This window comes from Octopus bimaculoides, chromosome 3 (genome assembly GCF_046866305.1).
Source record: "Octopus bimaculoides isolate indiv1 chromosome 3, ASM4686630v1, whole genome shotgun sequence".
Taxonomy (NCBI): domain Eukaryota; kingdom Metazoa; phylum Mollusca; class Cephalopoda; order Octopoda; family Octopodidae; genus Octopus; species Octopus bimaculoides.
This window is the reverse complement of record NC_142930.1, coordinates 131502726-131574814: the sequence shown is the minus strand read 5'-3', so window position 1 is coordinate 131574814 and position 72089 is coordinate 131502726. Positions and strand designations below refer to the sequence as shown.

The 72089-nt window shown below is 38.9% G+C and overlaps 2 protein-coding genes and 1 pseudogene across 14 annotated transcripts in view; 1 reads left to right on the top strand and 2 right to left on the bottom strand.

Annotated features, from left to right (window-relative positions):
• LOC106878845 (guanine nucleotide-binding protein subunit beta) overlaps positions 1 to 146 on the top strand; it is a 168439-nt gene extending 168293 nt beyond the window's left edge. For all 6 annotated transcript variants that reach the window (XM_052966149.2, XM_089349644.1, XM_089349645.1 and 3 more), the window contains one exon: positions 1 to 146. This exon is cut by the window's left edge and continues 2305 nt beyond it. The gene's annotated coding sequence lies outside the window, so the exon portion shown is untranslated.
• A 29703-nt stretch (positions 147 to 29849) lies between these two features.
• On the bottom strand, positions 29850 to 31420 carry LOC149136730 (small subunit ribosomal RNA; annotated as a pseudogene).
• A 752-nt stretch (positions 31421 to 32172) lies between these two features.
• LOC106878642 (caspase-2) lies at positions 32173 to 63625 on the bottom strand. 8 transcript variants are annotated; one of them, XM_089349639.1, is made up of 11 exons: positions 62111 to 63625; positions 57768 to 57839; positions 54211 to 54339; positions 52166 to 52583; positions 48498 to 48530; positions 47520 to 47614; positions 44680 to 44853; positions 44119 to 44338; positions 43506 to 43631; positions 40188 to 40297; positions 32173 to 37013 (listed from the first exon to the last, which is right to left on the bottom strand). In XM_089349639.1, the coding sequence occupies exons 2-11, from the start codon at positions 57810 to 57812 to the stop codon at positions 36873 to 36875; spliced, it is 1491 nt and encodes a 496-aa protein (XP_089205765.1). In that variant the 5' UTR covers positions 57813 to 57839; positions 62111 to 63625; the 3' UTR covers positions 32173 to 36872. The 8 variants fall into 8 exon arrangements, with proteins under 8 accessions (XP_089205765.1, XP_089205766.1, XP_014783442.1 ...); XM_089349640.1 differs by having other exon boundaries at positions 57798 to 57839; positions 62111 to 62248; XM_014927956.3 differs by lacking the exon at positions 62111 to 63625 and adding an exon at positions 57980 to 59544.
• Positions 63626 to 72089: the final 8464 nt, after the last annotated feature.

The following is a 72089-nucleotide window of genomic DNA, read 5'->3' as shown; positions in this document are numbered from 1 at the left end:
CGCAGTTGTCGTCGGTTCGGTTGTGTATTTAGCCTTCAAGCTTTCAAACAGCAAAATATGTCAGGAAACACTAGTCAGTCTAAACTTTTTGTGCAACTCAACAAATGTTGTATAATTGTTTTGTCCAATAAAGTTGTATATGTCTATGGATTTGTGCTGGTTTTTCTTCAGTTACCATTTCAATTTTTATCCTATTTTTCCTAAATTTCACAAGTGTATTTCAGTGAAAAGTTTCTGTTGCTTGTACTTATTGGGCCCTCCAAATAGAGGCTATGACACGAATCCTTCTTAATTAGATTGTATCATGCTTTGTTCTGGCAGAAATATACTGGGAATTTTTCTTTTTTTACTCTACATACTCTACAGCCGTCAAGTGACATCTCAGTCATGTTTTCCTTCTGTTGGTCAATACAATAATTGTCCAATATATAAACTCTTAAATTATTTTTTCTTTTACCTCCGCCATCATGGATTCCATCTGCTTCTAATTTGCTCTTCTAAAAATATCTTTAATTAAAATCAGTTATCTTCAGCAATAACTTATTTATATTGCAGTTTAGGTGGCCTTATTGTTTTAGGTTATCTAAAATGCTCTTTAGTTATTCTCTGCACTTGGCATTTTTTTTTTTTCTTTTTGCTTGCAAATTGACAAAAGTGATATTTAGATAATAATGAATTTCTAATATGATAGCTATGACTTTATTTTTAAATTTTTAAATAATAAACTAATTGCAGTATAGTGTTCAACTCTGTTAACTTTCTATTGAGAATCTTTTTGGAAGAAACCTTCAATGAAGAACTTGGAAGATTGTAAAATAAAAAGAAATCTTCAGCACATCCCGAGTTCTTATTCCCCAAATCAAAATTGGAGCCAAAAGGTTTGGTGAAGTATATTTTAGTGTGATATTTCTCTCCTTCACTTCTCACTTCGTCCACTTCATGTGCAGACAAATTGGGTGTTATTTGCCAGCAACTCGAAACAGCAGTGCTGAGCAAAACCTACTTTTCAGACTTCATTGTATATCCAAGTTTTGGGCTGACATCAATTTTTTTCCCCCTTTACCTGTTGTATAAATATTGTATTCCCCTAACTATTGACAAACTTTTGTAGCTTATATAGTTAGAATTTAGAACCTGTTCATTTTGACTCTTGTATTTTGTGTTCAGTATTCTAATTTTGTTTATGTACATTATATACATTCTATATTTTCCCCCCATATATATATGTATATATATATTTATATATATATGTATATATATATAATCATTTTTTGTGAAATTCCAAATGCTGTGTTAAGTTCAAAACTTTGTTTTTTTCCAATTTTAGTAATTTAAGTTTTTTAAATTCTAGTTATCAATACGGGTCATTTTGACTCAATAAAGACTGAAAGATGAAACACTCAAGTTGTCTGTTTTTATATTTTCACTATGGCAACTGCTTTTATTACTTGTGTTTACTTGTAGTTTTTATTTTCAAATTGAATTGCAGATTAATTTTATTACTTCTTACATACTTTTAGCTTTTAAAAACTGAACCTTTTGTAAAAATATTAATACTGATTTTATAAGCATGCAAGCAAGAGCAGTGAATTTGGAGGATTTTTCTCCTTTGTTTATTGTATAAAACTTGTGATTTTTTTCATATTTTAGTGTAACTTATCAAGCTGAGATTTTGTAGCATTTAGGCTTTAAATGCAGAAACTGGAAAAAAAAAAGTTTCTCATTCAATTTCATAATTGCTATAAACTATTTTATTAATTTGAGTTTAAAAATCCATCTTGTTGGTTGCAATACTAAAATTTCATTTATGATCACAACTGTTTGAAACCAGTCAATTTAAATATATTACTGTTGTGAGATATCTTCACATCAGTATTGTTTTACTTGGGCAATCAATATGCAATGTTTCCATCGTTTGATGTTTACTTCATCTTAGTATAGAATCAATAATATACATTCAAGACGGGAAGGTCTCTATTATACACCTCCTACAAAACATTGCAAACAAGTCTATCTGTCGCCTTTCAATCATATGTAGAGATGTGCTACATAAAATCACCCACTACATTCTGTAAAGTGGTTGGTGTTAGGAAGGACATCCAGCCATAGAAACCAAGCCAAATCACAACTGGAGCCTGAATAGCTACTTCCAAAATGTCCAACCCATACCAGCATGAGAAACGGGCGTTAAATGATGTTGGTGTTCATTAAATTCAGATGTACTGGATTATGTTTCAATTGTGTGTCTACTGAAATGTAATTTTTGTGTGTCTGTCTTGTTGCTGCACCTGAAGATTCTAATGATAGCCATTGCAGTGTTAAGATCTAATCAGAATGTAACAGTTGTTGTTACTTCACACTTGGAGGTGTTGCTTGATTTATCGTAATTTGCACTCAAATCTTTTGCAAATTTTATCCTACTGTGTTTTTTTTTTTTTTTTTTTTTTTTTTTTTTTTTTATGTTGATGTATCAGCTATGAAAAATACACCAGTAAAGTGGTTGGTTTAATACTATTCCTAATACCAAAGAATCCAACCAAGAAAAATTTGAAATAGTCTTTTAACCCATTTAAGAGTGCAACAACAAGCCTGCAAGTGTGAAAAGTAGATGTAAAATTTAATTTAACAAAAACCGAGTCAGTTAAAATATATCAAACAAATCTTGAAAAAAAAATGCTCCATAATTGATTTACAACTGTTTTCAGAAGACTAAAAAATTCATATTTATTCTTCTACACTGTTAACTAAAAGCAATACAAACTTTCAACTTTAATTATGAAGTCTGTCTCCCTAAAGTGCTCTTTTCCCCACACCCAAGTCCCCACCATAGTTTATCTAAGCTGCAATATTTTTCATTATCACTTTTCCTCTCTGGATAACCAGTGGGGACAAGCATAGCCACATGGTTGAGAAGTTTGCTTTGCTGTCATATAGTTTCTTGTTCATTCTCTCTGGACAGTTATCTTAGGCAAGCATTTTCTACCAGCATCCCTTCTCAAACCTTTTACATGAAGTTGAGTAGATGGAAATTGAAAGCCCATCAAATTGTTGTTTTATATGGAATTTTCTCTCTCACCCACATTTTCAGAGACCCTGACAAAAGTTTGGGTGTTGCCTCTCTGATTCTTGATTGAGCCCTAAAGATTTTAATGTACTTTTAAATAGTATCATGAAAGGATTGTGAAATGTAGTTTTAGACCTGCAGAATAAGGGTAATTTGTTCACAATGTATGATCTAGAACAAGGTGCCCACACTCCTTGATATGCAAAGTTTGATGGATATGAGACGACTTGTAATAAATGACAATCTATATTTTCCTCCCTGTCCTATTCCTGGTTATCCATGTATAAAAGAAACCCAAGCTATCAACATTTTAAGGTAACACTGGCACCTAATAACTTGACGATTTAGACAGCCCCTTGCTTTCCTGTATTAGTGATAAAGTTTAACCCTTTTGATACCAACCAGCCTGAGACCACTGTTGGTTCTATGACCGTGATTTCTAGTTTTAAAGTGACCTAAAATACAACCTTCCATCAAAATTCCATGTTAATTTATATTCCAAATACCATCTTGAGAAGGACAGTTATTTTGATAAATTCGTCGCTAGTTTAAAAATTAACTGAAGCAAAGGTTGTGTATTTGAACAAAAAGATTAAGAATCCTTGATGTAGAACTACACATACAAGTATTGCACTACTCCATTTCATCACTTTCCTTGCTCAAGTCAGTCAGTGATATATGGAAGAGAACATTGTGTTTAACTTTATTGTTGCTCAAAACATTTAAATTGCTCTCCTCTTCTTTTGACTTAATAAACAAGTACAGGTATTATTTGAAACCCCCCATTCCTGTCACTATTTTAGGATTAGGGAAGGCATATTATTTATGTTAGTATTACACCTGCATCATGAATAGACAGCTTCATATGACTCTAAACTTGATCTTTTCAGCTCTTGGAGAAATTCCGAGGAATAATTTCATCAAAGAATATATGATCTTTTTTTTTAATTGGCACAAGGCCACACGTTTGCTAGGTTCTGAGGGTGGATTTGTTTGAATTGACACAAGTATAAATGATTCTGTGTGGACAAAAGGTGAAACTAACTTGGCAGGGTTTGAATTTGGGCCAAGACTAAGTACTGTAAAGCATTTAGTCTGGTGCTCTGCCACTTCTGTAAACTTGCCACCCACTTCTTCAGGTTAATATTATGAGATAAGCTACCTGACATTTGTTTTATTCATACATTAGTTATACAAGTCATTTTCTGACGTAAATAACTGTTACAGTATCATATGAAGTAAACTAGGTTCTCCTCATTTTTGTTGTTTCTAAATTTACTTGAAAAATATTGAGTATTCCATCTGCAGTTTCAGCTATCAATTTAGCAGTAAACACTAATAATAGACCATTTAATAACAGTTCTTGTTGAGTTACATTATCAGCAAATCTGACATAATGCAATCAATCTGCATTTTTAGCTGAGGTTATCCTAAGATTTACTACTTAAAACATATGCTTCTCATTTTAAATTTGCTGCATTCAATAGACACAGGAATTATACATTTGATCTTCTAGCTCCACCATTTCAGTAAAACATAAGTTCCTATTTTGATAGTGACTTTTATCTATTAATTTAAATTTAAGTGAAGACTCGAATACATGTATCTGATTTAAAACAGATTGGTGAAGATGTTGGACACTTCACTGTGTGCAAAACATAGAATTATTATCTGTACTCTAAGATAATGCACAATGTTGGTTTCATTTAAATTTACTAGCGGAAAAACCTGCCCACTGTGTGGTTTTCTGCTAATTGCTACATAATATTTGTACATTTGATTTCCAATTTGTGCAATTTTCCTGATATTACATCTGATTTACCCTTATATCCTTCTAATAGCACTCAATAAATAAGCAAGATGGTGTTGGAATTTATGAAGAAATTGAGTATTATGTTAGCCATGTAAAAGTCCTGTTTATCATATATATATATACAGGGTAGATTTCATAAATTTGCATGATGGCAATCTGGAATGTGCACCTAGTATATACTGTAAAAGATCATATTGAAAAATTTAGGGTAGGTTCGAAAACATTATTATATAACTTATTTCTTCAGCATTATTTTTCCATCTATATATATATATATATGATGACTTCCGACCGAGACCTTTGGAAATATGCTGTGCGTGAGAAGACCCGGCAAGCCAAGTGAGACCTAAATCCAAGGCCTCTGCCAGGACTGTAGCCAGCCCATTTATGCGTGCCTTTCCTTCATTGGACACTAAACTCCACTTGCGAAGACCTGTTGAGGCAAGTGAAATGGAAATCGAACTAAACTCGACGACTGGCACTCATGCCAATGTCGTCTCCTTCATTGGACACGAAATTTGGCTTGCGAAGACCTGTTGGGGGCAAGTGAAATCGTGATGGCACGTGTAAAGACATTCGAGCGAGATCGTTGCCAGTACCGCCTGACTGGCCTTCATGCCGATAGCACATAAAAGCACCCACTACACTTTTGGAGTGGTTGGCGTTAGGAAGGGCATCCAGCTGTAGAAACTCTGCCAAATCAGATTAGAGTCTGGTGTAGCCATCTGGTTCACTAGTCCTCAGTCAAATCGTCCAACCCATGCTAGCATGGAAAGTGGACGTTAAACGATGATGATGATATTTATTCATTTTAGTGTTAATAACCTATTTAAACCCATCATATAACTACAATAACATAAACAGTAAAGGAATTAACTATTGGGAATATATGATGGATTTCAAGTTACATTCTTAGGTATAGGAGAAAGAGAGAAAAGTGAAGTGCTCAGGCGATTCTGTTGATTGGATCAATTGAAACCCTCATCGTAACCGACGGAGTGTCAGTACCAGACATGACACTACTGTAGTGCTAGTGCTGTGAAATATTGCACACAATATACACACACACACATATATATATATATATACATATGTATATAAATAAGTAACAAAGATAATACAGGTGTCAAGACATGGAGTCTTGATATTCAATATTCAAATAACATTGTTGGGGTGTGCAGATTATACTGAATTAGCAAGGTACCTCAATTTAAGTACCCAATTCAACTGAATCTTATATAGTTGGCACTCTGTCGCTTACGACGTCGAGGGTTCCAGTTGATCCAATCAACGGAACAGCCTCCTTGTGAAATGAACGTGTAAGTGGCTGAGCACTCCACAGACACGTGTACCCTTAACATAGTTCTCGGGGATATTCAGCGTGACACAGTGTGACAAGGCTGACCCTTTGAATTACAGGCACAACAGAAACAGGAAGTAAGAGTGAGAGAAAGTTGTGGTGAACGAGTACAGCAGGGTTCGCCTCCTCATGCAGCTTTAGGTGTTTTCGCTCAATAAACACTCACAACGCCCGGTCTGGGAATCGAAGCCGCAAGTCTGCTGCACTAACTACTGGGCCATTGCACCTCCACTGAATCTTATATAATATATATGTGTGTGTGTGTGTGTAGATATATTTACATGTTGAAATTAAATATATAGGCACATGCATGGCTGTGTGGTAAGAAGGTTGCTTCCCAACCACATGGTTCCAGATTCAGTCCTGCTACATGGCACCTTGGGCAAGTGTCTTCTACTATGGCCTCTGGCCAACCAAAACGTTGTGAGAGGGAATTGGTAGACGGAAACTGAAAGTAGCCCATTGTATATATTTATGTTTGTAACTGTCCCCCACTCCCATTGCTTGACAACTGAATCTCGTGTGTTTATGTCCCCGAAACTTGGAGGTTTGGCAGAAATAACTGATAGAATAAACAGCAGGCTTACAAAGAATAAGTCCAAGGGTCAATATCTTCAGCTAAAAGGCAGTACTCCAGCATGGCCACAGTCAAATAACTGAAAGAAGTAAAAGAGTATGTGTATGTACATGCTAGATGCTGTTCATCAAGACAAAACAGGACCACATCTTACATGAGTGTCATTTTGGGTTTGTTTCTTGGCATGTTTAATTTCTCTTTTCTTTGATTTAATTTCTCATCTGCTATGAACATTCTGAATGTATTATTATTACTACTACTTTCGTTCCTCGTACCATCTCCCCAAATTAAACTTGCATCTAGTTGCAGCTCATCTATTTAAAAATTCTTGTCCCATGTGCTCCCTTCCATTCCATTCTTTCATGTATTCTTGACCAGTCACCAAATGATGATGCATTGCTAAGTTAAGGTTCTCTCATTTTTTTCGATCTTTCATACATTCATTCGCCATTAACACTTTAAATGTATTGTTTACTAACAGCTAGTTTTCAGAAGCTAACTAATTAAATTAAGACACTTACTCGTTTCTTGGCTTGTTTAATTTCTCGTTTCTATGGTTTAATTTCTCATCCGCCATGAACACTCTGAATGGATATTACTACTACTACCATTCCTCATGCCATCTCCCAAATTAAACTCTGCGGTGCGCCTGCCTTGTCCCGCTCCCACCACCAATATCGGATATCTCAATCTTTATCTCTATTTCCTCACCATCAACACTGGATATCTCTCTCTCTCCTCCCACCACCATTACCTGATGTCTCTTCTCTCAAACCCTCCTCCTCCTCACTGGGCTTTTCTCTATATATTACCTGCACTCTCTCTCTCTCTCCTGGGACAAATGCAACTAGCTCAGTTGCCCACCTACTTACCAGCTATCTTTCATTTCATTTCGTTCTGTCTAGAAATTTGTCACCGCCATTACCAGATGTCTCTTCTCTCAATCCCCCCTCCTCACTGGTGCCATTCTCTATATTACCCACACCCCTTCTCTCTCTTCTTGGAAAAATGCAACAAGGTTAGCTGCCCACCTACTTAACCGACTATCATTTCGTTTTGTTCCATCTAGAAATATGCCACCAATTACCCAGTAATTTTCCATGCACATCCAGGGAAGGAGACAGCTAATCGGCTGTACATGTGTGTATGTATGGATGAGCTTGCTTCCTCTCTGTTTGAAACACACCTCCTCGCTAGTGGTACTCTCCATCATACCTGCAATCCCCTCTCCCTGGACAAATGCAACCAGTTTAGCTGACTCCCTACTTAACCTAACATTGGAATATCCATATTTGCAACATCGCTAAAATTTGCATTTTTTTTTTCTTATGATGACCATAATGCCCCACTAGCACCTACTTCTACCTCCAGTAGGGGCAACAATCTTAATCTTAACACTCTTGAATGTTTGAATGATGTCGAGTCAGAAGCATGGTGAAGCATGCCTTAAAAACAAACACGGCAAACTCCCTCTTCTTTTCAGGTGCTGAATAACATCTCTCCTCTCCAAGCCCCACCCCACATTCCTTTCCCAATGTAGGTCTTGTGAGATTGTAGAGATGCTTGAAAGAAGATGTCAATGTATGCTGCATACAAAAGGTAAGATGGAGAGGTGCTTCAGCTAGGGTCCTCACAGGCAAGGCACATAGGTATAAAATCTTCTGGCAAGGTAACATGGATGGAGTAGGGGGTGTAGGCATACTCCTTGTGGAGAAATGGGTAAAGTCATAGAGGTTGTCAGGGTATGCGATAGAGTGCTTAAGCTCAGGTTAGTCCTGCAGAACAGCACAGCTACAATTATCTCTGCCTACGCCCCGTGACAATGACCTCATCTTTGCAACTGGAGATTTTAATGGGCATGTTGGGCGGCAATCTGATATCTTCACTGGTGTACACGGGGGCCATGGTATTGGTTCCTGAAACAATGAGGGAACTAGGCTACTGGAGTTCTGTGATGCATGTAACCTTTTAATCTGCAACACTAATTTCAGGAAGCCAGACAGCCACCTGATAACCTGCTAGCTAGATTGATTTCATCCTCACCAGACAGCAAAATGCGGGGTTGCTCTTAAATACAAAGACCCTCCTGGGTAAAGAATGTACCCCTCCAGCTTAGTCATTAGTGACTTTAGGCTCGAGACCAGAAGGATACCAAGAAGCAGACCAATCCAGAAAAGGATTTGGAAGCTAAAGAACCCTTCACATGGTCAGAGATTTAGGGACATCCTCATCGAGAAATTTGATGAGAGGGAGGAGGCGCTACAGACCTCGGACATAGAAGGTAGCTGGAAATTCCTATAGAACAGCTTACTGAGTGCCACAGACCAAGTCTGTGGATGGTGCACAGTCCCTTCCAGACCTAGAGTAACGTGGTGGTGGAATAGTATGGTAGACAAAGCCATTAGAGCGAAGAAACAGGCCTGGAAGGGTGGGGGTAGCCGGGAACTGTACCAGATAGCTAGAAGGGCGGCTGGGTGACAGGTATACATAGCCAAGGGCAAAGCATAAAAGAAGTTTGCCAATATCCAGCAATGTGAGGATGAAAGAACTGAAGTATTTCAGATTGCAAGATGGTGTGTGAGAGAAAATTGTGATGTTACAGGAGAGAAATATGTCCACATGGATGATGGTGCACTTTCTTTTAGTGATTCGGAAAACAAAGAGGCTTGGAGAAACCATTATGAAAGACTGCTGAACATGGAGAATGAATAGGAGGAGGAGAGCCTGCCAAATGTTGACCCGGTAGCATGTAAAAAGCACCAACTGATCGTGGTTGTTGCCAGCCTTCTCTGGCCCCTGTACCGGTGGCATGTAAAAAGCACCCACTACATTCTTGGAGTGGTTGGCATTATGAAGGGCATCCAGCTGTAGAAATACTGCCAGATCGGACTGGAGCCTGGGGAAGCCTCTTGGCTTCCCAGACCCTAGTCAAACTGTCCAACCCATGCCAGTATGGAAAACGGATGTTAAATGATGATGATTTTCTATAACTGGATGCCTTTCTAACACCAGCCACTTTATAAGCTGTACTAGGTACATTTTATGTGACACCATTACTAGGGAAGTGCCAAATTCTCAAAAAGGCTAAAGGGTCCTTTCAACCATACACATTAAAAATGTGCTACATACACTTTTTCATGGCACCAGTACTACTGAAGAATCCTTGTCCATGACTCAACTGGAGAGACCTCTTGACTGTTCATTCACCAACCTCTTTACAGCATAAGAAACAAAGGATAAGACAGGGGCATGAATGATTGTTATATGAAGGATGAGGATACTCAACATTCTGAGACAAGAATGTACAGTCAAGGTAATGTGATATTTAGAATAGGACAATATATACACACACAAACCATCATCCTGTAATATAAATATTACCAACAAGCTCTTTGACATCTGATGAGTAAGAAGGAACATTTGAATTAGTGCTTCGCTCTATCATCATCGTTTGATATCCATTTTTCCATGCTTGCAATAGGTCAGACAGAATTTGTTGAGGCAGACTTTCTACAATTAGATACCCTTCCACCCTTACTTTTTCCAGGTGAGGTAAAAATTTCCACATAGCTAGGCTTGCTTTTCATGAAAGACTGTAAACAAACAACCTTCCTTTTATAACAATGACACTCAGTTACAACCATCATGTGATGTCTAGACAAGTGTATACACACACACACCCATGAATGTAAGCATATATATATATATATATTTAACATCCACCTTCCATGCTGGCATGGGTGGGACGGTTTTGTTGGCCAGTCAGAAGCCTGCACCAGACTTCTGTGACTGTTTTGCAAGATTTTTAGCTGGATGCCCTTTCTAACACCAACCACTCAACAGAGTAGACTTAATGCTTTTTACGTGGCACAAGCATAGGCAAGGTCAGTTTTGGCAAGGTTTTTACAGTTAGATGCCCTTCCAAACACCAACCACTTTACAGTGTGGACTGGGTACTTTTAAGTGGCACCCATACTGACAGGGTCACCAAGTATTTGCAAGACAAAAGAAAAAACCTTCCAAGAGAAGAGGAGGCATTGCTGGAGGTGATCTTGTGTTGGATGATGAAAGGTTATAGTGAGACATATATAAAGGCTTTTTTCAGTTTCTGTCTACCAAATTCACAAGGCTTTGGTTGATGTAAGGCTGTAAGAGAAGACACTTGATCAAGGTGCTGCCAAGTAGGACTGAACACAAGACCACTGTTTGGGAAGCAAGCTTCTTAACGTCACAACCATATCTGAACCTAATTCTAAGTGTATATTAAGACATGTTTATGTGTGTATATAGAATCTTGTGATCAGTGTGGCATCATGGATGAGGACAGAAAGATTTTGCAAAGTGGTTTTAAAATCAATAATGTATACCTGATACTGATAAAATAGAGATGCAAGTATGTACGTCTGGATTAACAAAAGTTTTGGTTACAAAATCAGGCTCTCTTTGATGAGTACCGAATAAAGGCTGTAGTCACTGAAATAACGAGTGACTACAACTGAAATGTTGAAGTACATAAAATATTACAAGTTAGTTCTGAATAGGTCACTTTGTTCTACATTGCCTTAGTTGTTGGGATAGGAGCATCTACTTAACCTCATGAAACTAGACCATATAACCTACTTAAAAGGTAGTTTTTTTTGCCAAGTACAAACATATTGTTTTCAAATTTCCCAATAGCAATGCATCTTTGTGTGTGTATGTATATATATATATATATAATATAACATGAGGATATCAGGCTTTAATAGTAAATCACAACATTCGTTTCTCTGCTGCACACCAGCTTTTAGTTGTTGAGTTCATATTCATATAACATTATACAAAATTATTTTTTATAGTTACTCTATAGTTTAATATTTTTCTGCAACTGCCATGTGTGGGCACTTTATCAGATAAAATACAATTAATTCCTGCTGGAATACTCAAGGCATAAACAAATAATGACATAAGAGGTCTCTCTGCATGTTATGTGGTTTCTTTATCTGAATTATACTAAATGTGTGTGTGTATATATATATGTATGTGTATATATATGTATGTGTATACATATATATATGTATGTATATATATATATATATATATATATATATATGTATATATATGTATATATATATATATATATATGTATGCATATATATATATATATATATATATATATAGATACCGTCAGAGTGTAAGTATCTTGAGAGAAAAGCTGAACATAAGAAACATCAGTTGTGGTGTGCAAGAGAGACGATTGCGCTGGTATGGACATGTGGTGAGAATGAATGAGGATAGCTGCGTGAAAAAGTGCCACACCCTAACAGTTGAGGGAACCCATGGAAGAGGTAGGCCCAGGAAGACCTGGGCTGAGGTGGTGAGGCAAGACCTTCAAACATTGGGCCTCACCGAGGCGATGACTACTGACCGAGACCTTTGGAAATGTGCTGTGCGTGAGAAGACCCGGCAAGCCAAGTGAGATTGTTGCCAGTGCCCCTGGACTGGCTCTTGTGCGGGTGGCACATAAGATGCACCATTTTGAGCGTGACCGTTGCCAGTACCGCCTGACTGGCCTTCGTAGGGTTTTCGAGCGAGATCGTTGCCAGTGCCCCTGGACTGGCTCTTGTGCGGGTGGCACATAAAAGACACCATTTCGAGCGTGGCCGTTGCCAGTACCGCCTGACTGGCCTTCGTGCGGGTGACACGTAAAAGCACCCACTACACTCTCTGAGTGGTTGGCGTTAGGAAGGGCATCCAGCTGTAGAAACTCTGCCAAATTAGATTGGAGCCTGGTGTTGCCATCCGGTTTCACCAGTCCTCAGTCAAATCGTCCAACCCATGCTAGCATGGAAAGCGGATGTTAAACGATGATGATGATGATGATATATATATATATATACATACGCCCAGAACCATGTTAATAGCTTAGGAGTGAAATTTATTAGGATTTCTCGGTTTTCTGTGAATCAATTTTGATAAGACTTTTCCCAGCTGGCTTACGCATAATGGCAACACCATTGTTATGTTTTTGTTATTTTGTGTAACGTCCTTTCTTTTTATTTCGAATTCTTCAGTTTTGGGGTGAACCACGCTAATAGCTTTTGAATGAAAATAGCCCATCTAGACATTTTTTTTTCCAGAAAATGAAGTGTAATATATATTAAGCATGCATTGAGTATATATTTAACAGAAAACCATAATAATATTATAACATTTATTGACATAATGAATTATTTAGCCACATGAGTGCCAAGGAAGAAAAGATCCAATTGTTGGACCTCCAAGACTGTGACAGCTACTGATTTAAGGAATATTGGATGCAAGTTATGTGGGAAACCTGGACAAACAAACAAAACCATTTTCACTGCTTCCAGACTTCCTCATGTACCAAAAACCACCAGAAATCTTGTCTTCGGGACCATGGCTTCTGTGAGAACCCCTGAAACTGCCTCTTCGCAGAAATTTGAGGCTTCAATGGGCCCAAAAGTACATGATGTTAGACATGAGTTTTGTTCTGTTCACTGATGAAACCAGGGCAACCCTTGATGAACTTGACAGCTGGGCAAATGGTTGGGTCTGTTTTGGAGATGAGCATCACCAACGTTTACGACGTCAACAATAGGGTGGAGGAATCATGTTGTGGGCTGGTATCATTAGGGACAGGCTTGTTGGCCCAGTCAGGGTGCCTGAAGAGGTTAAAGTAACCACAGCCATCTACTGCAATCTCATGAAGAAGGTCTTGGATCCCTGGCTAGATGACATACTGCTGTCACTTTTAAGGAATCTCGTATTCATGCATGACAAATGCTCCCTTCCATTCTACCAGGACCACCCAAACATTCCTAGGGTCTTACAGCACACAAGGTGAAAGGTTGATGGTGTGGCTGCCAGCATCTCTGGATCTCAACCCTATCAAAAAATCTTTGATGCATCATTAAACAAGATGTTTATGCCGATGGACACCAATTTACGTTGAAAGATGTCTTATAGTTGACCATCAAAGCTGCGGCAGAGGCAGTCCAAACTGCTACTATTAAGGAATTGATAGATTCCTTGACTAATATGGTTTTTGAAGTTATCCGTCAAAACAGCACTCATGTAGCTAAATAATTCATTATGTCAATAAACGTTATAATATTATTATGATTTTCTGCTAAATACAGGGTGTCCCAAAAGTCACTGATGGGTTTCAATTTTTAATAACTTCCGTAACTTTACAAATAAATGCATGAAATTTTGATACAATATAAAGGACATAATGGAAATTAATATGCACAAGTCAAATTTTGCAACACCACTACATCACATATGAAAAACGACATTGCTTAAATGGCAGCCATTTTCGACTTCATACATTTGTGCTCTTTCCAAAACTTTCACTATAACACCCTCAAGAGTTTCAGACCCCACTTCTCTGATTTCTCTATTGATGTTCTCCTTCAGTTGCACCAGGGTTTCTGGTTTGTTGACGTAAAACCCCTCTTTCGGGTATCTCCACAAGAAAACTCCAGGCTAGTCAAGTCTGGGGAAAGTGAAGGCCAGTTGATATTGCCATAGCAGGAGATTATTCTCTCTCCAAAGCACTGCCGTAGCAACTGCATTGTTTCTCTTGTGGGATGAGCAGTCGCTCCATCTTGCTGGAACCATGTGTGAGGTCTACTTTGAATGGCCTTCATGTTAAGCCATTTGATTTCAACTGGACTATTTATTATTGCTGCCGGGAACTGGCACACCAATCATCGTAAAGTCAATCAGTTGTAAGTCGGATAGGTCGTAAGTTGATGACCTGTATCAGAATTGACAGTTTGGTCTTTTGCTCTCCTATTGTACAAAGTGATTAACCATCACAAGCCATTTTGTGTTCTTTCATATGTGTTAAGAGACTCCTATGTCCTTCTAGTCAACCCACAAGATGAGATCTTCATGTTATTATTTGTTTCGACACCAATGAAGACATATAGCTTAGTGGTTAGAGTACTTAGAGTACTTGACTCATGATCCTAAAGTCCTGACTTTGATTCCCGGCAGTGCATTGTGTCCTTGAGTAAAACACTTTACTTCACGTTGCTCCAGTCCACTCACCTGGCAAAAATGAGTTGTACCTATAATTCAAAGGGCCAGGGGCTAGCCTTATCACATTCTGTATCATTCTGAATCTCCCTGAGAACTTTGTTCAGGGTACTCGTGTCCATGGAGTGCTTAGCCCTTTGTACATTAATTTCAAGAGCAGGTTGTTTCATTGATTGAGTTAACTGGAAGACTTGTCATAATTGACGGAGTTCCAGGAAGATGCCAATGGATCTGAAATGGTCACATTTTATTGTTAATCTGGACCCTAAGTGACCACTCTATTTCCATTTTGATCTGTTGTACCTCTTTTTCTGCTTATATTCATAAACATTATCTAGACTATAATTTAATCCAGCAACTCCACATCAATTGATCAGACCTGAGTAAACAAATTGATTAAAACCTATTTGTATTTGTTACAAACATTGTCATAAAAAGTCCTTTTGATATTTAATCTTCAATGTGAAAGGCTAATAAGTACATAACATTATGTGCTATCTGCATTAGAAAATGAACTCTTAAATTCAACCAATGAAATTGTAGACATTATATGCCATGGGTATATAGATGTGTGAGGGTAGTGTGCATGAATAATGGAGCATAAATGAGCTGAGAGAAAAGCTGTGTTTCTATTCAATTCACTTGGAAGCAAACACATGGTTGTCATCACTCCTACTCTCTCTCTCTCCTGTTACTCCTTTTATCAAACTCCTACTCTCCTATTACGCTATCTTTTCTATAATCTCTCTCTAGTGTTCCTGTCATCTTTCTCTTCATTTTCTCAGGCACATTGTTTTGAATAAATGGGGACAACATAGAATGGTGAGGGGTACTTTTTTGTCATGCAGGTTACAAAGCAACTTCCCTGGTACTAATGCTTTGTAGTGGTGCAAAATTATAGCCGCCATTGAGGAAGTACTATTCTGCGCATGCGCAAAGGACTTCACCACCGGAAGCCCCTCGAGTACGCATGCATAGTAAAACTAGTACTTAAAGAGTTGTTTCACTTTCTAAGCCAGTTGAGCGAGAGACCTTCGATGTGGCAACTCCTCGCTCCTCAACGAAGCACTCTTCACCACGATGCCATCGATATGATAGCCATTTGCTCCTCTGGCAGGCATCAAGCAAGCCCTTAACCTTCCAATACCAAATTAGAACTTAATCAGCAGCTGCTAAGCTGAATGACAGGGATTGTAGAACCAAGCATCATCAAAAAATAAACTTATTTTTATTACGTTGTTAAATTGTTCTACTGTTCCTTAATATATAATGCTGTTGAAAGGTGATAGAGAGAGACTAATGTCTCTATTACAACTATCAAACATTTACAGCTTCATCAAGATACACCCAGTACACTCTGTAAAGTGGTTGACACCCACAAGAGCATCCATCCGTAGAAAGCACACCAAATTAGTAATATACAAATGAGATGTGATCCTCGAACTGTCCCAAAAAGCAGAAACTCTGAATCATATCATGACAATAAATGAATATTAAAAGAACTAATGTTCATATAAATATCATCATCATCGCCATTTTGACATCTTTTCCTTGCTTGCATGGATTAGAGTATATTGAAACGGTAGGACACTTTCCCTGTCACTAACCCTAACTCTTACCTGTTTCCAAGCAAGCTAATAATTTCCTATGGCCACACATGTTCTCACAGAATATTGGAAATAAATGTCACTGCTTCTATGACATTGACAACCATTTTGTAACTATCACACAATGTCGAGTTTACACAATTGCCCCCCCCCCCCTACACACACCCATATGACAGGCTCCTTTCAGTTTTTGTTTACCAAATGCACTTGAGGTTTTGGTCAGCTCAGGAATATAGTAAAAGACACATGTGCAAGATGCTATACAATGGGACTGAACCCAGAATCATGCTAACAGGAAGCATATGTCTTTATCCACAGCCACAGCCACCTCATTCTTCATCCTTTCTTTATTCTGGAACAGGTGGACAGGTCAGTATGGTCTGAGTTATGTCTCATTGCATTGGAGGCCACTGTTCTCATAGATTGGTATTCATTCATGTCATTTGGCTTGATTTCTATGGCTGGATGCTCTTCCTGTCACCAACCACTTTACAGATTGTACTGGGTGTATTGACATCAACACTTAAAGGGTTGTATTGTCTTCAGCAAGACAGGACTAGGTACATAGTTAGTGTTGCATTCATGATTGCAAGATTGTGGTTTCAAATCCTGAACTGAATGGTGCATTATTTTCTCAAGCAAAACATGTCATTTTGCATTGCTCTGTGACCATTTTGACATCTGATATGTGGCACACTGTGCCCCTTTACAGGCAATGTTGATTTCATAGATGGAATGAGCTAATGTATAGTACAAACATTTGATCACTAGAAACAAATCATCTGTGCAGGTTGTTCAACAAAAAAACTTACGGAACCTTCATCTGTCATTTACAGCATGATAGTCTGATTTTATATATATATATATATATATATATATATATATATATATATATATATATATATCATCATCATCATCGTTTAAACGTCCACTTCCCATGCTAGCATGGGTTGGACGATTTAACCAAGGACTGGCAAACCAGATGGCTGCACCAGGCTCCAATCTGATCTGGTAGAGTTTCTACAGCTGGATGCCCTTCTTAATATCAACCACTCTAAGAGTGTAGTGGGTGCTTTTACGTGCCACCGGCACGAGGGCCAGTCAGGCAGTACTGGCAACGGCCACACTCAAAATGGTGTTTTTTATGGGCCACCTGCACAGGAGCCAGTCCAGCAGCATTGGCAACAACCTCGCTTGAATGTTTTTTCATGTGCCACTGGCTGGTAACAATCACGTTCAAACGGTGCTATTTATGTGCCATTGGCACGGAAGCCAGACAGCTACTCTGGCAATGAGCATGCTCAGATGGTGCTGTTAGTGCTCCACTGGCACAGGAGTCAGTTACCAAATTTGGTTCAATTACGATTTCACTTGCCCCAACAGGTCTTTGCAAGCAGAGTTTAGTGTCCAATGACAGAGAGGTTGGCATGGGTTCCAATCGTCGAATTTGGTTTGATTTCGATTTCACTTGCCTCAACAGGTCTTTGCAAGCAGAGTTTAGTGTCCAATGAAGGAAAGGTACACATAAGTGGGCTGGCTACAACCTGGCAGAGGCCATGGATTATGATCTCACTTGGCTAACCGGGTCCTCTCATGCACTGCATATTTCCAAAGGTCTCAGTCACTAGTATATATATATATATAGAATCTAGGGCTCCTGTTGGACAAAGTTGACCATGCATCTGCATATGTGAGTGCAAGACATTACACATCCAGCCTCTGCTGCATCTGCTTAAAAAAGGCAGTGGAATGTATCTGCATTCCTTCTTTGAGCTTATCAGAGTAACTGAAGCCACTACTACAAGCTAATAAAACCTAGTCCAGTGAACACTGGTGGTCTGAGAAAGTAACTAGGTATGAGAGGCACTTGTATTGGCATGGTTACATTATATATACACAGATGACACCTGTTTCATGAAAGTGAGCTATGAGCTGATAGTGGGAGGTAGGGATGATGTTGTTTAGCTTTAGGTCAATACTAAATGAGTAGACTTAGGCTCAAAAGTATTCCAGCCATACCCACCCCATTATGTCCTCTGTGATATACTTTGATCTTTAAAAATGTACTACTACAGTGCATCTCATTCAACTGTCCTCTTGCACCCTCTTCCAATATCTCTAAGTAAAGGAGACAACCATTAATGACATTCTTTAACACCATGAGTATCTTTCTCCTTATTAACCACCAGCATGGCTTTCATAGTACCAGATCCATTGGAAACTTATTCTTCTAATGCCTCTTAAAATTTGGTGAAAGCAGTGTTGTTACCCTAAACATCAGAAATTCTTTCAAACATGTCTGGCTTGCAAATCTTTTACCAAAACTGTCTATGGGTTCCATCTATCTCCCATCTGGTAGCCTCCTATCAGATTTCACTACTACCGTGTGTGTCGATGAGGCTTTTTCTGTCCTCCACTTAATTAAGTCTGGTGTGATTCAGGGTTTGGTTTTTCCCTTCAGTATTCTTCCTTCTATACAACAACTTTGCTTTCACATTCAACAATAAGCACTCTTATGCAGATGATGCTACCCTTCTTTTTCCATAATCATTCCTAGCTGTACAGCATCTATATGCAACATATAGCAAACCAGCCTTCGTTCTTTGAACAAAGATGTTGAAAGCAGCACATGCTAAACCTGTTCTGATTCCATAAACACAGACTTCAAAAGCATCCTTTAATGGATCCATGTTAATCTTGTCTTTTTCATCGTCAGAAAAGCAGATGCATCACTCATATAAAAAAAAGACATCCTTGTACCTTAATCCTCTTAAATATGAGCTGTATGCAACTGAAGCACTTACAGATGTTAGGCCTCACTATCACTGAGAGATTCCCCTGGCAAAAAAATGACATTAACATACATAGGAAAACACCCCAAAGGCTGTTCTTTTTTGTAGGACCAGAAAATACTTTAGTCCCCAACAATTACTAATACTCTATGAAATTCAAGACCTGCAATGGAGTCTTGCTTTCCCCAACATCTGAAACAGTGGTGCTGCTGAGCACAGAGATCTTAGACCAAATCCAGAGGAAGGCGTAAAATCACTTGCACACACAAACACATTTCAGTCTCTTGGCCCACATGTGTGCTGTCTCCTCTTTCTCTCTGCCTTCTCGACTGCTATGACCCTTGCTTCTCAGAGCTGACTGCTTTCTTGCTGCATTCACTAAAGCACGTCCAACTGACTTGTCTTTCTTCCAATCATCACCCATATTGTGGCCAACTCCACAAGCCATGCACTAACAAATTCTTTCTCTCCAGAATGCTGGCCCTCTAGAGCTGTGATCCTCAACCTTTTTAATATCCAAACCAAATCAAAAATCTGAATTTTTTTAGGGGACTACACCACAAAAAGTAAAACAGGTCAATTAAAGAAAAATTTATTATATTTATAGAGGGAAAACCATTGGGAGTTGCTGGAAGGATGCTTGAGGGTTACATGTGGCTGTAGGAATCACAGTTGAGAAACTATCACTCTAAGAATCTCCTCCTTGCTTATGACTTTTCTGCAGATGTTGGCTTTCAACAGTTCCAGCAAGACATTAACAGTATCATCTCACCAGTGTCAACAGATAAAAAAAAAGGAATAGTGTATTGGCATTGTCCAGTTTCCAAGCCAATAAGATTTGACTGTTATTTCTGACAGGTTGAGTGACTTCCTTGTTGGTTCATGGCTGGATGTTATAGGAAGAGGCAGTGATGTCAGATTAGAAGATGTAGGAATTCACATAACTGGTGGCACATGATCCTCAGGAGCAATGGTGGTAAGGAGCTCTCAAGAGAGTTGAACAGCAGAAGGTCTTCAGAGAAGAAACCCTCCTCAGGCAAGTGTTTTGGTCCTTAACTTCTTACAGTCGAAGGAGGCTAGGCCACATCCAAGTTATGACTCCTGAGTGCCTTTCTGCTGACACTTTTTAGCCATTTAGATATCAGAGACTTTTGCATTTAAACTACCTAGAGATTTCCTCCTGTTGTAACTCCTCTCCATTGACTCAGCTTTCAAACTTATAGAACATTAGTTGTCATGGTAACAGTGAAACGTCAATGCTATCACAATGAATCCTCAAGTGCAATGTTTTACTTCACTGCTGATCCATCAAACATAAACAGCATAAAAAACAGACTTTAATCCTTTACACTTGAGACTGCCCTTGGTCCTGAGAAACAAACTTATTGTTTAAAAGTGATCTAAATTAAAATCTTCCATCAAAATGTCATGTTATGTTCCAAACACCAGCTTACGAATGACAAAGTTATTTTACTAAATTCTTCTTTCTTTTCAAAATTATTTGAAACAATGGCAGTGCATTTCAATAGAAACTTGGAAACAAAAAGATTACAGTGATGATACTCTGAGGATAATAAATCAACAGAATTATTTTTCTGGGTGCATATCCAAATTGGATCAACTGTACCCAGAGCTCATCATAACAGTAATATGCTGTGTTATTCTTCGCAACAAAAATTCATTATCATCATCATCATCATTATGATCGTCGTTTAATGCAGTGGTTCCCAAACTTTTGCAGGCTGCCACCCCCTTGACACCTAGGCCACATTCCTAGCACCACCACCTCAACTAACCACCACAAATATAGACCTCTTTCTGAAGCAAATCCAAAACAACTGTATTTCACAAATAAAACTTAACCTAATGAACCCATTATTTTGTTTCTTTTACATGAATTGCCACTCTGTTATCACTCCAATTTTTACATGAATCACTACCCAATTATCGTCCTACTTTTCTTAAATGCCCCCTTGGAACTTTCCACTGCCCCCAAGGGGGCAATATCACCCACTTTGGGAACCACTGATTTAACGTCTGTCTTCTATGCTGGTATGGGTTGGACGGTTTGACGGGAACTGCGCAGCTGCACTAGGTTCCAGTGTGTTTTGGCACTCAGAGTGTACTGAGTGCTTTTTACATGGAACCTGCACAGATGCAGATACCTAACTTCTGTTCTCTCTTTTACTTTCTACCAATGAGTTGTAGTGCACCTGAGTACTGTATACCATAAACTCATAAAATAAATGACTTATGCAGTATTGCAGTTTATTACAGTAGAAAGCAACTGCATCTATATTGTGGAACCTATTTACAGCCAAGTGGACTGAAGAAACAAACGTGTCATTACTATAGATCACAACACTTTAGAAAGCAGGATATAACGATGACTCTACTTGTTCACCACAAAAAATTTTTTTAATCAACCATTTTTTTTTACTTCATAAATTTATGCATAACCAATTATAAAAATTTCCTTTAGCATATCTGAAGAAACCAGATGCATTTCCTCGTTATTTTATAAATGTATCATCATTGCAATGCAACTATTTCTTAGTAGTATGCATGCATAATGAAATGTGTGTGTGAGTGCAATATGAATCTTTTTGGTATCTAAAAAGATGCAATTACAAACCAGTTCTCATGACTCCAGGGGAAAAGCTAAAATTGCTTTGAAATGGACTTTCCTTCCCCCTAACTACACGTTATTACCATCACTAACATCGTTTTCATCTTTATGCATTAAAGATATTTGTTTTCCATTGACGTCACACACGTCGAATTAACTGAAGGCCATACTAGGAACCTTCCACTTCACCCATCCTTCTAACATACTCAAACTCAATCTGTCTGTTTGTCTCCCTCCCTCTCCTTCTCTCCTTCACACACACACATGTATACACACAAACATACATACATAAACACATACATAGGTGTGTGGTGTATGACTTGACCAGCAGGAAGGGGAATTAACTGTTTCACGAATAAATGTGTGTGTTAGTGTGTAACGAGAGTGCGATAAATGTATCACCCCTGCTATCTAGATGTATTAGTATTTATCTATCCTTTTCACACAAATACACACACACACACAACATACACATCTGCAAACACTGACATTACCTTCCCCTAGTGATACCTTCAACGTCTTTCTCTTTCCTTTTTATGCTCTCCTACTCATGTCTATAAATTCACGTCATTGCTTGCTTTGCCAAATTATTCTATCATATATGCCTATATTTTACTTCCTGTTTCGTATTTCAGCCTGACCGCTTCCTTTTGTTTATTCAGCCTATTAACTATTTCAGATTCGAGTAAAAATATATATATATTTCTGCAGCCTTTAGTTTTGCTTTGCATTTGTTAAAGTAATCAACTTCTGAGTGCAATACCAATTGATGAATTCCTGATGGATTGGGAGAAAAAAATCACACATAACACACACACACTTACTGGGAGGAGTGTTGTTTGTGGAAGTAAACAGTATCATCAGTAGAAATAGTAGTAACTGTTATTACTATTCTGTCTCTCGTTACTACTAAAACTGAATGACAGTCGCTGTGCTGAGGATCTCTGCTACGAAATGACGGCTACTTTGCAAACTGCTGGCTGTTCCTCTTCTTCGTGCACATGCTATCGAACTCAATAATCGTTGTTGTGGTTGTTAGCTCCAAGCCAGACCTAATCAAGTAGATCTTTGATCAAACGTGTTCCAGCCATGACCACTTCGCATTGTTTTCAGGAACTGCGTGTCTTGGACTACATTATTCAACGAGTCTGCTCCCCTTTTTAAGACGATATTATGTGATATGAAGATTCGGTTGCTATTTGAAGCTTGTCGAAATCACATATACAGTTATTATTCACTTCAGGCCATCTGATTGAGCAGATCTATGATCAAAACATTTCAGTCATGACCATCCAGTGTTATGAGGGCTGCATTATGTAAAGTGTCCTTCCGTTGTTAAGATGGCAGGATTTCATTTGAGAAAGATTTGGAAGCTGTTTTGTATCGGGTTCAGCGCCCTCGATTATTATTTTAAGTGGTGGTAGAAACGGTAGAGACTTGAAATGCTTTGCGATATTTAGTTCCGTCTTTTATCCATGTGCTGAGTTCAAGTTCTTTTGATAAATTTTGCCTTTAATCTCCCTGGAGGTCAATAAAATTAATAAGTGCCAATTGCTCATACCTCTATCCCCTGTGCATCCGCCACCCACTTCTCCAAAAAATTCCTGGTATTCGCTTATGCGTTAATTTGTTTAAACCGTCCATACTACTTACAAACCATTTTCAGATTTTTAAGATTTAAAAAAACTTTCTTAAACACTATTAAAACTTTGGTTAATGTTTACTTTAACACCCGGCCATCAAAACAAACAAACAAAAAAAGTGTAATAGGTGTATTAAAGGAATATGAAAACAAAAATTTGCGCTAAGGAACGTGTGGGGGGGGGGGGGGGTAGATGACTTTCGGAAAATTCCCAAGATCCAATTTTTTCCTTCATAACCTTTAGGAAAATGGATATCTTTTGATGAAATTTTATTTCAATGCCTTTCAAACGCCATAGATTACGATTGTAGAGAAATTTGTGGGGAAAATTTTCTTCCGAGGGGATGGGAAGAAGACTTTCGGAAAATTCCCACAATCCGATTTTTTACCTCGTAACTTTTAGGAAAATGTATATTTTTTAATAAAATTTTATATAAATAATAATTATAATGCTCAACTGCTTAAGGTCAAATAACTGACAAGCAAATGTGGTATTGAGCAGAATATCTACTGTAGCCCATCTGTTATACCAAGACAAAACAATGTAAAAGGTAAGACTACCAATCAGTTAAGATCAGAAGCCATGAGAGCCACTGCCTGGTACTGCATCCGGGCATTTATTATTATTATTATTATTATTATTATCATTATTATTATTATTGAGTGTGAGAGCAGTGCATGCCATCAAAGTGACACTGGGATAAAATATACGAAGCCCAAAATACTCATCATCACTACCTGTCTGATAAGGGTACACCAGGCACATGCATCACAACCATATGTGCGTGACATGGAGATCTCATAGCAAGATAAACAGCGCATGACCTTGCAGGCGGGACCCAGTTAGAATTTTGTTCAGGTCGAGTAGCCCATCCCGCTCAAAAGGTCCCTCAATAAGGGTTATTTAAGGATGATGAACAGAACACCCATGTTTCCGGAGGTGAATTATTCAAACACGAAAGAATTCCTCTCGACACATGGTTATGATGCTCCCCCACTACTTCTGCTCGTGATCAGAGATGCACATATTGTCAGCCACCATGGGATATGCTCAACTGGTTAAGGTCAAACAACTGACAAGCAGATCTGTGGTATTGACCAAGACAAAACAAATGTACATGATAACACTTCCAATCAGTTAAGATCAAAAGCCATGAGAGCCACTGCCTGGTACTGCATCAGGGCATTTATAATTATTATCATTATTAGCATGCTATCCAAAATATTTAGCAGCATTTCTTCAATCTGCATGTTCTGAGTTCAAATTCTGCCGAGATCAACTTTCCTTTCATACTTTCAGGGCTGATAAATTAAGTACCAGGGTCGATGTAATCAACGAGTCCTCTCCCTGCAAATTTCAGGCCTTGTGTCTTTAGTAGAAAGGATTTGGTGATATACTGTGCTTGAAAAGACCTGTCAAGCCAAGTGAGATTGTAATTGTGGCTGGTGTTGTGTAACTCATAAAAAGCACCCACTACACTCTTAGAGTGGTTGATGTTAGGAAGAAACCATGTCATATCAGATTGGAACCTTGTGCAGCTTCCCAGTTTTCAGTCAAACCATCCAACCCATGCCAGCATGGAAAGCGGACGTTAAATGATGATGAGGATGATAATAATGAATGTGGTGAGCTGGCAGAATTGTTACCATGTTGGGCAAAATGCTTAGTGGTATCTCTCCTGTCTCTATGCTCTGAGTTCAAATCTTACTAAAGCCAATTTTGCCTTTCAAGATTGATGCTGATCTTGGGTGAAAATAAGGAAGAGTTCAACTTTGTCATTCATTATTTTGTGCTTGATAAAATAAGTACTAATTGACCACTAGGTCAATGACACTGACTAGCCACTTCTTCAATAATTTCAGAGGAATGAGCTTTTCTTCTTCCTTCAAATTTTGTATCCATTTCTTACCAAGTGTCTTCTTGAAGCCTAGGGCAAAGAAACTCACTGTATACATTGATTAGTCATTAGATTATACACACTAAATTGTTTATTTACAAAATAAAGTTATGTAGAAAAAAAAAAAATTTACATGGATGCTAATTTTTTTTCACAGTGACAATGCTCTTCTCAAAATGTGTGACATCAAGGTGGCAAGCTGGTAGATTCGTTAGCCAAAATGCTTAGTGGTATTCATCTCTCTTTACATTCTGAGTTCAAATTCCGCTGAGGTCAACTTTGCCTTTCATCCATTTGGGGTCAATAAATTAAGTACCTGTTGCATACTGGGGTTGATCTAATTAACTGCCACCCCCTCCCCCAAAAATTTTGGGCCTTGTGCCTAGAGTAGAAAAGAATATGTTTGACATATCAGTTAAAGCAATTTTTTGCACTTCTTGCAGGGATAAGTAAGCCAGGGATCATTCTCAAATAATTTTCAGTTCCTTTTTTTTTTTTTTTTTTTTTTAAATCATTCCTAGTGCTCCTACAATCACTGGTATTGTAACCACCTTGAGATGCCACATTTTTCTGATTTCAATGAACAAGTCTTTCTATTTTACAAGTTTGTTAAATTCTTTTGTTGAAATATTACCAGCACAAGAGATACTCTTGTGATTTATTCGCTTTGATGGTTCTGTGTGTCTGTACTGGAAAATCCCAAAGAATTGTTACATTTCCTCCCTTGATTACAGTCTCAGTTTTATTTAATAATACTGACATATTAACCAATGTAGATATTGGCCAATACAGCTGTGTCTTGATTTCCACCCTTCTGGTGCTAAAACTTTTCATCCAGAGATTAACTTCCTCTTCTTCTTCTTCTTCTTCTTCTGTTGTTGTTGTTGTTGCGAGCTGGCAGAATTGTTAGCACACCAGAAGAAATGCTTAGCGGTATTTCGTCTACTGTAACGTTCTGAGTTCGAATTCTGCCAAGGTTGGCTTTGCCTTTCGTCCTTTCAGGTTGATAAATTAAGTACCAATGAAACACTGGAGTTGATGCAATTGACTAGCCCCCTCCCCACCAAAATTTCAGGCTTTCTATTATTATTATTATCATAAATTAAGAAGGTAGCGAGCTAGCAGAATCATTAGCATTCCAGGGCGAAATGCTTAGCAGTATTTCGTCTGCCACTGCATTCTGAGATCAAATTCCACTGAGGTCGACTTTGCCTTTCATCCTTTCAGGGTCAACAAGTTAAGTACCAGTCAAGTATTGGGGTCAATGTGATCGACTTTCCCCATCCCCCAAAATTTCCGGTCATGTACCTATAGTAGAAAGGATTATTATTATTAAGGCATCAGAATTGTTAGTATACTGGACAAAATGCTTGGTGGTATTTCATCCATTTTCACATTCTATTCCACTAGTGTAGCTAGTGGGGTGCAGTAGGAGTGGTTCACCCCGGGTGGCAATTTTAAAGGGGCAGCAATTTTCATCCCATTGTAGGCTGTTGCTGTAGGCAATATGTGTTTTTCGTGGGGTCTGGGGGCAGCAAACGGAAGGGCCACCCTAGGCGGCACACACTCTACCTACACTAGTACATTATTCCCTTGTTTGTATTTTTAAATTGTACACATTTGGGAAAAGCATTTGTGTGTGTGTGTGTATGTGACTATAAAAGACATATAGCCAGATAAGTTTGGGCATGAGATGTAGGGTGAGGGAGGAAGAAGTACAGCAGTTATTAATGTACGTAACTTAATGCACAGAAAGCGCACAATTAATACAGAGAAAACTGAGAATTAAGGTGTCAATAAGTGTACTAAATATAAAATACAAGTAGATAGTCATGAAATATCTTTTATTCTTGTCATTTCCCATCATCCCCAAAACAAAAGACAGTTTTGTCCATTTTGCTTGGGCCATTAGTAGGCAATCCTATTGTTTACTTAATTTTCAATTTATGTTTGCAGACATAACAACTACTGTGAGGCTTGTATATTAATGTATGTGTGTGTGTGTGTGTGTGATGTAGAGACACTTTTGACTCCCCACATTCTCTATTTGTCTGTGTGTGTGTGTCTCTCTCTCTCTCTCTCTATCTCTCTCTCTCTATCTCTCTCTCTCTCTCTCTCTCTCTCTCTCTCTCGTTCTCTCTCTCTCATATATATATATATATATATATATCTTTTTTTACTTTTATATATATATATATATATATATATATATATATATATATATATATATACATACATACATACATATATATATATATATATATATATATATATATATATATATATATATATATATATATATATTAAAATATAGATATGCAGGGCAGGGAATCGTCAATTAGTAATAAAATTAATAATTAACAATTTTGCCAGGTAGCTCAGTATGAAAAAACCTTTTCGGTAAAATCATTTATAATCATAAATATATAGGGATTGACAGTAACCTGCTTCTCCAACATACTGAGAATTCAGAAATAGCAGCCAAAGAACTACTGATTCCAAAACTACAAATTATTACTCTAAATTGATAGCGATATTTTTGATACACACAGAACAAAAAACAGTAGAGAAGAGTAAAAAACCACTTGCCTTTAGTTAATTTAGTACGATCGTTTCACAGTTAAGAGCAAAGTATACTCCATTCTGATCTTCAGCTAAAGATCAGAATGGAGTATTCTTTGCTCTTAACTGTGAAACGATTGTACTAAATTAACTAAAGGCAAGTGGTTTTTTACTCTTCTCTACTGTTTTTTGTTCTGTGTGTATCAAAAATATCGCTATCAATTTAGAGTAATAATTTGTATTTTTGGAATCAGTAGTTCTTTGGCTGCTATTTCTGAATTCTCAGTATGTTGGAGAAGCAGGTTACTGTCAATCCCTATATATTTATGATATATATATATATATATATATATATATATATATATATATATATATATATATATTATTATAAAATATGGTAATTAATCATATATTAATTAATATCGATTAATTACCAGGAGGCTAGCACGTTTAAAGAATCAAAGAGATTCAGAAATAGTATCTGCAATCTCAGGGGATTAAGGTACATTTTTATATATAACGTTGACCACTAACGTGGACAATTAATGTGCTAGAAATAGATCACATCTTGTGTCTATTAAGACCTAAATTGTTCTCAACATGAAATATAGCAGAATACCAAAACATAAGCGGGCAAGATATTTAAAATCACCTTAAAAAACACATTATTAAACAGGGACCGGTTTCGGATTTAACGAATCTTACCGATTGTCTATTCCTCTTCAGCCTGATTTGTAATGTAACCGCAATCATTAGAATCGTATACAAAGTTGCCCACCGCCATGGGTGCACGTGTATATGGTTCTGCTAATTACAGCTTAATGGTAAAATTCAAAAGTAATTTCCAACTTTCCCTCGCGGTACTTGTCGGCTATCGGACTCGTCCCTGTATTTAGCCTTGGATGGAGCTTACCACCCGCTTTGGGCTGCGTTCCCAAGCAACCCGACTCTCGGGCCGAAAAGAACACCGCCGATCGCCGCCGGCTCCGAATGGGCCTGGCACCCGCTCTGGGCAGCCCCGATCAATGGGACTCTGAACCTAGCCGAACGGTGGCGTCGGGCGCGGACAGACCGGGTGTGTGTCCGTTCCGTTCGTTCGTCATCGTCCGTGCCGTTCGTTCGTTTCCTGCTGCTGCTGCCGCCGCTGTCAGGCTCCGTTACGTGTCAGCCGCGCGATTCGGGGCAGGCGGCGCAGCCGTCGCAGGGCTTCGCAACGATGACGGTCTGGCATTGCGAGAGACGGAGGATTGAGTGGCTTGCGTGCTCTAGTCGGGCCGGAAGAAGCAGAAGGAGCGAGAACGAAAGACGAGCTGTTCCTGTTACTTCCGCTGCTTCCCCGGCGCGCGCCCTTTCTTGCGACTCCCGACTTCCCGCTTCTACAGCCAACGGCAGCAGCAGTGGACGGCGTTATCATGTCGTGACCGCCTCTCGACCGGACGGGGCCCCGGGACGATGGGATCCCGGGGCTGCAACGTGCGTTCGAGGTGTCGATGTTCACTGAGTCCTGCAATTCGCATCAGTTCACGCAGATAGCCACGCTCTTCATCGACGGACGAGCCGAGTGATCTCTTGTCCAGGGTTTCGGTATTTGCTACTGTTATCGCTACTAACACTACTACTGACGACCGCGTACCGCGTTCCTTATCGGAATCAACCAGACGGATCACTCCACCAACTAAGAACGGCCATGCACCACCAACTACCGAATCGAGAAAGAGCTATCGATCTGTCAATCCTACCGGTGTCTGGACCTGGTGAGTTTTCCCGTGTTGAGTCAAATTAAGCCGCAGGATCCACTCCTGGTGGTGCCGTTCCGTCAATTCCTTTAAGTTTCTGTTTTGTAACCATACTCCCCCCGGAACCGAGTATAGCTTCCCGCGCAGGCTCCCCGCCGGGTCATCGAAGCGAATGCCGGCGGAGAGCCAGTCGGTATCGTTTACGGTCGAAACTACGACGGTATCTGATCGTCTTCGAACCTCCGACTTTCGCTCTTGATCGAGGAAAACGTACTTGCCACACGCCGTCGCTGCAGTGCGTCTTGCGACGATCCAAGAATTTCACCTCTAACGTCGCAATACGAGTGGCCCCGATCGCTCGCTTCGATCATCGCCTCGTCGTGAACGGAGACCGACGGATGACGCGCGGACGAGGCCATTTTCCATCATTCTATGCTTTTCGTATGCAAGCCGGCGGGGCTCGCTCTGAGCACTCTAATTTTTTCACAGTGAACGTACCTCAGAAACTCGGCGAAGAGCACCCTCGGAGGAACCGTGCGGGTCGAAACGACTGGGAGGTGGACGCGTGCGGCGACGCCCGACGACGCCTGCCTCGTGGCTCCCGCACCGACCCGCGCGACGGTGACGACCGCTGGAGCGGGACGCCGTGCGTGGGCGTGAAACCGGACGGGCGAAGACAGGGCAGGGCGGCCGACGCAGTGGCGGCGATGCGCGCACGCACCGGCGAATAGGGCCGGGAGTGCGAACAGACAACCGAAGCGGACGCGCCTATGATGGCGCCGTCGCCCCGAACGTGATGGGGCACGTTTTCGAGACCCGAATTCCGACAACGAGCTTTTCAAACGCAACAATTTGAATATACGCTACCGGAGCTGGAATTACCGCGGCTGCTGGCACCAGACTTGCCCTCCGGTCGATTCTCGTTAACGGATTTGAAGTGTTCTCATTCCAATCGCGGGGCCTCGACAGAGTCCCGTGTCGTTATTTTTCGTCACTACCTCTCCGTGCCGGGAGTGGGTAATTTGCGCGCCTGCTGCCTTCCTTGGATGTGGTAGCCGTTTCGCATGCTCCCTCTCCGGAATCGAACCCCGATTCCCCGTTACCCGTTGCCACAATGGTCAGCACTTACCGGGCCGTCGACAGTTGATAGGGCGGACTCGCGGGGAACCCGTCGCGCGAAGGCTAGTCGATACTAGCCCGTGCGATCGTACTAACAGTTATCCAGAATCACCAAAATCGAAGAGCATGAAGCCGCCGCACATCTCGACCCACGCACGGAGCGCGGCGGCTGCTGCGACGGCCCGTACGCGTCGGTCTCAGTCTAATATTTGCGCCGCGACCAATGCGAAAGGCCGACCGTATCGTCGCGACTGGGGGGCTGGCATGGGTGCACAGCCCTGGACCAGCCGATCGGGCGCCGGCGACGCCGTGCGCGCGAAGACGCAGCGGCGGCTGCCGAACGCCGTTTTTCGGCCCGGCGCCCGGGTGCGACCTGCGGTTGCAGCTTCGGTTGCATGTATTAGCTCAAGAATTGCCACAGTTATCCACCCTTCTCGCGGTGAGGAATATGGTCCCGAGGATTAGGTCCGGTTCCTGAGCCATTCGCGGTTTCACCATTCGTTTACGGTATGAACTTGCACTTGCATGGCTTAAGCTTTGAGACAAGCATGACTACTGGCAGGATCAACCAGGTATCGTCGCCCGTTAGATCGTCGGGCAGCGAGCGGGGGGATGCGGTCGCGAGCGCGGAACGCCGCGACGACGCCCGCCGCCGCGCAAGAGAGCGGGAAGAAGCTGAATCGGCCGCCGAGTCGACTGGACGAGCGCTCGGAGGCAGACGTTCGTATGTACGCGCCCTCCACCGCAGTGGAAACGCGTAAAAAGAGTTTGCCGAGCAAAAACGGTTTGCAATCCGACTACCACACACAGAGCCGCTTCGGAAGGACGGGCGCCAGTGCGGGTCGAAGCGAGAGGGGCCGGTTTCTAGCTGCTGTGGTTAGAAGCAAACTTCTAACCACACTGCTATGCTTGCCCCTGCTTTTGGGATGTTTTTTTCTTTTTTTTACTCTGTTGCAGTATACAAGGAATCTTCACTGATGCTGGTGGCATGAAAAAGTACCCAGTGCACTCTGTAAAGTGACTGATGAATGAAACAAAGTCAACACAAAATTTGAGAGGACTCTTTAGTTTTGCTAACAGCCAGACATTCTCCCAAATGCTGGTGCCTTGATAAAATGCTCCCAGTACACTCTGTAAAGTAGTTGGCATTAGAAAGGTATCCATCCAGGCACAGGCATAGCTGTGTAGTAAGAAGTTTGATTCCCAAAACACGTGGTTTTGGGTTATTTTAATAACTTTTTCATAGTTTTCAAATAAATTAGAAAAGAAAAGGTGCATTATACAAACCACAAAAACAAGTAGAAATGAAACAATTGAGAAAATATGAAAGAGACAAGTTTTATTACAAAAAGCTAATAATTCATGAAGAGCATACTGAACAGTGAGAATTCAAACAATAAAATATTTTCAATACGTTCAGGTAGATTTGATCTTGAATATCTGGTTGCTGTTGTTTTTCGTCATCAGAGGATGTCTCCCTTCTTTAGTCATAACACCCATGATCCAGTGTAAGAGATGGTGTGGGGTGGGGGGATCATGTATGTTATGAGCTCACATAGTTTAAAGTGGGGGGATGTTCTCTGATGATAAAAAACAACAGGAAGTAGCATATTGATGTTTGAAACTACCATAATGTATTGACAATGGATGTTTTCATTACAAAAATACATAGAAATGACTAATCTTTCTGGAGACAACTTCAACTGATGTTTTCTTCATTAAAATCAATAGGACAATTAAAATTTTTTTTTAAAACTTGTTTCAGTCATTAGAGTACAGCCATGCTGGGAGCATCACCTAGAAGAATTTTAGTCCAATGAATTGACCCCAGGACTTATCTATTAAGCCTAGTACTTATTCTACCGCTTTCTTTTGCTGAACTGCTAATGTTGTGGGGGCATAAACATGCACACATATGACAGGCTTCTTTCAGTTTCCGTCCACCAAATGCACTCAGTATTGAGAATTGCCCAAGGTGCCATGCACCATGAACCCAGAACAATGAGGCTGGAAAGCAGACTTCTCACCACACAGCCACTTCTGAGCTTATGTGATTAAAAGAAAATATCTGAATCTTAATGAATATTGAAAAGTATACAAAATACTTCTTGAGGAAATTGGTTCCTTCCTCATTCTACTAAAAAAAAATTGTGAACCAACAGATTATCTGTGTCATTTTAAATAAATAGTGATATTTCTGATCAAAATCAGTTTAAATAGGAAATGCATGAGATTAATTGGACAACAAAGAAGTAGAATGAGATTGATATAGATGAGAATTACCAATGATTGGTGCAAATAAATACTACAGGCATAACTGTGTGGATAAGAAACTTACTTTGCAACAAAATAGTTGGAAAATTTGGAGATTTTGCTTTTGTCTACAGTTTATCTAAATGTTCAGCTGGTAAAATAGGAATAGATTTAGTTGTCATTACAAGAACTGAAGTAATCAAAGATTTGATTTTTGTCAAAAACAAAAAATAATATTCGTAATAAAGTTTCAATTCACTAAGTTTTGTATATATATATATATATGGGAGAATTTACGAAAAAAATAACAGACGAAGACAAGTGGTGTAAACAACATATATATATATATCGGTGTGCAAGCAGTTCACCAAGGCTCAGTTCTCAGCCTCTTCATGTTTATCTTAGTCCTCCAGGTCTTAACAGAGGAATTCAAGATCAGTTGTCCTTAGGAACTCCTCTACATTGATGACCTTGTTCTTATAGCTGAATCACTACTTGATCTAGAGAAGAATTTTCAGGTGTGGAAACAAGACCTGAAATCTAAGGGCTTTAGAGTTAATTCAGCAAAGACCAAAGTCCTAGTAAGTAGGAAAACAGACAAATCACAAGTCCCTTCTAGGAGATGACACTGCTCAATATGTAAGAAGGGTGTTGGTAGAAACTCCATAAGTGCAAGATTTGGACACAAAAGAGATGTAGCAGTATCACAGGAAAGTTAACAGAGAATACAGTTTTTGTGTATAATAAACACTAAAAATGCACAGACAATAAGCTCCCTCAAATGCTCAGGGGGATCATTAGAAATAATAGCTTATGTTATCTAGGAGAGGGGTTTTCAAACTGTGGTCCGCAAGGACAAGACAGGGGGTCTGTGGACAGCAAATACTTTTTATGGGCAATTTGATTTTATATATGTTTTTTAATCAAAATCTTTTAATTGACAATAAACTTATTTGTTAAATAAATAAATGTAAAAATATATGTTATTTTAAGCAAATATTTATGTATAAATTTCATAAGTGTTTATAAGGGGGTCCTAAAGTAAAGCCTGAAATATAAAGGGGTCCGCAAGTCAAAAAGTTTGAAAACCCCTGATCTAGGAGACCAAGTTAGCAGTGGTGGTGGAAGTTCTGAAAGTGTGGTTTGCTAGGATAAGAATGGACAAAGTTCAGAGAGCTTCTACCTTTGTGGGTAACTAAGGGCCTCTTCAGAGTGAAAGACAGATTGAATGATTGTCCTATCAGGTGCCAGTGCCACTTAAAAAGCACCCATGCTGGTGGCACATAAATAACACCAAGCAGACTCTGTTAAGTGGTTGGCGTTAGGAAGGGCACCCAACCATAGAAGCCATACCACAACAGAGAGTTGCCCTGTCAAGCATGGAAAGCGGACGTTAAACGATGATGGTGAAATAACATAGTTACATCATTCCAAAAACAATGTGCTTTACAATCAGTTACTTAAGTAAGGGACATAACTAATACATTTTTAATTGAAATTATTGTCCTTGCAAATGCTAAAAAACCAGTACGGCACTCGAATGTTAAAACAATTGAAGCGTTGAACTGTATAGCCGTAACAAAATTACTTGGGTGACATAAGTAAAGATATAATAAAGAATTTTGGAGGAAGAAATGAATTTTCATCCTGGAAAAAAATCAATGTATTTCTTTTTCTTTCTCCAAGATGGAGAAAGTAAGTGCAATAATAAAGAAATTGATGCACTGATTTTGTTAACCATTATTGAGCTCACTTGTCTACTCTTGATAGCATAGATTTTATTAAAAAGCAGCAGCAACAACAACAACAACCATGCCTTTATATAACAGTAGGATATTCTTTAAAATAATTTATAACAAGTAGAAAAAATATATAAATAAAAATATATCGAAGACAAAATTCTTAGATTCAACATTTTAAGACTGGACATAATGAGGATAAAGACAGAATAGAGATCAGAGCAGAATGGAAATATAGGTAAAATCGAGATAACAAATGGTCTGAGAGGATTATCGAAATAAGATGGTAAAAAAAAAAAGACACTCTTTTCTCTATAACTGAACAACGATTTAAGATGACAAAAGAAAAAAAAGTCTTTTAAGCGATTTCCCCTTGATATGTTGAATTTAGCTTTGTTTATTTCTCTCAATGTCTGCTGTGGTGACGATTCCAAAGAAGGATGAAAAAGTGCTACACATGGCTACTAATGATTAGAACTTTCAGCAACTTTATAATGTGTCGGAGGAAAACAATAAATTAAATGTCTCCGTTCTGTACGACTTCCTTACTTTTTCATGTAAATTCCACAACTCAGCTTAATCGACAAGTAATTGTCTCCCCTTACGATAAGTTAATCGCCAAGATCACACCACATTGTCAATATATATATTTGCCTTAGAGAAACTAATGAAAATATTTTCCTGATTTGATGTATTCAGTTAAAAAAAAAAAAAAAAAACTATAAATGATAATGGTTTGAGCTGATATAAAAAATAAAATAAAACCAGAATTTCAGCAAAGATGCAAAAAAATGTGATTGAGTGCAAATAAACAGTACAAGAAAACTGAACATTAAAAGCTTTCCGTGATGTCTGGATTGGTTTTGTTTCAGGTATTATCAAATGAATTTGGCCTCATAGAGACGATGATGTAGGATAGGGAGATGCAACAAAGCGTTGTGTATTACGTATAATATAGGGAATGTAAAAAATCATTGATGATCACCATGATAAGGGTGATTATGATAAACAACAAGCTTATGCCTTTCTATAACAGAAAGGATATTCTTAAAACTAATTTATAACAAGTAGAAATAAATAAATAAATAAAATAAATAAGTAAAAATATATCAAAGACGAAATTCTTAGATTCAACATTTTACAAATGGACATAATGAGGATAAAGACAGAATGGAAATATAGGTAAACTCGAGGTGACAAATGAGGTCTCCTGAACCATTTCAGCAATGAGAGGATTGTTAAAATAAGATTAATGAATTTCATTTGTTTATCATCACTGATTCTTCCAAGACAACACAGTATGTTCAATTGTGAACTGTATATTATGCTTATCACAAACTGATATGTGATAAACATATGTCAGTGATCAGTCAAAAATTCTGCTTTGGCCACCCCCATGTACACTCACAATGATTAGCTACCCAAAATGCACTGATGTGTTTATATGATCATGCAACATAGCTGCATACTTTATTTTATATGGACTTATGCACTCATACCTATCAATATGGGACCAGTGAACAGAAAGAAAGACAAAGAAACCTGATCCTAATGAGTGATGCAGATAAGTACTGTATTTTAATGTGTATAATTGACCCTTTTTTGTCAAAAATTAAGTTAAAAAAAAAATGAGAGTTTCTTATCCATGGATAGTATAATAATCCCTTACAAAACTTTTTTTTCCAAATTCAAAGCCCCCAAAATTAGGCGGTTCCTTATACACATTAAAATATGGTATATTCTCTACATGAAAAGGCAGAGATGATCAGATAAATACATAAAGTGGAAGCTTCATTGTCGTGGGCCACAAGTGGTGTCAATGAACCCATCATTCATTCCATTTAAAAAGTGTGTGGAGTTGATTTATTTATCACTACTTTTTAGCAGAAAACTGATATTTAGTGTATCTATCCCCATGATAAATGAGGATAAATGCACTAAATATCAATTTATCAAACCAAAATGATAAATGAATGAGTCAAAATTTAAAAAGCCTTGAGATAAGTTTTCCTTTTGCCTTGTTTGTAGATTCCTAATTTTGTTTGCGACCAATACCAGGATAAAAATATAAATGTGGTTTTCTAAGAGTGCTTTTGAATTCAGACATTTGCTTGGCACCATTTAAGCCAGTTGAAGGATTCAAGGATGTTCTTTGGGAAACCATACTGTTCACCTGAAAATGAAACCAAAATAAATTCATATAATCAACAGAATTATGAAGTGAACATTAAATATTTCAATACAAACCTATGAATAAAACCAATAAGAATATTAACAGATTTCTCTTGACAAAATAACTTACAAAGTCAATTGAATTGATCCAGAATGTTACTGGTACCTGCTGACCATAGAAGGATGACTGCTTAAGTCATATCTCAGAATTTCAAACCAAAATATCAGGCTGAAAATCACCACCAATGCCAACATCATATCAACATCAACTTTTTCATGCCGTCATGGGTCAGATGGAATTTTTTGGGGTAGATTTTCTATGGCTTGATACCCTTCCTTTTACCAACATCACCTGTTTCCAAACAAGGTGAGATTCCTCCATATATATATATATTTTTTTTTTCTCCGTGTTTTTCTCCTTGTCTCCGTATTCTTTCTGTTGAAGAGCGTAGCTCGAAACGTCAAAGACTTTCCGTATTCCCGAGCGTCATACTAATATATACTTTTGTTATTTACACCACCTGTCCTCGTCTGTTGTTATTATTTGTATATTCTCCCATATATATATATATATATATATATATGATTTCAAGGAGATATTCTGGTGGTCACTGTGATTCCCCTTAAATTGGTCTTATATGCTGGCTAACCTTGTTAGACTCTGGTAATTATTCCCACTTGGTAAACTCGAGTGTCCTATTCGGGACTGCATAGAGTCTGTAGAGTAAGTAATAGTATTAATAATGATCAGGAGAATGGAAATTTTTCCACATCTACAATTTTATTAAACAATTATTTACAGCATTCTTCCGTGGACTACAGCTTCTCTTCAAATGGCAGTAAATAATGGACTCTGATGAAACTACTGAAAATGGTATTAGGAGGATGCACATTTAACAGTGTGCAATCAATGCAATTGAAATGCATATAGGGCCATAAAAGAATACTGTAAATAACTGTTTAATAAAATTATAGATGTGGAAAGAATTTCTGTTCTCCTAATCATCTACTATAATAATACTCTTGTGTATTTCTCTGTCACAGCATATGAATGAGAGAGGAAGGGGTGATGGCAAACTTGGTAGTGGGATGATGGAAGTTCTACAGTGAAAAAAAAATCAAACAGCGTTTCAACTCTGCGTGAGTATATGTGTGTGTGTGTGTGTGTGCAATGGAAGTGGGATGGTGAACATATAGTATAGGGTCAATGACAACAGCTGAGGGGCCTTACCTGAAGGCAAGGAGTGAGGGAGGTCAAATGAATCAGAGCAGGACCAGCAAGGGTCTTTCACTTCAAGGCAGTTGTGGTGTACAGACATGTGCAGACACATGGACTGGAGGGAATTTGCTGAGATTCTGGCCAGAGGTTAGGCAGAACAAAGTCATCAGCATAGAGGAGCTTCCAGGGACAGCCTGTCTTAAATTCCTCTGTTATTACCTGGAGGACTATGATGAACAAGAGGAGGCTGAGCACTGATCCTTGGTGAACTCCTACTTGTACCCTGAATTCTTCACTGTACTCATTGCCAACCCTCACCTTACTGACAGTATCCCTGTACATGGCTCGTACAGCTCTCACCAGCTACTCATCTATCCCTAGTTTCTGCATTGACCACTAGATAAGGGATTGGGGGACTCTGTCAAAGGCTTTCTCCATGTCAATGAAAGCCGAAATATTTCTCCTGTAGCTGCCTTACCAGAAATATAACATCAGTGGTACTTCTCCCTGACACAAAACTAAACCGCATCTCATCTAGACTAACTCTCTCCCTAATTAGCTATGACCCTCTCCATATCTTTTGTCACCTGATCCAACAATTTAATACCTCTGTAATTATTTCTATCTAAGGCATCAGCTTTACCTTTGTAGCAGTTGACTATGGAGCTGCTACACCAGCCATTGGGCATGACTTCTTTGTAAACCACCTGATTTACAATATGGGTGACTAGGCCATAACTCACACTGCCAGATATTTTAAGCATCACAGCAGTGATTCCTGATGGACTGGGGGGCTTCCCCTGTCTCCATGTCCTTAATTGCTTTATCTACCTAGATACTGTCAGTTCAGATAGCTGGTCCCTCAATTGGGTCAATCTTTGGCAGACTCTCCTCCTCCCATTCATTCTCCACGTTCAGAAGTCTTTCATAGTAGCACTTCCAAGCCTCTTTCATTGCAGAATCATTAAACGCAAGTGCACTATCATTCATGCGGATATATTTCTCTCCTGTGACATCACAATTTCCTCTCCCACACTGTCTTGCAATCTGAAACACGTCAAGTCTTTGGTCCTCACATTGCTGAACATAAGTAAACATCTTTTCTTTTTCTCCCTTGGCTAGATATACCTGTTTCCTAGGTTACCTTCTGGTTATCTGATGCAGTTCCCTGCTACCGCCACTCTTCCAAGCCTTCCAGGCCTGTTTCTTTGCTCTAATAGCCCATGTGTATCCTTAACATAGTTCTCATGAGGATTCAGTAGGACACAGAATGTGACAAGGTTGGCCTTTGAAATTACAAGTACAACTCATCTTTGCCAGCTGAGTGAACTGGAGCAATGGGAAAATAAAGTGTCTTGCTTAAGGACACAATGTACCACTGGGAATTGAACTCACCACCTTGAGCCAAATACCCTAACCATTAAGCCATGTACCTTCAGTATAAAATACTTGTGGTGATCATCATCATCATCCAGTGATTTAAATCTGGGTTTTGTCCTTGTTAATGAGGGTGGCTGGATCTACTTCAATGCCATAGCAACTGCCCTCACACCATCTTGCCTGGTTTTGGGCGTCCTCCTTTTTCAAACCAACCCTTTCAATCTCCTCCTCCACCTTTTCCTCGGTCCACCTTGCTTTTGTGCTCCATTTACCTCAAATGCAACCACCCTCCTCAAAACTTGCTCTTCATCCCTCCTCAACACATGCCCATATCACCTCACTCCATTCGCCCTTGCCAGCCATTCCACCAATTCCTCTGACCCCAGCATTCCCATCAAATCCTCAGTCCTCCTCCTATCAAACAGCTTCACCCCATACATTTCTCTCACCATTGCTCTCTCAGTCCTTCTATAGTTATTTTCTTTATCATTGTAGATAAAATTTAATTACTGAAAGGTATTTACTCTAATTACAAGTATCACTGTATATTTAATGAGCAAACAAACACATACTTACCATATTTAGCATGGCACAAATATCCTTCTCCCAAGCATGTTTAGCAAAAACGTCGACAAGAGCTTGAATGAACCAACTACCTTCTTCATAGTTACGCCATGCTCGATATCCTGAAACATGGAACAGCACATGTTAACGAAATCTGAAAAACTGTCACTGCAGTTTTACATGTAAAGACAATGATGATGACAGTGGTGGCAGCAGCAGCATTCAACCCATGCCAGTATAGAACACATATGTTAAATGCCACTAATGGCATTTGATATTTGTGTTTTATGCTGGCATGGGTTGAATGGTTTGACAGGATCTGATAAGCTAGAAGACTGCATTGAGCTCCAAAGTGCTTTGGCATGTCATTTATGGCTGGATGTCCTCTACAGAGTGTACTAGGAGCTTTTTCATGGCACCGACACAAGTAAAATCACCAAGTAAATTGCAAGACAAGACCCCTCAACTGGGTGGCCGAAGGTTAGCATCAAAGGAAGTGGCTTTCAGCCAAGTGTTGAGAGGTTGAAGTGTGGTAGAGAGAGAGAGATAGTAAGAAGTATAATGCTATAGAGGAGACACATTAGTAATTACCCCAGCTGGTAAAGGAGAAAGGATGGTGGGGATGGGATGTGAGGATGTACCCCCGTGGTACAAAAAAGTGAATATAAGAAAGAATAGGAACAGGGGATCAAGAATAGGTGGAAAGGTAGGTTTGCGACAGAGTGAAAGGTGAGTGAAAATAGTTAGAGATGTGGGCAAAGGTGAATGCAGAGGGGGCGTGGTCAATGGTGAATTTTAGTTTGGCAGTGGAGAGGGTAAAAGAAAATATTTGAGGATGACAAAAGTCAAGATAACTTAGTAACATTTCCAATATAGTTTGAGATTAGTAGACTAGAAATATGTAATTCTAATACTTCAAGCAGGTACAAGCAACCATGTGGTTTCAGGTTCAGTCCTACTACATGGCACCTTGAACAAGTATCATTTAATATAGCCCAAGGCCAGCCAAAGCTTTGTGAATTTGGCAGATGGAATTGTGCATGTGTTAGGAAGGACATCAAGGTGTGGAAACCATCCCAAAGCAGACAGCCAGGACTGACGCAGTCTTCTGACTTGCCAGTTCCTGTGGAACTGTCCAACCTATACCAGCACAGAGAATGGATGTTAAACAATGACAATGGTACATATATACAAATATTTTAAATCTATATATATAAAAGAGAGATTCTGTCTATTTGTCTATCAAAATGAAAGTGAATGGTTCAAGGGAAGCTATTGTGTATATGCATCTATTATTATTATTATTATTCTGTATATATAAAAGATATGTATCTATTATTATTATTAGTATTCTGTATATATAAAATATATGTATCGATTATTATTATTTGTATTCTGTATATATAAAAGAGAGATTCTATCCGTTTGTGTGTTTGTTCATTTGTTTGTCTACCAGAATGACAGTGAATGGTTCAAGGAAAGTTATTATGTATATCTGTCTATCATTATTATTATCATTATTATATATATATATGCAACAGAGAGATTTTGAATCTTTCAATTCTCCTTTGGCATACTGCTTGTTCAAACATCAAAAGGAACAGTGACAAATGGATGTTCCACTTGACCTGCAGTCAACTGGATTCTGTAAAGCTATTCTTGTATATGATATACCCATTTTTCTAGCTTCTCAGCCTGAGAAACAGCAAAAGTAATTACCCATTCAGTGACGGGAATTACCGCTAGTATATATATATATATATATATACACACACACAGATATGTATATATAATGACTAGTAAAAAGAATAAAGAGAACAAGTCATTTTACAACTTCAGCTGCCCAGCCTACAACTTTGTTTCATCACCAATATAAGGAGATGAGCTTAATATGGTAAGCACTAGGGTTACAGATTCCAATGAGAGACATTGGAAATCCTCTTAGCCCCTTGTGGAGCATAGGTCCGGTTTCCTGGTTTCTATGACGTGTGTGTTTCCCCTAGCTGGACGGGATGCCAGTCCATCGCAGCTTCTTACTCAAGAAACAGGAAAGAATGAGAGAAAGTTGGGGCGAAAGAGTACAACAGGGGTTGCCACCACCCCCTGCCAAAGCCTCATTGAGCTTTATGTGTTTGCACTCAATAAACACACACAATGCTCGGTCTGGGAATTGAAACTGCGATCCTCCAACTGCGAGTCCGCTGCCCTAACCACTGGGCCATTGCGCCTCCACAATGACAGACATACATACATATTATATTATATTCATCATCATCGTTTAACGTCTGTTTTCCATGCTGGCATGGGTTGGACGGTTTGACAGGCCTGGAGAGCCAGCGGCTGCACCAGGCTCCAATTTGATCTGGCAATGTTTCTACAGCTGGATGCCCTTCCTAATGCCAACAACTCTGAGAGTGTAGTGGGTGCTTTTTATGTGCCACTCAGGTGGGCCTGGCATCGATCATTTTTGGATAGTGCTTTTTACATGCCACCGGCAGCATTGGCCATGTTCAGATGGTGATTTTTACATGCCACCGGCATGGGTACCAGTCAGGGGGTACTGGCAATAGCCACGTTCGGATGGTGCTTTTTACGTGCCACCAGCATGAGGGCCAGTCAGGCAGCCCTGGCGTCAATCACATTTGGATAGGTTTCTTTATGTGCCACCGGCACAATATATATATATATATATATATATATATCTGAACGTGATCGATGCCAGGCCCGCCTGACTGGTCCCCATGCTGGTGGCATGTAAAAAGCACCCACTACACTCTTGGAGTGGTTGGCGTTAGAAAGGGCATCCAGCTGTAGAAACTCTGCCAGATCAGACTGGAGCCTGGTGCAGCCGCTGGCTCTCCAGACTTCAGTCAAACCATCCAACCCATGCTAACATGGAAAACGGATGTTAAATGATGATGATACATAGATAGATAGATATACACATACACACACACATAGACATGTATGTCCATGTATATGTTATGTGCATATATGTGTATATGTGTCTTCTTGTCTTGACACTGCAGCACTTTCTGTAAAGCAACATTACCACTATATAAGTAGTGATGCTTGTTTGCATTCTTCTGTGAAAAAATGTCTAGACTAAGGGAAAAATATTACTTTGCTTGGACACATGTAAGAGTTGGTGACAGGAGGAGCATCCAAACAGAAACTTCTGCCTCAGCAAATCACAGTTGACTCATGCAAGCACAGAAAAGGAAGTAATGCACACACACACACACACACACTCTTTCTCTCTCTCTCTCTCCACCACACAGGCATATGATGATAGAAAATAGGAGACAAAATATACTAAAATAGATTTACCTTCTTGTGTTGGATAGCAAAATAATGAATCAGACATGGTTGGTTCTGTCTTTTGTACAGGCACATTGTCAGCAAAGTCTTCGGCAGAAACTTTCAGAGTTGGTACCCTTCTCAAATCAACATTATCTAGAAATAGAATCAAACTACCATGAAAATTTTACAATTATATGATAAGAATAAATATATTTGTTAAGTCTGGTACCTATTCTATTTCTACAGCTGGATGCCCTTCCTAACGCCAACCACTCTGAGAGTATAGTTGGTGCTTTTTACCTGCCATTGGCATGGGGGCCAGTCAGGCTGCACTGGCATTGACCACGCTCAAATGGTGCTTTTTATGTGCTACTGGCACAGGAGCCAGTCAAGTGGTTGATATCCTCAAATAAAATTAAGGATGGAAAAAAAAAGAAATGGAATTTATGAATTACAAAGTTACACACTAAAAAATCCAATGTGTGTGTGTGAGTTTTGAATAAGTAGTATATTTATAATGAGAAGAATTATTTTTGAATGCTAAATGTTAAAATAGCTTTGTTTAAACTTGAAAGACAGGTAAATAGTAAATGTAAATTAAAATATGTAAACATGAAATTAAAAAAAAATTTTTCTTTACCTCCACGGCAGGACTGCATTATGAAGATTTTGGGCTTCTTCCTCAAATCTGGACATTCATCAACGTCAAACAGAGAGAAAACATCATTCAAGGGTACTTTTTCACCATCAGTTCCAAATATGTAGCCATTAGTTCCATGACTAAATAAACAAACCACTGTAGCATCTGCATTTTTGTGTTCGGGTAAATCCTTAAATTCTCGAACTTTAATTAAGATATTCTAGAAATAAAAATATGAAATAAATTATTTAAATTTGTTAACATGAAATACAATTAACTTTTCTATGTTAATCATCTCATAAGAATTATGTTTACATTATAAAATTTGTATTAATTAGGACTCAACTTTCACTTGATGGCTTATTCAGGTTCCAGTCAATTAACAGTAAAAGAATTTAAGCATTACACATACGAAGGAAGCACTACTGCTCTGCACTCCTTCTAAACATGAGCAGCACTCAGCTAGAGCCCCACAGTTGCTCCATATGCAGAGCCTGACCAAATGCAAATATATATTACAAAAGGTAGAATTTTTATAGCATTTAATATGAATTGATTTACCTCTGCTGTTAGGTTTTCATTATCATAAGAAATTACTGTAAACTGTAATTGCTTGAGTAAGTAAGACATTCTTCTATGATCAATGCTACTGCCTTCACGAGGAGCCATTCCAGCAATTTTGTTGATGTTTATTACAAGAGCCAGGCCACGGGGTATACCATCCATTTTGTAAGACTTCATTAAAAAAAGCAGAGAAACAAAGAAATGAATACCAAAAACAATAATGTTATAATGAAACTGATTAAAGAGTTGCATATACTTGACAGCATGGTCTAGTGGTTAGGTGTGTTGCACTTACAATAATGAGATCATGATTTCAATTCCCAGACCAGCTGCACATTGTATTCTTGAGCAAAACACTTCATTTCGCATTGCTCCTGTCCACTCAGCTGTAAATGGTTAAACCTGCAGTGGACGAGCCTTCCAATCAGGGGGAATGTTGGCCAGCTCACCTAGCCAGTAGAGTGGCATCATTTGAAAGTTAAAAAGATGCCAAGCACATTGTGACCAGTGATGTATAACAACATCTGATAGTCTGGTCGATCACATGATAAATGTTGTAGAGTGAAACTGTACATCCCTCCCGGTAAAAAGTGGTAGTAGCCAGCCATTATAAATAGACCAGTAGCCGGTCAACAGGAGAAGGTTGACAGTACGTGTAGACTGTGTTGATAGTCATGTCTGTGCTGATACAGTAATTATACTACGATACTAAGTTGGATATTATAACGCTCCAACCTTTTGAAGATAATAACACTGTACGACTGGGAGTTGTACAGTGCTAGATAGAAACATTCTATTGACGACTTTGTAAGATAATATCTGTCAGAGCGACAACCATCGTCAAAAGACTGATACATAAGTGGTAAAAGACCGCTTTACAACATTTTTACTATGCATGCATTTCAGGTCATGGAAGCAGTGTGTGTTGTAATGTGGAATGAATTCCCTAAGGCATCAATATACTAAAGTTTCAATGTGAAGAAGGTGACTTGGTAAAAACCTCTAAGATTATCCATCATCTTTCCAACAACTTTGGTCACCTTCTTGAATTTAATATCTCTACCACTTATGCATGTTTGTTAAAAAAACCCAAAAAACCCTGCAACACCCATGACTTTTGAAAACATCTTTTCCACACTTAGAATTGTGCAAACATGGAATAAACTATTTGCGTCAATTGTTAGCTGTCAGAACACTACATCCTTCAAAAATTCCATGCTTCCAAAAATTTGCCAACACCACTCCTGATGTGCCTCTTTATGGCCCTTTCCCCTTTATGGCTCTTTTAATATAAGATTTTTTTTACATTTTATTTTGTGTGCTGTGAAGGCTTTCATTGCTGCCTTTCTTTACTTGACTTATCTGCTTTCTGTCCCTTCTTTTAACCTTCTCTGATGAGTTGTAGTGCATCTAAGCACAGTGTATATGTAACCTCAATATTATTATCAAAAACCTATTTTCTCATTGACTTCTATGTTATGCATCATGGAAATCAATGAGAAAATACATTTCATGCTGCAATGCTTCTGTAAAGTGGAGAATGTATGTACAACTAAGTTTCATTGTGTCTAAAAATCAACATTTTTATAGTAAAATATTTAGTAAATGTGAATGTTGGATAATGATAATTGATCCAAAGAGTACAATTGTGAATACAAGCAACCAAAATGAGGTTCCTCCAAAGATCTCTGGAGTCACATTACTTGACAGGGTGCATGGCATAGATATCAGTATGTCTCTCCAGGTTGAGTAGCAGCTTCTCCATACCCAGAAGTCACATCTCTGGGACTACAGACATGTGATGAGAATGTCAAAGGAAAGAATTGCAAGGGAGATTCTTCAAACTGAACCAACCAGTAGGAGACCCAGGGTCGACCAAGAAAAGATGGTTGGATAATATCTGTAGTCTCAGTTAGTCATGCTTAGGAATCATACCAGAAAGTCTGACGACATTTGCTTCTGATAGGACCCTATGGAGTAGGTGCCTCAGGACTACTTCCATAAATCTCCCAGGAACAGTGGATGGATGAAATTAAATTTAGTAGCTTTTCCAATTATCAGTGATGCCCACCAAAGCAGAAATATTAATGCTTCCCTCTCAGTGGCAAAGGATTTTGCCTCAAAGAGCCCTTGTGCTGGTCCACATAAAAAGTACCCAACACACACTGTGAATTGGTTGGTATTAGGAAGGGCATCCAGCTGTAGAAAGTAAGCCAAATCAGGCTGGAACCTTGTATAGCTCTCCAGCTAGCCAGCTCTGGTCAAACCGTCCATCTCACATGTTAGCATTGAAGTTGAAGATTTTGTAACTAATGGGGACAGCAATTATATATCACCTGAAGAAATACAACTAGATCCCATTATACAGGTAAACCGTTACATAATTTAAATCCTGTATATATGAAGACCTATGTTGTATGGAAACATGTGTAGTGATTATTAAACAGCTGTCTAACTGTACTCCTTCTTGTTGACTCTATCTTATTCAATTGTATTTTCATACACGAAGAACACCTAAACCTAGACTTGGTAGTATACAGTAATACTACTGACTATTTGGTAGTTCTAAGGGTGAACGAGCTCTATTTTGTAGAGCCAGGATACTAGTCCATTGCATGGTTAACTACTAGTTGTTGTTGGTACTCATTTTCAGCTAAGTGGATTGAGTTACATGAAATGAAGCATTTTGCTCAAAAACTCAGTGCATCACTCAGTCTGAGAATTGAAACCCTGACCTGATGACTGTGAGCTCAACACCCCAACCACCAGACCATCTACCTTCATTTAATAGTAATTAACATGTGTCAGTGATTTCCAGGTAAAAAATGATAACTTACTTGAGAATGGTTTTTATAATAAAATTCTTGGGTAGCAGGCTTGATTTTAAGGATATCAATATCCTGTTCATTGCATACTTTTCTTTTCTTTGGCCCTATAATGGGAAAATATGTATTATTTTAGTTTAAAAAACCCACCAAAAAACATATTTCATTCTTGTATTTGGTTTGCAAGATTCTTGGTATGAATTTGTGTTAAAATAAATCATGTTGTCTTGAGAGGGTCATTATGCCAATAACAATAAACACATGCACTGGTTCAATATCACTTCTTTATTGTTAGTCAAATGGTTTAATATCTAACCAACTAATCAATCAATAGGTTGTTTAATGAGCTGGTTAAACAATCAATACAAGCATATATACATGCAAGTATAAGACCACTTCTTGGACCTTGGAGAGAGAGGGGCGTCACTGAAAAGGTTGTGAACAGCAACGGAAGAACTTTGACTAATAAACAGCCAACTGGTTGTTAAGTGGCGCATTAAGAACTCGGAAGCCAGAGAGAGCAAACAAATTGCTGTTCACCCTCTTTAAATAAGAAGGATAAGTTGAAATAGTAAAGTAATAAATCTTATGTATTTTGTACATTTTAGCAATAAATATCCAGCATGAGACTATCATTAGTTTTAAATTCTACTTTCCAAGAGAAATAGGAACTGGGAAGGTAAAATGTTAAGTTTTTCTTAGTAAAGAGGATAAGTTTTAGAAAATTTCATGAGTAAAGGTTTTTGAACAAAATAGTCTCTATCTAACATGGATGTATTTTAGATACAAGCATACAAATATGGTTGTAGTAGGTAAATCGAATAAGTAAATTCTTTACTGTAGCAAGAAGAAAAAAGAGGGTAGAGGAATTTGAGGAGCATTAATAATTATAGCAGTAAGTTCTAATACAGGTTATGATCCATCTAGATGACATTGGTAATGAGAAATAAAATAAGATAAATGGCACTCTTTGAGATATAGAATACTTACATGGTTCTTCAATAGCTGGAGACATGCTGTTGTCTTTAGGAGTCATGAAAATAAACAAAAGATATAAGTTATTTAAAATCTGAGCAAAAAATATTTCCATATATATTTACACAGAAACGAGCTTTGAAATTATCTCTAGCTTTACAGCAACTTGAAATTTTTCAATTATACTAGCATGCACAAGAATCTTTTAAGCACATTCTGATAAACCCCTTCCTATATTTGAAAAAGTGTGCCTTTTCCATACAGTCAAAACATTCTGTATAAAATAACTTAAAGGATAAAATAGATCAATAAGAGGTAATTTTAACATTTTCACAGATACTGAAAACATTTTAGTAAAATGCTGGCAATATTTTTTGTTGCTTCTTGCAAACATCAGCAGAATATAATTGGTGAACATCTTTATAAAACCCTTCATAGGAAATTTAATAAAATTTAGGTTGTAATATCTAATATTCTGTTACTTTCATCTTCTTCATATTTAACAATAAACTAGTTACAGCTGTGAATATTCACCCACAAAAACATAAAACCATATATGCTTCTTGAACCAGTCTTATTCTAACCAAGCTACACATCATATAAATGGTTACTACTGCTCCCAATATAATTTGTTAACAGTAATTGTAATAAAGTTTACTGTTAACACTTTATTCTGCATTGTCTCAATTTTCCTAGGACATTATGAAAAGGTACCAGATTATCTGGAAGTGCTCAGTCTCAGAACACAGTCCACCAAACATCTTAGTCTTCTTTGCTACTTACTACAGTTACCAGTTATCAAGGAAAATATATAGCTTAGTTATGTCTCCTTAACCTGTACATACATTCTATGGTCAGTTGTAGGCGAAATAAATTTCCAAGCAGAAATAAAAGCTAAAAAAGACATGGAAATTTGGTATTTATTTTCAGGTGGCTTGAAACTACTCCAGTGAATGATAATCTGATATTCATTTCTCAATTACCAATACAATAAGTCTATCATTTTCATTTACTCAACTGTCTCTTCATATGTCACCTTTATCTTGTTTTACAAGGAAATAACTGTCACTAATAGACTGAATTTGGACAATCTAGATCATTTATTCCTGTTCTTTATTTGGAAACAACAGCTTTGTTAAAATTCCATAATGTAAATAATAGCAGAAACTTTTGATTTGGTTGATCTCTAGTCACCATATGTGCATAATACTAAACTAGATTCAGACTATGAAAATTATTTCTAAACAAACAGTAGCAATATTCTTTTTTACTCTAGACACAAGGCTTGAAATATTGGGGGAGGGGCCAGTTGATTAAATCAACCCCACTACACAACTGGTACTTAATTTATCAACCCTGAAAAAATGAAAGGCAAAGTCGACCTCGGCGGAATTTGAACTCAGAACGTAATGGCAGACAAAATACTGCTAAGCATTTCACCTGGCGTATTAATGTTTCTGCCAGCTTGCTGCCTTACAGTAGCAATATTCTAAACCACCATGAATACACATAAACCAGTGGCATAGTGGATAAAAAACTGTATTTCTCTCAATTTACAAATAAAAGTTCCCAGTTCAAATGCAGTCTGGGGTTGTGATACACACAAGGCGAAAAAACAACACCACATGATGCACACATATCAAAGTAATATTGCAAATAGATACTCCAAAGATGAAGTGAATAGTTTAGAATATTAACATTTCCTTATAGCAACAAGTCATTTAAACATTTAACCCCTTAGCATTCAGGTCTACTCTGTCAAAAGTAATGCTTTTTTATTCACTTTGTTCTTTAAATAAATCATGCTTTATCTTGTGGCTTCCTGATTTCAATGATGTAATTTTGTAGTTATCTTATGGGGTAGGTGTGAGAGGCCAGATCTGGTCAGTTTGAACATAAAAATAAGCTGAATATTTGAGTAGACTGGTCTAAATGCTAAAGGTTTAAAGTGCACTAAGGCTTCAACATAATACCAACAATCTTTTGTGTACAAGCTGAATCTTGGCACTCCGTCGCTTACGACGTCGAGGGTTCCAGTTGATCCGATCAACGGAACAGCCTGCTCGTGAAATTAACGTGCAAGTGGCTGAGCACTCCACAGACACGTGTACCTTTAACATAGTTCTCGAGGATATTCAGCGTGACACAGTGTGACAAGGCTGGCCCTTTGAATTACAGGCACAACAGAAACAGGAAGCAAGAGTGAGAGAAAGTTGTGGTGAAAGAGTACAGCAGGGTTCGCCACCATCCCCTGCAGGAGCCTCGTGGAGCTTTAGGTGTTTTCGCTCAATAAACACTCACAACGCCCGGAATCGAAACCACGATCATATGACCGCGAGTCCGCTGCCCTAATCACTGGGCCATTGCACCTCCACTCACAAGGTGAATATACAAAATAGTACCATGACGCCATAAGATAGTCGTTTCAAATTGATTAATACAGTTCTACACACACAGCACTCAGAATATTATTCAAAAGACAAACATACATTCATCTGCTTTACATGATTTTCCAAGCTAGCATGGGTGAGATGAGAATATTAAGAAAGCCTGGTTTTACAACTGGGAAGCTAACCCTTAATGACTTTTTCAAGTAAGGGATTTCTTATTCCAAATCTTTAAAGGCACAAACCAAGCAGATAATCCATAAAAAGAAATAACACCACTGTCTGTAGCTGAGCAATTTTGGGCGAATGTCAACCTCACACACACACACACACACATATCATCATTGTCCTTTAATATCTACCAAGATGGGATGGGTTGGATGGTTCAACAGGATCCAACGAAACAGAGGATGGTGTCATGCTCCTATATCTGCTTTAGTGTGATTTCTATGGATAGATGCACTTCTTAATTCTTACCACTCTAAAGAGTGTACTGGATGCCTTTTTCAATAACACCAACAGTGAGGATGACATGTAATTAACAAGACTGTTAGGTGTTGAGAAGTTAGAGTACGATAGATGGGAGAGGGACAAATTTCTTGTAGTAGAGGAGATATATGGCTTCACTGCATTATTTAAGGGTGGATGGGAGAAATATATGCGTGTGTGTGTTAGCTTTTATGTCAAGTTATATATAAAAGCAATTTAACATTAAACTGCAGGATTATTCAATGTTTTTTTAGTATAGTACATGTTTAATCAATTATTACAAGGAAAATTTTAGAGGGAGGGAGGGAGGGAGAGAGAGAGAGAGAGAGAGAGAGAGAGAGAGAGAGAGAGTGTGTGTGTGAGTGAAAGACATGTATTGCAGACTTCTTTCTGTTTCTGTCTAAGAAATCCATTTTAAAAGCTTTGGCTGAAACATACAAGTACATGCATACATACACACACATGTACATACATATATCTATGTCTATATCATATGAAGCTAGTTACCAGTTCAAATATGCTTGGAGCATATTTGAACCTGTAAGAAAGCCAATCACTAAATTTCTTGCTGTAGTAAACACACCAAGTCAGTTTGAGAAATATTCTCCATGACAAAATACAGTGAATGACTTTCTTACAGGTTTCAGTATGTGCCAAGCATATTTGATCTGGTAACAAGTTTGAATTTATGCATATCACTGCTTAGTGCTTCTACTCCATAATATATCATATGAAGCTAAATGGTCAAAATATCTTATTAGTTCTCATTCACATTTGATGAGAAATCGCCAAGAAGAAAACACTTACCAATGCGGTCACATCTAGTAATTCCTGTCTGATTACCATTCAAAGAAAACTGTGAGGGTGTAGGTTCAGATATAACATGTTTCAGAAGATGTCTGACCTCGGGTGATTTAGGAGAACTCTTGGTTGGAGTGCTATTGCATTTCTTGAGTGGAGAAGTTGAGCTGTACTTAATTCTAATAATGGAATTATCATTGTCTTTCAATAAAAGCTGATTGCTTGGTTCATTATCTTTTGCAGTAGGAATGCAATCAAATGACAAGTCATTAGTTTTATTGTCCTCTTTTAAATAATGTGAAACAATAAACTCCTGGCCAGTTGTATTTAGGGCCTCACAGAAAATCTGAAATGCATCAGGGCCTCGTTTTGGAAGAAGGTCCAAAAAGTATTCAACTTTCTTGGAGTTAACATTGATAGCGTTCTGAAACAAAAATAAATTTTTTAAATCATCATAATTTAGTGTCTGCTTTCCATGCTGGCATGGGTTATATGGTTTGACTGGAATTGGTAAGCCACAGAGCTTCAAGCCCCAGTCTAATTTGGCATGCTTTCTATAGGTGGATGCCCTTCATAATGCAAACTGTTCCACGGATGTAATGGGTGATCTTTACATGCCACTGGCACAGTTGCTTTTCTGTACCACCAGCACAAGTGCCAGTTATGTGACACTGGCATCGACCTGACGAGTCTTCTCAAGCACAGCATAGCACCAAAGGTCTCAGACGAAGGCAAATTTGGTTAAGACAATCTACTTATGTACATTTAAGTATTTGGATTCACGTGGACTAGTTTCTGCATTGGCAAAATAAACCTTTTTGGCTTGCTGTCGCCTGTGTCATTGATTCTGTTATTATCATTTTTTAAATAGTTACATTGGACAATAATAGAATTAATGACACCTTCGCAAAAGACATTCGAGCGAGATTGTTGCCAGTGCCGATGGACTGGCTCCTGTGCAGGTGACACGTAATACACCATTTCGAGCGTGGCCTTTGCCAGTAAGACATCCAAGCGAGATCGTTGCCGTTGCCAGTAGCCGCCTGACTGGCCTGCGTGTTGGTGGCAGGCAAAAGCACCCACTACACTCCTGGAGTGGTTGGCGTTAGGAAGGGCATCCAGCTGTAGAAACTCTGCCGAATCAGATTGGAGCCTGGTGTCGCCTCCTGGTCCACCAGTCCTCAGTCAAATCGTCCAACCCATGGAAAGCGGACGTTAAACGATGATGATGATATATATATGAATATATATATATATATATATATATATATATATATATATATATAAATACAAAATGGAACAAGAATGCAAAATATCCAGACAGTTAGGTGACACAAAAAAGGGACAACAAAACATCCAGATAGACGATACAAGGAAACAAGGACGGGTCATTCAGAGTTTTCTTTTCTCAGTCGAGTTCCAGATTATCTTAGCAATTTCGGCTGGTTATACTCAAGATTGCTCCAATCTGGACAGCCCCAAGGAAAAACTAAGCTAAGAGCATTAGATTCCTTGGAAGAAAGCAGCGAATGTATACGAAAACAAGGACAGAAAAAAAAAAAAAAAACGGAGAATGTTACACAAATACAATAACAAGACATAACATCAGGTGTCTTTTGACTAAGGATGAATTAAATTAAGCTGGCGTATGTGGAATATATATATATATATATATATAAATGTCAGATTGTCCTCGATATGACTTTAAACTTATAGTGAAGCTCTGGTTCGGGAGTTCCAGGGTTTTCAGAAGTGTGTAACCACCCCTTTCTATTATTGTTCCCAGATCTACTCTGATCTGGAATAGTAGCTGCTGTCAGGGTCCCAACTGTGGATTAACCAGCATATGTGATGACAGATCATCCGACCGTAGGGATGTAGAAATACCCTTGGTTGGTATCAAGGTGTGCAGAAAAAGCACCAGAAGTGAGGGACTCCCTAGTCTTGTCACAGGATCCTTCTAGAAGAGGGCCACTCTGATGTAAAATCTGTGGTTTCACATGACAACCTCTGCTAACGTCAACAAGAAATTATAAAGTAACATAACTTACAATATATTCAGCATTTCTTTTTGTTACAACCCCTTTGGCTATCAAATGTGTTAAAAGTTCTTCCATCATTATATTTTCAACCAACTCCACTCTTTTCGCTATAAGCGTTTCCTTGTCTTTTTCATTCATCTGAAGTAGAATAAAAAGAGACAAGAAATAAAAACAGTTTAACAAACTCTTGAAGTGAGACAGAGGCTGTAGCTATTGAGGACATGCAAAGGCTTGAAAGAAATAAAGCTAGTATCTGGAGCCTACACCAGTGTCACATAACCAGCCTGCTCAAAAAGTACCTTTGAATTGTTGGGTGACATGCCATGCTTGAGGAGAACTATTGAGTCAAGTACACCAACATCAAAATCAAATATGCAAGACAAAAACTTTTATAAGGGGAGGAGGCATTGGAGGAGGTGATGAAGAAAAGGTTATAGTGAGACAGATACAGGTGTCTTGATGTAGAGGAAGTACAAGGTTACCTGGCCGGAAAGAGAAATATCAGGAATGAAGACAGAAACAGGTGTGCTACCGCAAAGAAAATATATTGTTGCCCTACCTGAGGGAAGTGCAAGAGAAGGAGAGAGAGTGGGAGACTGCAGAATTACCACAAGTGATGGCAAGACTAAGGCGTTGGATATGCCAAGCACTCTCATGGGCATCACCTGTCTCCTTGGTGAAGTGAATGCCAATGATAACAAGAAGTTCGCCATTAGTGACCCAGTCCCTCCAAACATTCAAATGCCATAGGTTGAAAGAGATAGTTCAGTGCCAGGTCCCAATATTTCAGGGTTTTGTTCCATTTGGGTACAGAAGCAGTGATGCTCCCATTTTCTGCAGCATCTAGGATGTGAGAGGGAGCAAAAGAGTCACAGTGTGGAATCCCAGATGAGGCACCTATCTCTTACCCAGGGCCAGTGGGGTAAGACTATTTGGTCTCTTCCCATCACTTCTGGATAATCCCACTGGCTCCAGAACTGAGGGGATATTAACCCGAGCCAGAGCTTGCTTAACAATTAAGTTTAGCATAGTATGATGAGTGAAGTGACCTGTGAAGGCTTGTGGGATCGAGGGGCCTACCACAGCAACATCTCAATTCCCTCCAGATGTCAGCTCCCACTCTAAGAGTGATGGAAATGCGGAGCTCATCAAGGCACAGAAGACCTTCAATGTTGGCCAAAGGCAGGTTATCAATCCAGAGAATTTTGCACTAGCAGGAAGTAGGCGACACCTTTGAAAATAAATCAGACTGATCAAGGAGAGAGCCAAAAGTGGCACCTGAAAGCAGATTATCCCATACTCTCTGCTTCCGTCTATCCTCAACTGTAACAGAAACTAACAAACCCAGCTCGCTCCACTGTAGCAGACATTCATCCATCTTGCTATCGGAATTTATTCAGAAAAATGTGGGGAGATGAGTTTCGAAAGATTCACAAGAGTCGGATGTGATTCTTCATAACTTTCAGAAAAATGGATATCTTTCAATGAAAGTTTCTACAAAAACCTTTAAGATTACGACTACATCGGAATTTAATTTGAAAGAACAAAAATGGCGAGCTCGCATACATCACAATATTTTCCAAAATTTCTAGTTTCATTCTGTAGACATGCATGTGATTAGGGGCATACCTCCACAAGTGTCACCTCCACCCAATTTTCTTTCCTCGTAACTTTCAGAAAAATGTTTTTTTTGAAATGAAATTTTCTACACTCACCCTTCGGAGTGAGTTGATTACAAATATATCGGAATTTGATGAGAGAATTGGTGGCCACGCATACAACTGACACAGGTCACATGTATATCTACAAAATGAAACAAGAAATTTCGAAAAATATTGACGCGTGCGCACCAATTTTTCTTTCCAGATTAAATTCCCATGTACTCGTAATCTACACACTCCCAAAGGTATTGATTAAACAATACCCATTTTCCTAAAAGTTATGATGCAATAGATTCAACTCGTGTCAATTTTCGAAACTACTCTCCTTACCACCAGAAATTATTTTTCACAACAAAGTTCGATCTGAAGCCGATTTGCAGAAATTTTCATTAAAAAATAATTATTTTTCTGAAAGTTAGGAGGAAACAAATCCATGGGATACACTTATGGGTACTACTAAAGCAGCGCGGACCCGAACGCGCTAGCTAGTCGTGAGTGGTCGATCCTAACCCTAACCCTAAACACGTATTCATTTGCACACGCGGGTTAGGGATAGGGTTAGGATTAGGAGCGACCACTCAAGACTAGTTAGCGCGGACGCGCGACTGCGCGTTCGGGTCCGCGCTGCTTTAGTAGTACCACACTTATGTAGGTGGTGACCGGTAATAAAGTCACAATTTTGGCTAGGGAAAAAGTCACAATTAATTTATTGAATCCGGACAAAAACCATCTAGGACAAAACCCCTGTGATTTTTTAACCTGTCACTTTTTAGCAGGATTCGTGTAGGTATGCTAATGTGAGTATTTCACATTGAATTCCGATATAATCAATCTACACTATGAAAGTTCGGGGAGGGGGACACAGACTTCTATAGATATGTCTCGCGTAATTAGGGTTTCTTTAAAGCACGTACTCCAAAGATTAAAATTGATAATTAATGCTAAAAAGTATAAAAGAATTTATTGAATGTACATTAAACAGCATCTATTCGTCAACACGGAAGACTGATACATAATTTGACAATATGTCCCCTTATAAACATACACCAATAAACATGCATTTAAATGGGCTTATTAGCCATTAAGTGTATAGTCATGAGTACCTGGTTGATATATGTTGATATATTGGTAGTTTATAAATATTATTCGTTATGTTTGAATAGCCCCTTTAAGAACATTAACTGCTTTTAGTATCGTGATTTAATTAATCGACCTTGATCAAGCAGACCTATGATCAAAAGTATTCCATCCGTGACGACCCAGTCTTTTTAGGGTTATGTGTAAACCTAACCCTAAGAGTACTTTATCCAATGCTTCATTTCTTTAATTAAAGCTGATGTGTTGTTTTGGTCGATTTGACTGCTATTTCTAGCGATCACCAGTCTTTCTAGTATGTGTCAAATATGTATATGAAAAGGTTGGCGATCTTTCGATTATTGGAAATATAAATCGTTGAAAGTTTTAAAAATTTAATAACATTTATAGTTTTTCAGCCCGCGAAGTAAAACAATTAGATTGTAACCTATTTCTCGATATTTAAAACGATTATTGTTGTTTAACTATTAGGTGTCTCAACAGAGAAGACTTATGATTTAAGATATTTCAACCGTGTCCATCCCCGCAAGTTTTAGGGGTATAGGGAAATTACATGATCTAATATGTCAATTCCTTATTTAAGATGGTAGGATATGATTTAAGGGGAATTTGGTTGCTAATTTTAGTGGATCGAAAAGCAGAGACTTTGTTGTTGTCTCTAATTTATGATTAAAAAAGAAAACACTCCGAAGTACACACGATCTGAAAATATGAAATGACATTAAGAAACAAATTATAAATATCAATGACGGACTGGAAAAATAATCGAAACAATAACAGTATTAAACATAGATAAATAACGCCACTCACGGTTTTGTTGAAGTTGGAAGTTATACGTACGTTGTTGTATTTCATTTAAGGACCATTGCGCAACAAGACAATCTGTAATAACAACATATATAATAATACTTCTATAACCTCTATAATATCAATAAATTTACTACTGTGAAAGAATTTCTATGACTGCCGTAATATCAATAAATCTACTATTGTTATAAAAAAATGAATTACATAAACTTTACCATTGTATTCTTCCGCCTGATATTTCGCGCGCTTTTCGTACCACTATTTAGATGACAAATAAAAAAGTAGGAACAACTGTTGCTCAAAAAATAAGTTGTGAAGTTTTATTTTGTTGCAATTGATTGTAATATTTGTTGTTTTTATCGAATCATCTCGTATTTGATGATATAAAAGACACGTGAGTATATTAGATGCATCCTAATTTCTTTCGCACATATTTAATGATGAAATGTTCGTTTTATAGGGAAAAAAGAAGTGAGTCATATACCGCCCAATACGTAATCTCTGATCTGATTAATTAACTCTAATGCACGAATATAAAGTATGTTCTATTTCTCTTTTTTTGTTCGTTTATTTATTATTTTTTTCCCTTTTTGTACTTTGCAAAGACTTACGGCAGTTAAGGGATGGCTTAAAGAAAAACTTAGCGAACATCATTCTCAATGGCATAGACAAGTCTGAAAAGTGACGAGAAAGAGTTGATTAAAAAAAAATGCTTATCAAAACAAACAATGCCAGGAAATTTGAAGGAAGAAAAGGGAGATTTCAAAAAATCGGATCCGATGCGTGAAACCGAAAAGATTCCCTACTTTTTTTGTTGTTTTTTTACAGTCCTTACAGTGTCGGACAAAATACCGTGTAAACAATCGTAACTTCCTTTTGTACCTCCCTTTATTTATTTATTTTTTTATTATACAGGAACCCCCGTTTTCGGGTACGGGGATTACGAATCTGAAAAAAAATTGGCAAAAATCGGCATTTCAAAATTTCAATGCCCTACTTCCCCACTTTCTTCATTTTTCACTTTTTTCAGAAATTTGTTTTTTGTCAAATATGTGGAAAAATACAGAGATTATGAATCTGAAAAAAATTGTTAGAAAAGTTGTAAGAAATCGGCGAAAATCAAATACCACTTCGGAAAGGAGCTTGGTTTGGCCATAGCAATTTGTCTGTCAAAAAGTTAAAATAAAGTTTTCTTTATTGCACTGAAACCTGCGTTCTGAGTGAGATCTTCCGGCCCGCTTCATTTTGTAGATTTTGCTCAGTATAAGTTTTACAAGATGAGCAACGCATTTGTTTGGTTAGGAGCCCAAGTTCCTGGCAATAACTTTTTTATTTTAACTTTTTTTTAATACCTCTTTTTACCGCGGGAAATTTCTCTGAAATTTTATCGCCAAGAAACAAACCCGGCCAGTATGAGATTTTTGTCGAAACTCATCTCCAATCGACTTCTAGGCCATATGAAGCGTAAATGTAAAAAATTTTATGAAAAAATGTGTGAAAAAGAGTTTGTCTGAGAATTGGCTGTTATTTCTAGCATGTGGATAGACTGCCTGAAGGTTTATTTAATATGTACGGGAGCAGGTGGGTTAGGTCTCCGCCATGTACGCCCAATTTTGATTTCGAAGTATTTAAAAAGTTATTTGGAAATCATATAGAGAAACGAACAGAATCGGGCCGTCCGTATTTTAAAACCGAAAATAGAATTTAAAAAAAAAATTCCCAAAACTTTTTCCCTATGTCGCCCACTCATCACCACACTACTTAAAGAGTTTCACTTTTAGCGTAGCAGTCAACGCGTGCGCAATGGCGAAAAGGGTTTCAAAACTTCGTGTTTATGCCGTAGACTCTGAGGGGAGGGGTAATTTTTTTTTTTTAATTTTACGAAGACGAAGATTTTTGGAAATTTTTTCTCAGAATCATAATCTCCGTATTTTCCCACGTATTTGTCAAAAAAAAAAAAAAAAAAAAATTCTGAAAAAAGTGAAAAATGAAGAAGTTGGGAGAGTGGGTTAAATTGAAATTTTGAAATACTCTTTTACTTGTTTCAGTCATTTGACTGCGGCCATGCTGGAGCACCACCTTTAGTCGAGCAAATCGACCCCAGGACTTATTCTTTGTAAGCCTAGTACTTATTCTATCGATATCTTTTGCCGAACCGCTAAGTTACGGGGACGTAAACATACCACCATCGGTTATCAAGCGATGTTGGGGGGACAAACACACACACACACACACATATATATATATACATATATACGACAGGCTTCTTTCAGTTTCTGTCTACCAAATCCACTCACAAGGCTTTGGTCGGCCCGAGGCTATAGTAGAAGACAGTTGCCCAAGGTGCCACGCAGTGGGACTGAACCCGAAACCATGTGGTTGGTAAGCAAACTACTTACCACACAGCCACTCCTGCGCCTATTTTGCCGATTTTTGCCAATATTTATTTTAGATTCGTAATCTCCGTACCCGAAAACGGAGGTTTTCTGTAAAAAAAGTAATAAAAAATAAAGGGTGGGTGGGTACAAAAAGGAAGTTTTCCACTCCTTCAGGAATAATTATTAATTTTCTACGGATGTAGTCTTTCTCATTCGCAAAATGAGCCCCATTTAATTTTGCTCAGATTGCTTTCAAATTTAATGCAACTCTGAAATTTGATTACGGTCAACCAATTACTTCATCTCGCTGTATATCTGTCATGTACTTGTGTACATCATTGATATATAAGTGTACGTGTGTGTGTGTGAAAAGGGGCACCTATCTCAGCAATAGGTAGCACACATAAGTTGGAATTTTTCCGTTTTGATGGGAATTTTCCAGCCTTTTTTTTTTCACAGTGCCCTTGGAAATGGTGGGGGACATTCTTTTAGTAACAAAAAAAAAAACTTCGAAAAATGATGTTTTCTTCACACACACCGATTTTGGTTGATTTTGAGGGCACTAAGCACAATGATTTTTTTCCCAGCTCCTCCACCTTCGGACGGGGTTTTTTTTTCGATTTTGAGGGTATTACAAACTTTAAAACGATGGGAGAAACGTTTTCGTCAGAAAAAAAAAAAAAAAATTCAACCCCATTTTTATGAATTTCTTTCTTAACAATACACATGGTAATTTTTTGTTTTTGTTAAACCTTTTTCCATTACTCAGTTAAATGTTTATGGGGAGAAAATATTAAGCAAAGAAACAAGGAAGGTATCGGATGGTCGTGAGATGTGCTAAAAAAAACCCCAGATAAATCGCCCTTAACTTTTTCCATAGTGAAACCATATTCAATACCGTATTCATGAATGTTTCTCTCACCATGATACACAGAATCTTTTAAAAACCTTTTTCTATTACTCAAACGAAAAATAAATGAATCTAAAATTTTTCTTTTCAAACTTTTTCCATCACACTCAAGCAAAAATATAATCTATGAATTCCTTTCTCTTACTATTGCCGTTGAAAAACCAAAAAAAAAAAAAATTATTAAAATTCACCAGAAACGATGTGCTGAAGTGAAGAGACACAAGCTGAAATGCTGCTGGTGTGAAAGTAATAAGGTGGCGGGAAAATTTAAATTCCGGTGTAGCAAAAACAATTTCTATTCTGGCATATTGAAAATATTTTGATTTATATAGACTCACCATGTTAATCTATATTCATCATGTGAGTGTTTGGACATTTGTTGAGTTTGATTGAGTGATGCGTGGGAATTGGATCGAAAGTCCAATCACGCTGCGCGTAATATATTCTTAATTTTTTCCATAGATTGGTGCGACAAATTATTTACGAGTCAGAAGAATGAGAACTTTTCATCAAAGCGAGTTACGTGGACCCTATCGTTTTTCAGCGAAGAATTAATATAACGGAACCTATTTAAACAACGGCGACCTAAGCTGACTTATTCTCTTTATTACGATAATAAAAATATCTTACATAGATGGGACAATACAGGACACTACAAACATTTAAAAATTGTCATTTAGTGAGTCATTTTTCTTTTAGATTTTTTTAAGAAAATATACGTTAAAAATATATATTTAAAAATTTCTAAAAAACTTGGAATATTTCCAATGATTTACACTTAATTCCAGGGTACACCAGTCTACACCTTTGTGTTTTTATCAGGAAAGTTTAAGTAGAGCCACTCACTCCCAACTTCCTTCCTACTTCCTTCCATCTTTCCTCATATACTCTTCTAGACAGGTGTCTTCTCTCCAGCCCTATCTTGCTTTTCAGGTGGTACCTGAAATAGTATAGCATTCCAGGGCCGGAAATGAAGGTTCCTGTCTTCATACCTTGCATTCGAGTTCTCCATGCACACTCTTTCATAACCGTGACTGTACATAGAAAACAAGCCTCACCTTCCTTAGGTAGTCCGGTGGGCGGTGCATTCTTAATCACAGACTCAGCCGATAGCTGTACTCTTCCTAGGTGCGACAGCACGTGTTCAACGTAAATTGTCATCTCCGAAAGATGGGTGTACTGGACAAGAGCGTGCAGGATAGTTTCCTTCTCCTGCCCGCATCTTGAACATTCGGGTGGCACTGAAATCCCGTGCCTGGACAATTTCTCGTGGACAGGTAAAGCATTCCTGAAACACTGCCAATTCAGGGATCTTTGGTAATTATCCAAATACCCCGCCCTGAAAGTGTTCCGAAACAGGTTGGATAGCTGGTTCTCATCGAGCCCCAGTGTCTCTCCTAGCTCGTCGTCACTTTTAAACTCTACCAACCCTTTGTAAAATGCAGAGGTGGTAGCGACCTAAGCTGACTTATCCAAACAATGGAGGGACAACAGCTGCCAGAATTTATAATGTTTCTTGCTTTGATCCACTGAACCATTTTACGAAGAAATAAAGCCTCACTATTGTTTTACAGTTAATTTTCTTTTGTTACTTCCACGAATGAACACGAAACATATATTATATAATGATATACGTGTTTCTTTAGTAAAAACCAAGGGAGACTTTAGACACCTGTAAAACCGGTTCCAGTATTAAATTCTAACCATTTCTGATTTGTACATCAAATCGAATATTATTTCATTTTCAGGAAGATTCTACTTTTCTAGGATGGTTCTTTGTTTCTCTATTCTTTCTTTCCTCTAAACATTCCCATCTTCCCTGTGATGACATAAGTAGTGGATACGTCAAAGAATTTAACTCAGTGATATCCTTAATTGGAATTCTCATGACAACTTCATTTGCCTTCCTGATTTCTGATCGTAGCTTTGCTCTGTCGCATGACTTCAATGATAGAAACTTTTTCCTTTCCTCATAGAAAATTACTTTCAGAATTCTGTCGTGGGGAGTAGTTCTGGGCTAATTTTTTCTGCTGACTCTTTAGTTGAAAGTATACTAATGCCTTTTACATATTGTAGATTCTCTTCCTCCATGTCCTAACGTTGTAAATTCTCTTCGTCTCTGGGTATTTCTTCTGGACTAATAATCCCTTGCAATTCCTTTCTCACTTCCATTATTATCTTCTCCTGTTCCATCTTTAACCACATTTTGGTCTTAATTTGTCTAATCTGATTTTCCAATCTTTGTTAACTTACAACCCTCAGCTCTTCATATGAATAATATTTTTTTCCAGAGCGCCAATAACCTTTTCCTTTAGCTTCTTTTCTCTGGTCCACTTCTAATATAACATTCAAAGAACAATTCGTTGTTCTCTTTTGTCCATTTTAAACTCCATCACTAATGAGGTTCAGTAGTAGCTTGAAATACGACCGGGTCTGCGCTGTTGTTTCGCAGGACACCTGTCGGATGCAACACCTTCGCTAAAAGCCTTAGTCTTATAACACTGTTGTTCCACTGGACACCTGTCGGACGCGACACTTTCGCTCAAAGTTCTAGTCTTATAGGGGGTTCCTATAAGGTTGTTATCCACCCCTGATTGGAACTCTCCCGTATGACATGTACGCATGCTCAGTGACTTGCTTTAACTTCCGCAAACTAACGACTCACATACTGTACTGACCGGTTAATATGTCTCCGAAGAAATCACGCAAATACTGCTGTATATGCAGCCACTATAGAGGGAAGAATGTAGACGGCAAAGTTATTTCACTACATAGATATCCTGCAAACGTAGCTATTCGACGTATTTGGCTTCAGAGATCGAGACTTGTGAGGAAAGATTTTGTTTACACTGCAAATAGCCAAATGTGTTCCCAGCATTTCGTCAATTTTAATGGACCATCGAAAGATCACCTCTTGCCATCCGTTTTTCCAAACAAAGTATTTAAAATATCAGTAAGTGCATGATCATATACGCAGTTAGTAGATGAGTGAAATGTCTCTTTGATTTATCTCCTCATTAACAGATTAGAATATGTTAAAATTCAAGAGGGAAACAAATTCGAGTGGTGTACGTTGGGCTAAACACGAATGTTTGATCTAACAATTGTTGTGTTGATGTACAGGTATTTTCAATAAAGAATTTTGCATTCAAATAATAAATACATTGAAATTGTTGTTAATGTTCTGAATAAATGTGGGAATTTAGAGTAAGCCTAGCTATGATATGTTTCTTTATATATATATATATATATATATATATATATAATTATTCAATATTAACAGTTTTGTATTAAAAAAACAAGAATTTATACAAGGCTGTAAAAGAAGTGCTCAAACTAGTTGAGACATAGGTACAAAGTTAATTGCAGAATAAAACCGTTGTCATCGACTCAAAAAGCCGTAGCCCACCAATGACCACATATAAGAAGTACAACATAGACCACAAAACCAAATTAGTAAAAGGAAGTCAAAATTTTTATACATAAGAATTAAAAAATCGATATAAAATACAATAGAATAATATAAATAAATAAATAAACTGCAATTAAAAGTTGATTAAAAATATTAGAGACCGGTACAATTACAGTAGAATAAATATAAATATATATATATAGCAAAAATATAGAGAAAAAAAGTAATACATAGGGAGACGTAGCACAACAGTTCATTCGCTGAGGCCAATAGCCAATAAAAGAAGTTCAAGAATAATAGTACGAAAGTTCAACTACCTGCCTCATGACAGCAAATTTAGTAGGTAAAATCCAATTTCATAAACAGGAATACCGAAGCGCACGGGACAAAACAACAACAGAACATCCAAAGTGAGGCAAAGTAAAATCCACATTTCACCATTCCGCAGGTAACATCAGTAAAATCAAACCATAAACATCATTTACAGTGGATTACAAGTATAGCTCAGAATACAAACACAGAACACCTATGGCCATTTCGGGGGTATATCACCGTATTTAGGGCACAATAGAGCACAAATTGGTGATAACCTCTTCTTCAGGGTAAAAAAAAGACACACAGACATCAACGAAGTCACCAGTCACAATTTTTTATTACCCACAAGGGGCGACATAGAGGGGACGATACAACCTGATTTGGGGTCAGATGAAAACGGATGAATTAACAGAAACATGCATTTAAAAATTTTACAATGAAATCGAAATATAATCGGATGATGCGACAGACCGGAAGACATTACGGATGGAGTGGTAAGGCGGGTTTAGCACGGACCCCTCGTGCCCCGCCTCGCCACTGATAGCTGAGATGGGTCCTTCGTCTCATTCATGTGGTTACATTTATTCGCAACTTTCGTGCTACACTCTTCCATCGACTCTCAAACATTTTCGCAGTCAGGCATTTTCTCTCCAGCTCTACTTTCCTTTTGAGGTGGAAGGTGAAATAATTCACCAGTGCAGAGCTAGATATGAAAATGCCTGACTTTATACCTTTCACCCTCGTTTTCCAAATAACCTGTCTCGCAATTGCTACCACAGTGAGAAAACAAATCTTACCTTCTTTCGAGAGGAAATCCGGCGGGTCAATTTTTACAATTGATTCAGTCGATAGCTGTACTCTTCTAGTACCTGACAACAGTTGTTCAGCACATACCCACACCTCCGACACCTCCGAACATTGTACAATAGCGTGCGGGACGGTTTCCCTGTCCCGCTCGCATCTTGGACAAGTCGGAGGCACGGCGCAACCATGTCTTGCGAGTTTGTCCCGAACAGGTAAGGCCCCTCGGTAACACTGCCATGCCAGAGACTTCTGAAAATTATCCAGGGTCTTTGGCCCGAATGTACGTCGGAATAGACTGGCCAGCAGATTTTCGTCGAGACCTAGGGTTTCCCCTAAGGTGTCATCACATTTCGCCTCTACAAGCCCTTTATAGAAGAATGCGGTGGAACCCCCACCGCAGGCATTGCACAAGCGACGGAATAGCAGGAGTGCCTTGTGACACTCCGTGTACCATGTACCCAACTTCGATCTTCGATTCAACCAGGTTTCCCATCCACCGAAACTAGTGAACTTGGGAAACATCTGTTTCGCCAGCGGAGACCACACCCGTTCACCATCCAGGTAGAGCGAAAGATGCCTCAACCTCAGCGCATGTTTGCGCATCAACAGCCAAGGCATCCCAAGTCCACCCTTTAACGGTTGTTGGCAGCAAATAGAGCGTCTCACAAACGGTCTCCAGCTCTTCCACAAAAAGCGGAAGAGCTGTCTTTCCAGTTTGATTAACCACGAATCGGGGCAAGGAACGACGGTTAGGCGGTAGGTGATGACCGATGCGATGAACACATTGGCTACCTCCGCCCTCCCTTTCAGGGATAGCCACCGCCAAGACCAGGTCTTGACTATGTGGGTCACCCTGCTCGTTACCTCGGCCCAGTTCTTCTCTATTTGGAGGTCTGGTCCAAACCAAACTCCTAGCAACTTAATCGGGCCCTCCGTCCAACGTCCCACGACGCTATCAGGAGGCATCGACTTGCCTCTCCAGGTGCCGAGCTGCAAGCCGACTGACTTTTCACGATTAACTTTTGCTCCTGCCACCGTCTCGTAAACCTCTATGGCCTTGCCCACTAACCGTAGGTGGTCCATTTCGGTTACGATGATAGTGATGTCATCCGCGTAAGCAGAAACCGATTTTCCACAACCTGGCTGTCTCGGGATGCCGCTCAATTTTCGCAGTAATGGCTCGAGGGCCATCACATACAAAATCGGGGAGAGCGGACACCCTTGACGAACCGAGCGTTTGATGTTGAACGGCTTCGATATGAAGCCGTTCACCCGAACTACCGAGTCGATGTTGTCGTAAATCTCGATGATCCACCTAAGAAAACCAAGACCCAGACCGAACTGCGCCAGAACGGACACTAGGTAGCGATGATCAACCCTATCGAATGCCTTAGATTGGTCTAAATGGACCAGTGCCCCACCCTTGCCAGCATCATTATTAAACCCTTCTAAAGTGTATCTTGTAAGATGGAGATTATCCTGGACGGTTCTGCCGGGAACGGCACACGTTTGTGCCTCCCCGATCAGACCGTCCGCGACACGCGCCAATCTTTTCGATAACACTTTGGCCAGAATCTTCAACTCTGTGTTTAGCAGAGTGATGGGCCGAAAATTATCAATAGAATCCCCCTTGTTCGGGTCCTTTCTGACAAGCGTCACCACCCTACCCCGGCGCACAGATTTGGGAATAAACCCATTCTGCTGCCAGTTCGCGTAGACATTTGCCTGTAGGTGCCCGAACAAGTCTGGCATACTTTTGTACAACTCGTAGGGTAAACCATCCAGTCCTGGCGCCTCACCCGTGCTGCAGTCAGCCATCGCCTCAATTACTTCCTCGGGTGTGATCGGCCCTTCACAGCTCTCCGCGTCCCGCCCCGATAGACGCGGCAGCCCGGCGAGGAAGTCCGTTAGGTCCCTCCTGCTATCCGGCCCGCTACCCCCATCGAAAAGCTGGGCGAAGTGCTCCTGAAAGGTCTTACACATCTCTTCGGGTTCGTTTATCAACATACCTTGTTGGTTCGTCAAAGATCCAATTGTAGCATCATTGCCACGTTGGGCTTCCACCACTCGGGCCCATCCTGCGGTCTTGGTGCCCTCGCAACCCATAGCACGAATTCTAGCTCTGACAATGCAGCCCATGTGTTTGGCTTCGAGGTGCTGGTTTAACGCCAGTCTCTTGGCCTTCACCTGAATCGCAGAGCCAGTTCTCATTGCTTCCTCTAATTTCTTAACTAAAGCTGTTTCCTTCCTACGCTCTCTAGCCACTAAACTTATGCTATATCTAACAGACTCAAATTTAATGGCTCGTTTGAGGGCATACCACCATTTATTATTAATAATGGCGCCGGTTAATGCCCTCTGAATCAACAAACTAATCCGATCTCTGTACTCCTTAATCGCCAAAAGGGACGTATTAAGTTTCCAGTAGCCGGAGCCTCTAGTATATCGCTTATCTATGTCGAGCCTACAAGTGATCATTTTATAATCACTGTAGCTGACTGGGTAAAACTGTGGACACTTAGCTATATTTCTATCTACTTTTCTAATTAACACACTATGTATGACCTGGAAGATCCGTCGCTACTTGACCAAGTCCACATTGGAGCGTTCGGAAATTCCAACCTATAAGGGTCTGCCAGCTCAAAGTGGCTTAGCAGATCCAGGAAGCAAGAATTACCTTTTCTAGTAGTATTTGAGCCAACATAATCTACACGTGCCTCACAAATTGTGTTGAAGTTTCCTAGCACAACTAAAGAATGTGATGTACTGAGAAACTTCTCTAGATCCGGAAAAAAAGTAATTTTGCCCTGATAGTTGGGGTGCATAAATTGCAACCAATCTAAAAACTTTACCATGGCTGAGCGTTAAGTCCATGACGACCAGCCTACCTTCTGGATCTGAAAAATTAACTTTTTCTCAGAAACCCGGTTTCTTTTTAATAGGACCAACACTCCACTCCCCCTAGAAGGACAGCCTGGAGAGAAGAAACTCTCGTAGCCATTCAACAGGGGGAGCAGATCTCTTGGCCCTCTCAACCGGGTCTCTGTAGCAACAACAACATCCAAATCGCGCAACCTGATGTCATTGAGGAAGCGACCTTGCTTCCAGCCTGTCACCAAGCTACGCACATTTAAACAACCTACATGAATAGACTCCATTAGTTACCTCGTATCAGTGGTTCGGCGGTTCTTCTTTTTCTTTCTCCTTTTCTCGGGGTCTTCCCGTATTTGGACGTAGGCTCGCGTAAATGTATGGAGAAAAATCCCTCCTGAGAGGGCCTACGTCATGAAAGAATTCGGACTTAATCCGTCCGTAATCCTTCCGGCCTATCTTGTATATGAGAAAGTCTTTTGAAGTAGTTTTTTTCTACTCGTTTGGCAGACGCAATAGCTGCCAAACAGTTCACTAGTCTATTATTAGAGGCCTTGACAGCCATATATGTGTTTTCATTTTCTTTGTCGTTCTTTTTTTAAAGATTCAGTTTGGTGGGGGCGGTCTGTGTCTTTTTCCTTTTTTTTAAAGTACAGACGACCACCCCTCCTCTCTATCTTTCTCGTCGCTCTCCTCTGTCGACCCCAGTGCTGCTTCCGGTCGACCCTGGTGTTGCTTCTGGTTCGACCTTGGTGTGGTCTCAGGTTCCTGTGTTGTTACCGTTGCCTCTTCTTTTGATTCCTCTATCGCTTCTTCTTGGCTTTTGGTTTTGAATTCTGCTCTGATATGACCCTTTAGCCCGCAGTTGAAGCACCTAGGCTTCCTTCCTTCGACAGAAACTATTAATTTTTCTCTTCCACCTAAATTAATAGTTTCGCCGATTTCTTCTAGGGTCGCTGCTTCTGCTTGTATTGTCATGGTCAGGCAAGTCAAAACCTACTAATAGCAGGGAAATAAGAAAAACACGTCCAACATCAACGAAGTCACCAGTCATTTTTTTATTACCCACGAGGGGCTAAACATAGAAGGGGACAAACACAATCGGGGAACTAAAATTATAAAATGGAGGTATAAAGAAAGAAACAAAATAAAAGAAAAGAATGAATTATGAAAAAGATGATATAATGAGGCGAAATGCTCACTCGACCCCCCGACGTCGAGTGGTTACATTGATACCGTTTTGTCCTTCAGTACCTTAAATCTAGCAGTTCGATTCTATAGTCCTCTTTTAGTTCAGTATAATTAGTCATTTTCGGCAACTTGTCTCTATCGCCGATGACTTTCCACCAATCAATGCCTTTATCATTCTTTTTTATTATTTCCCATTCTTCTTTGCTTGCCAAATAACACATCGTAGTCTCACCATCATCATCTACGAATTCTACTTCCACCATATCCTTCCAATCGTTCAGCCTTTTAAACATGTCCTCTCCCGCGTTCTCATACAGAACGCAAGCGAAGCAAACAGGGGGAGGGGAAATCTTATTATCATCGTGTGTGTTTGTATTTTTTTTCTGTTTTCTTGTTGGAGGGGATTGGGTAGGTTTGGTGTCTGTATGGGTAGGGTGAGGTGGCAAGGGAGCGGATGGGCCCTGGCTGGGTTGGGGTTCACAATTACTTACTTTCTTTTCCTTTTTTTCCTTCTCACGGCCGTTTCCCATTCCTTATCTTCTGGAGTTTCCTTTTCCACTTCTTGTGTCCTCTCTTGTGGTGGAGGCCGTCTCTCCTCTACCATTTTGGGTGGTGTAGGGCAGTTCGCTCTTATGTGTCCCTTCAGGCCACATTTGAAGCACCGTGGAACTCTTCCTTCCACCCTAACAGTCATAGTTATTTCATCCATGGTTATAGACTCTGTAATCTTTTCTACCGTTTCTTTTGACCCTTGGACTATCATCTCCAATTGCTGACCTCTCCAGTTAACGCAGTTTTTTTTCTTGGTCTGGAGCACTACTATGTTGTCCTCATTACCACAGAGGACCGCATCTGCCACCCTGAACACATTATTCTCCGGTGGGATTGGTTCTACTGTGATTCTTGTCGCTCTCCTGCCTCTATACGTGGGCAACAGCACCACTTCTTCACTTCGAATTGTTGAAGCTGCACGTTTCCTTGCTGCTGCTGCATTCCGGAACCTTACTTCTACTGTTCCAAAAGTGGAACTTCTAGCCAGGTAAGTTATATCATCCCAAATCTGCCTCAACGCCTTTTCTATTTTCTCTGTCGTGACGACATCGATTTTCCCCTTATTTATCGAATATGTTCGATAACTTATCGTTTTCTCCCTTATTCCGTCTTTTACTTCTTGCCGGGGCTTCAGCTTCACTTCGAACCCGTCTCGTGTCATTTCACTTTCATACTTTCCTAGTTCGCCGATGTTCAGTTCCGTCTCCTTACACCTTGCTGCATCAGCAAAATTCCTGTTCCCTGCCGTCAGCCTTTGGTCCATTCTTTTCACAGCCTCCCGCAACTCCTCCTCGGACGAAGACAAGTTTGAACAACTGTCTTCAGACATTCCTCAACCGGCTGTCTCCTCTCTTACGAGAAGAGAAAACACAACCAAAACACGTAAATATTGAAACCGCTGCTACGCAGCTCAAAAAATTATTCTTTAAAATTCACCAGTCAAAATAAAAAAAGCATTATAATTATGAGAGCAAGCTTAAATAAATAATAATAGGGACTAGTCCAAAAAAAAAAAAATCTAATTTTTAGTATACCCTTTACAATAGTCAGGCAGGTTTGGTAACTAAAGACTTAGGTTTCAAATCCAACGTAAGCCATGATGAAAAATAAATAAAAAATAAATACTACCATTGTATCCATATTTTTATTATTATTTTAATATCAATATTTTTGTCTTTTTATTTCTATCATTACCATTACTATCACCATTACTACCATTATTACCACTACTAATACTATTATTTTTGTTCTTATTTCTATTTTTATATAGTTTTAGAAAGGTGGAGGAAAATTTATGATTGCAAAAAGGGATTACCTCGATAAACTTATTCAAGGTTTTCGGCCCAAAAGACCTAAGAATGGAAAGGGATTTCCTAATGCATAATAAGCACTTGCTAATATTAGCCCCCAATTTAGGGCTAATATTAGCAAGTGCTTATTATGCGTGTTGAGCACCAGTTTTTTGGGAGTTGTTTTGTGAATTTGATTGAAGAAAGTGTTTAACGTGGTGAGTTCTCTGATTTGCGTTCTGTTGAAATTGTTTTAAGAACTATTATTGTGTCATGTTTTGAAGGAGCGCGTGAGTAGAAATACGTTGTAGGAATTTGTTGAGGAACTGTTATTATATTGTTGCTTGTTTTGTTGTTGAAAGCCATTGCTGAGGTGGTTTAATATGACTACCAGCTACGCAGCTGCAGCTAGCAGCGGCAGGTCGACCAGCGACATGGGAATGAGAGAGGTGAAGGTGGAAATGGAAAATTTGAAGAAACATTTCAAATATTTGAAGAAGGAGGGAGACTGTTTGCGGGTTGACCCACCCAAAGAAGTGATGGAAGAAGCATAAAAGAAAATTATTACATATAAAACTTTAATAATCGGCTCCAAGAAAATAG

What these genes read in the sequence shown, in the direction of transcription:
- LOC106878642 (XM_089349639.1), bottom strand. Translation starts at nt 57,812, where the DNA reads ATGAAATACAACAACGTACGTATAACTTCCAACTTCAACAAAACC. An exon ending in ATGAAAACCTAACAGCAGAG is followed by an intron (nt 44,339 to 44,679) that starts GTAAATCAATTC and finishes TTTTATTTCTAG; the next exon opens with AATATCTTAATTAAAGTTCG. An exon ending in AATGCAGTCCTGCCGTGGAG is followed by an intron (nt 43,632 to 44,118) that starts GTAAAGAAAAAT and finishes TTCTATTTCTAG; the next exon opens with ATAATGTTGATTTGAGAAGG.